Source organism: Rhinatrema bivittatum, chromosome 2 (genome assembly GCF_901001135.1).
Source record: "Rhinatrema bivittatum chromosome 2, aRhiBiv1.1, whole genome shotgun sequence".
NCBI lineage: Eukaryota > Metazoa > Chordata > Amphibia > Gymnophiona > Rhinatrematidae > Rhinatrema > Rhinatrema bivittatum.
Window position 1 is genome coordinate 541,109,526 of NC_042616.1, and position 72,089 is coordinate 541,181,614.

At 42.6% G+C, this 72,089-nt stretch overlaps 1 long non-coding RNA gene across 1 annotated transcript; it reads right to left on the reverse strand.

Annotated features, from left to right (window-relative positions):
* Window positions 1-30,344: 30,344 nt before the first annotated feature.
* On the reverse strand, window positions 30,345-53,736 carry LOC115086208. The gene is made up of 4 exons (XR_003855154.1): window positions 53,651-53,736; window positions 42,309-42,408; window positions 32,865-32,993; window positions 30,345-30,493 (listed from the first exon to the last, which is right to left on the reverse strand). It is a non-coding gene; the product is annotated as an uncharacterized LOC115086208 (long non-coding RNA).
* Window positions 53,737-72,089: the final 18,353 nt, after the last annotated feature.

Here is a 72,089-nt window from a genome sequence, read left to right on the forward strand (position 1 = left end):
TGTTATAAAATTCAGGGTCGGCATGCACAGGGGGGTGCACAATTGTGCAACCTGCGTGTGCTGAGCTGAGCAGCCTGCCTCTGTTCCCTCCAAGGCCACTCCGAAATCGTAGCGGCCTTGGAGGGAACTTTCCTTCTGCCCCCCCCCCCTCACCTTCCCCTCCCTTCCCCTATCTAACCCGCCCCCCAGCCCTAACTAAAACCCCCCCCAGCCCGGTGGCTGTTCCGGAGGTCTAGGTCCCGCCCTGGAATGCCCCCGGGCCAGCGCCCTGCTCACGGCCCCGGGCCTGGAATGCCCATTTTTTCAAGCCCTGGGACTTATGCACGCCCCAGGGCTTGTGCGCGCCGCCGAGCCTATGCAAGATAGACTCGGCGCACGCAGGGGGAGGCAGGGGGAGGTTTTCAGGGGTTGCGGCATATCTTACTCGCGCAATCCTTTGAAAATCTACCTCATAGTGCACCAATAGATGCAATCAGTGATGGATTTAATAGCATCCAGAAAGATTACAAAGATAGAAAACTATCTCAACAGAAGGAAATAGAAAGACTCTGCAGGGTTGTATGCTTTAATTCAAGTTTGGCCTCAGGAGGGTTTTCTATGTGAGTTCCCTCTGTGGCTCTTGATTAGCAGAATCATTCAAAAAGATATCCATGTTCAAAGGTCTTATGATTCTGATAGTTCCCGATTGGCCAAGATGCTCTTGGTATATGTATCTGGTCAGGTTGGTGAACAGAAGTCCCTTGATGTTGCCTCAGGCCAGGAGGCTGATGTATCAGGGGCTAGTGGTGCACAAAGATCCAACTTGATTCTTTCTAATGGGTTGGCCATCAAGTTGTTTCATTTAGTTAAAAAAGAGTATTCTGGAGAGGTCATTCAGACTCTTTTGCATTCTAGAAAAAGATTCTACATCTCTGGAATATATGAGAGTGTGGCATGTATTTGAAGACTGGTGTGCAGCTCATGATGTTTCTGCAAGGAAAGCTTCCTTGCTTCTGTCTTACAGTTTTTACAAGGTCTAGAGAAGGGCCTGATGCTAAATTTATTGAAAGTACAGGAAGAAATGATTGCATGTGTTAGGAGACATATCCTGGGTTGACCTCTATGTTCCCATCTGGATGTATCTCAATTCCTTAAGGGAGTAAAGCATATAAGACCATTGGTTACAGATCTGGTTCCATCATGGGATATACACTTGCTGTTGGTGTAAATGAGGGTTAAATTTTTTAAATTAAAAAAAAATTGTTACCTGAGTCCTGGGGTGTTTCTTGAGTGACCTGGGTCCTGGGGTTTTTGGGTGTCTGGCATTTTGCTTTTCCTTATTCTATTTAGTGGGGTCTTGGCTGGGCCAGAAACTGGAGGCAATGTAAAGCTGTACCAGGTAAAGAAGACATCAGGGCCTGGTATGGGCCTGATGTGTAGGAGGGGCTTGCTGTTAGGTGCACAGCTATGCTCCCATAGGGGTGAGACCCATGGAGATGGAAGGGTCTTGTTTGCAGCTTAAGAGCTTCAGGAGAAAGGGAAAAGCTTGAGTAACAATGGGTGCCCAAGTAGCTTGGAGCTGCATTTGAGCAGCTGCAGGAGTGAGGAAGAGGCTTTCTTCAGCACAGGAAGATGGTGTTAAGCTGCAGGAGGGAGGGACTGCAGTGAGCAGTAAAGTGTAAGGCTGTTGCCATTGCCACTGCCACTCCCACTGAGATTCTGGGACACGGCGGTAAAAGGAGGAGCCAAGTGCCACCATGGGGTTGTAGGAGAGACTGCAGAAGGTATCCAGGGTGGCATGAAAGCCCCCAGGACCATTAGCTGAAGTGGGTCGAGATCCTGGTGACATCAGTAATGATGTCACTGGCAGCCACTATCCACATCTAAGGAGTAATACAAATAAATACAAATAAAAAAATAAAGGCAAAATAAGCAAAATTCAAAACTGGCTCCTAAACCCGAAACCACCATTAACACCTCACCTCGACCTATTAGGCGGCCCTCCTATAGAGATTTAAATATTTAACTACTATGACAGCCTTGTATATAGTCTCTCTCTCTCTCTCTCTCTTTCATACCAATATGAAGTGGTAGCGCCTTTTGTTAGCATAGGTGTTATTAAAACTTTTTTATGAATCTAGGGGAAAGTTTGTAAGGTAGAGCTTTATACTCTGAGTAATACTTATCTGAAATCATTTTTAAAGTTTTTAGAGGAACTGGTTCCAAGAGTTTAGCATATAGATAAAGAAAAACAGAAGTAAAATTGTTTGTCGTATATATGCACAGGTATTGTTTGAAAATGTGTTGTTTATCAACTAAAAATTGTTATTCTAAATAATTACAAAAATTAAATTCAAAAGGGGGAGTATAATTGTTTACAGTATCTCTACTTCCATTCCAAACCTGAGTACAATGATGGCTGGTTTATGGGCCCCTAGCCTTTGTGGGAGACCCAATTGTATACACACATCAAACCAACTAGGGAATCTGGTATTTAAATTCTTACCAATACTACTATAGAACCACAAATAATTTTAGTTATAATTACCTTTGTGTTTGTAGGACCTCTGTGCTACGTGAGTTTGTAACATGTGCAACCCATAAGTAGTTTGCAGGTCCAAAATTGCTTTATTAATCCTGAAAATACTCTTTCTTTGATTTTTATTAGCGTTTTGGAAAACACACTTATTTTGAAGTTTTTTTCTTTTTTTATATAAAATATTTAAAGACCCCACTTCTTGATTTATAGCATCACCGTGCCACAAATATAAACAGAGGAAACAGCTCTCACGTTAGTAAGATCAATCATTCATACCACTCATTAAAGCATAGTACTCATCTATTGTGAAATTCCCAAACGCTCTCTACATCATAGCATCGTCCCGACACGATCGTTAAAGAGGAAGGTGAAATTTATTTTTATCTGATAATTTCCTTTCCTAGAGTCAAACCAGACCAGTCTAGGACCCTCCTTTTCTGCCAAACTATGCTCTATTACATTTTTCAAGAAGTTCTTACAAAAACAGAGAACGTTTACCCAAAGATAAGTTTTGAATTCATTTCTCTTAGTTATATTTAAAATAATTATGTGTTTTCATTTATCAGCTCTACTCTCCTGGAAGCTCCTTGGTTTGGGAGGGTGGGATAGTTGGTGAAATTTGTTTCTAGGTTTTTCAGAATATATTGGCAGGCTGAGAGCAGTGTGGGATTCTAGCTGGAGTGACATCAGAAAGCCTGTTAGTTTCTGTCTCCATCTGCTGGTTCATTGGCATAAGCCATGCATCTGGACTGGACTGGCTGGACTCTAGGTAAAAATAAATTTTGCCATGTAAACAGGTGGTGGGTAGTGAGATTGTCCTTATTTGGGCTCAATTTTGGACATGTGAGACCCGGATAGTAGTTGAGGGGGTGTGGTTAAAAGTTTATGGTTATGGCTGTGGGCTAAAGATTACTACAAATTGCCAATTTCCCAATCACTTCCAAATGTGAGGTGGTCAGGTATAAGTCAGACCTCTAGTAGGATAGAGTTCCAGGGAGTAGTGACAGATCCTGAGAAATTCAATTCCTAGAGTTTCAGAGTTGCATTTCCTTGGGGGCTGGTACCACTAGGTCAAAGATGGCCAACTCCAGTCCTTGATAGCCACAAATAGGCAATGTTTTTAGAATATCTACAAAGAATATGTGTAAGATAGATTGCATGTGCTGCCTCTATTTTATGCAAATCTATTTCATGCATATTCATTCTGGATGTCCTAAAAACCAGACCTGTTTCTGGCTCTCAAGGACTGGATTTGGTCACCCCTGCACTAGGTGGTCTTCAAGTAGTGAGCATAGTGACTGGGAGAATGTATATGAGGTGAATCGATTATTGAGGTAGGGTGGTATCATGCTTTGAGAGTCTTGAATGTCAGGACCAAGGTTTTGAATAAAGTGAGGTTGTGTATAGGAAGCCAGTGTCAGCTTCTCAGAGGAGGGTAATTTGGTCCATGGCATTTAGCATGATTTGTGATATTGATATGTATTAGCTGCAGATGATGATGTAGCTTTTTGGATAGCACAATGTAGAGAGAGTTGCAATAGTCAAAGCACGCGATTACACGGGACCATTGTTGCAAAGGTGTGGATAGCAAGGAAGAGGTTGTCACAGTTGGAAGAAGATCAGTTTTGTTACTGATATTATTTGAACTTCAGTGGTAAGCTGGGAATCTATGATGGAACCTAGAAAACAGATTTGATGCTGAAGGGATTGGGTGTCCCATTTAGGGTCATTCTAGAGCAGTTATGGGTATAGACTTTTTACTATCCAATCCATACCATCTATGATTTTTGAGGGTTTAATTTACATTTATTGTAGTTCATTGTAGTCTGAGGTATGTTTAGGACAGATCCTTAGATTAGTGATTGCTTGATTGGGGTCTGAGCCTAGAGGAGACAGTAGCAGTATATCATCTGCATAGGTGTGGTAAAGAATTTTGGAGTCTCTGATTTATTTTCAAAATGGGGACATGTAGATGTTGGATAGAGTCAAGGAGAAGATGGATCCTTCTAGTGGAGAGGGGATGAGAATGAGAAGAAACATCCCCAAGGGAGATGATCTACATGTGGTTATGGAGGAAGGATTTGAACCATGGTACTACTCAGTTCAAGATCAGTTGAGCAGGTGATGAGAACTTCATGATCGATGTCAAATGCTGCTGAGAGATCCAGGAATATTAGGAGGGCAGTTTATCCACAGTCTATGTAGAGCTGGAGTTTGTCAGCTAGACTAACAAAAGCCATTTCTGTACTGCAGTGGGTTGTAAATCCAGACTGGAATGGGTCTAGTTGGTAGTGCATACATTTATAGTCTTATTTTACCCTAAAATATGAGCCTGTATACAAATACAAAATCAAATAGCAGGTAAGGACCTGATTCATTAAACGTTTTCCATAGATACAGGATGGGAGAAAAGCCTTTAGTGATGCAGGCCGTAAGTTCAGCATTGGCTCTGAAACAATGAAGAGTCTAAGGAAGTGATTGCTTATTGTTTTCACTCTGGTTTTCCTGGGCTGTTTGCAAAGTAACACTAGAAGCAGAAATATTTCACCAGTGTCATCACTTAACTATATAATATGACAGCATTGATGGAGCAGATTAACATAAATCAACATAATACCCACTTTACAGCATTAGTATTGAATACTTTCATCCTGAATAGTGAAAATATATGATGAATTGTGATGATTTTGTTGGAATGTTACCAGATGAAAATATAAATACTGTATGTGCTTATCTGTTAGAGCTCTCAGGGCTTAGCCCAACCTCAAAACACAGCCATCTAAAACATTTACATATATGCCATCTCATTAGTTGAAATGTAGGTTACAGAATTTACTTGCTTTATTTATTTTTATGCCACTGTGGTTCAGCTCCCATTCCAATCCGGTTTGATTTCACTGTGCACGAGTGTGCTTCATGATAATATACTCAGCAGGTCATCAGAGTGTCACAAAGCTACAAAGCTCCTGAGAAAATAAGTGTAGATCATTTGAAGTCAAACCTCTAAGTTAGGCTTTCAGATAAAGAGAGCCCAAAGTGTGAGCTTTTAAAGTAAGGTGGAGAATAGAACCACTTTAGACATTGCTTTCATTATTTTAAGCGCAGTAGTCTCAGCTTTCATTGTCACAGTGCAAAAGCCTTAGATTCATCTGTCAGCGTGGCTCTCACATTCTCATGAACCCGCAGCATCCACTCTTACCACTCACTCTACGAACAGTTTTCATTTTGGCTTTACAAGAAACAAAAAGGCCTCTGTTTAAGTTTTCAAGCCATGTTTTAAATCACACAGTTGTTGGCGTGTGCGACACAGATGCTTTTACTGCAAGCACAGAGGCCCACACCAGTCAGGTATCAATTCCCTTCAACATCCCGGGGAAATCATTTGCTGTTTTGATTGACTGCTTTGCATAGAAGATCTGAGCAAATGTGAAGCAGCAGGAGGAAGTGTTTTGCAGAATCATTGTCACAAAATTGCATCTTAGCAGAGATTGGCTGTGGGTAAAAGAGCAGAATGGAATAATACTGAAATCTTGTTTTCTGGTTTGCATCTTGTATGCACCGGATAGAAGACAGGTGGCATGCTGCCTCGCTTTCTAATCTTCCTGAAAGTGATTACTAACCCTAAGCCTGTAGTTATGCAGAACAGACTTTGAAAAAGTAGCATCAGCTACCCTTTTACCTCCTTCACCACAGATAGCACCCAGTCATTAATTATGGAATAGTTATTAAAAGCATGACTTAACAATAGAACCCCTGTTAGCTTTCACAAACCTTTCTGATCCATGTTATAGCTGTATAACATTAATATAGAAGTGTATTTATTAGAAATGATAAAGTCAAGTCTTTTCTCAACTTGAGATGTGTTCTAAGGCTGAGCTGCAATCTTGAAATACATGAGTGCAGTCTAAAATTCTGTGCATTTTCCAAAAATTATGAAATAAGCATAGTTTTGGGGTTTTTTGTTTTTTTGCTCACAGCCAAGGACTGATAAGAAATAATCTCTAAACATCATTGAGTAATTCACAATATTTCCAGTATGGTCTAGGAATCTGTAAAATTACCAATGATTTTTCTGGATTGTTTATTGCTGATTTATAATCACAAAAGAAAAGCAAAACAAAACAAAAACAATAATTTAACTGTTCCCTGGACTGAGTTTTAGACAATGACTCACATTCTATTGCCCATTTCCAGCAAGAATATAAACTATTTGCACATTATTGCTGTAAGAATTAAAGGTACAGAGGAAAACAAATGCTACTTGCCGTATCTATTCACCTGCTCTGCAAAGATCTTATACAGTAACCCAATAAGTGACAGAAGATAAAGGCCACTCTGTCCAGAGAGGTATTTAGGGTTGTACCTGCTGCACTCTGAAAATCACCCCCCATGCCTTCTTGGAATCACAATGCAGTCATTTCACTGGCATAACCCCAGTGTTTCATTACCATCCTCTTCCCTCTAGGGATCCTTTGTGTTTATCCCACAGCCTAAAAATATCTCTCATTTTTGTTCAGGGTCCCCACAAACATAACTTCATAATTTACAGAATATCTATTCTAAAAGAACAATTCAAAGGGCTGAGTTTTGAACAATAAACTTTCATTTTAAAGTTTTTTTTGTTTTGTTTTGTTTTTTTTTAGGGGGAGGGGGTGAATCCTAATTCTAATCTGTCCATGAGGCACATTTTCATCAAAATTGCTTAGGTTTAAATGAGATTTGAAATTTGCCTCTGCTGCAGTGAGTATATGAGGGGAGGGCAGTGTGAAGAGAGCCATGGCAGGAGCTAGAAATATGAATCAGGTTTAATGCAATCTCCTTTTTGCAGTGAAAGGACATTGATGAAGCAGCTTATCATGAGCTGACATCATGACATCGGCATATTTTCCTCCCTCGTTGCATTCTGGGATCTTAATGCTGGGTTTAACGCAGTGCACCTGAGCTGTCTTTTGCCAGGAGGTTCTCTCCGCATCAGGATGAAAAGGCAGGTGCACAGAAAGTTATTTTTACATACTGTGCTGAGCTGACATAATATCTTTGTCAGCGGAGACTGGGTAGCATCCATTATAGGGCCATGCTGTAAAAGGCAGCTTTAAAACTAAAATGTCTTCATTGGTTAGGAGGTACATTGGAACTGAAATCTCCTGACAGTACCTTTACTAGAGGTATGTGAATTACAAGAGATAATTAGGAGACCGAAGTCAATGTGTTGAGTGGATGAACAGCACTGAAGCTTATAACGGCTCAAATGTTCAGCAGCGTCACTGGAGCAAAATACCTCAGCCCTGCTCGAAGAAAGCACAGCAGAATAACCATTTCATGAGCCGCTCTTGACAGAAACAGCATGAGAAGGATTCAGGGGCACTGAATATACTCCAAACACCACAAAGATCTCTGTCTTCCATAAGTTTCCCCACTAGAATTGCCTTGAGCTAGTTAACTGGTTTGAAGGGACAATGAAAGAAAGTAGGAAACAGGAGACCTGTGGCCCTTCTTTCCTAGCATAGTTAATTATCATAAAGAAATCAATTATAGATGGCGATTTCAAAAAAAATTCTGTATCTTTTGTTTTCCATTGGCCAAAACACAAGGCAGGAGTTGTGGAATTACTGATGTTTTAAGGACACAGGTAATGTGCACAGTAATTAGGTCTAAGCTAACCACCTTTGGTTTTTGGCTCCAGCGGGCAAATACTTCAGATTATTTGGGTTTTGCCAAACTGAAGCTGTTGCAAAAAAGGATATTCAGTAGATATTCATGGTGTTCAAAAAAGATATTTGGAGTCCATAGGAGGTAGAGTAACCATAGGCAATCCATTAATGCCCTTTGCTCTACCTGCAAACCCACCCACAGAGAGTTTTTAATGTACCCACCTACATGCATTTTATTCACATTCCATAGCCCTCAGATCAGTGTTCATTTCCTGCCGCCAGGGATGGAATAATTCTGGAAGGTTCCTTGTGATGGCTGCCTCATTCACATTATTGCTTATGGGAGAGATTTTCTCACTAATTTTCTTTTCCTTTCCTTAAGATTATATGGATCTTTCCTGATATCTTCCTGCCAGGATAGTATCACATCAGCCTCTTTCTTCCTTCCTAAGATACTGTGCATCATGAGGATTTATATACACCAACCTCATGGCAGTAAATATAATCATCTGAGTTATATCCAGTTCACATACAAAGTACTGATTCAAAATCTACTCACACAGACTGTCAGTCTGTCTTTCTACACTACATCATGGAAGACTACTTTGAAGATAATGGGGTCTGTGTGTGGTACACTCTCCCACTCACATATTCCCCCAGTCTTGCTCTCTCTCTACTTCTTTCCCTTTCTACCTACCTCTTACCCCTTTCCTTTTCCCCACTTTTCCTCACTTCCCTCTTCCTCTTCACTAACACCCCATTCCTTTTTCTTTCCCACTTCTCTCACTCACATTCTCCCTTCTCTTCCCTTTCACTCACATCCCTTCTCATTCCCCTTTTCTCTCCTCCCTTCTCACTCACCCTTTTCTCTTTCCTCCCCTCTCATCCCCTTCCCCTTTCCATTCTTTCCTTTTCACACACTCACACCCCTTACCCTTTTCTTTCCTCACAAATCCCTCTTCACTTTTACTTAGTACTCACCTCTTTCTGTTATCTCCTCACTCAAACCCCACCTTCCATTCCTCTTTTCTAATTCTAATACTGCCTTCCTCTTCCCTTCCCTCACTCATTCACAACCTCTTCCCCTATCCTTCCTTTTCACTCATCTAAATAATCTCTCTTTTGCTTCACTTCCCTACCCTCTATACCCTTCCCTCCCTCTCCTGGTCTATTTCCTGCTTCTACTGATGACTTCCCACTATTGCTCTAGATTGTCTTTCTGCTGCTGGGAGGGTAGAAGCCTGTATTAGTGCTGCTATGATGTTACCATGAATATTGGCATCATGGTACATATCACCAGTAATAATAGCCATCTGTGTCTTTGTACATTTGTAAACATAGAAATATTCTATCACTGTGAGCATCTACAACTGGATATGCTCTGTATTGATCCCTATAGTAATTCAATGTCACAGGCATTATTTCTTTTTTATATATATTTATTTAGCCTATTTTAACTGTTCATAATTCTAACATGCCTAAATGTGATAATGTTCTTCTCTTCATTATATTGTCATGCAGATATGCCAAAACATGATAATTATTTTACTCAAGTTGGTAGAGGGTTTTTACATAGTCAAAAAATCTTTGTTATTATTTTACAGTTAACTAAGAAGTGTAAAAAACAGTATAATGTTACATTCAATTTAGTGTCTGAAATTTTATTATTTATAGGAGAATTATAAACATTATTCTTTTAGACAAACAAAAGTAATTTAAAAAACCTGCCATGTATATTCTGTAATATTTTAAATCAACTCTTGAGAGAATATTTCATGAATTTAAATTCTTAGACTTTGGAAACTATTCCATTTAAAATAAGATGGTACAGGGTTTGATTTATTAGGCATTGTCTTGCTGCAGATGGAGCCATGCGTTAGATGACTTGAGTTCTTAAATACTATACAGCAAATACAAAGAAACTGAGAAATTAGAATTGGCCACTGTATGAGAGATTGTTATATCACTTAAAAAAATACCTATCCTTGAAGCTCATTTTTCTAAGGAAGAGTACTTGTAAAAAGTTGAAAACTGAGGAGCTGGCGTAAGTTGCGAAATAAAGAAAAATACAAAAGGTACGTCCTTCAAAGCGGTCAGGGAGGAGAGGGGAACAGGGAGGGAGGGTAGGTAGGGGGGGAGGAAAGTTCCTTCACAGTACGCTCCTAAATTAGAGCAGACTGGGAGGGAACTGGCAGAGGTCTGATCTCATCGCCACACGTAAACTGGGGAAATCTACCACCCCCCCCCTGCTCGCGCCGGCCCGGATTTTATATCATGCGCACATGGACGTGTGTGTGTATTTTTTAAAAATCTACCCGTTAGTTTTTGGGAACATGCCAGGTACTTATAGCCTGGATTGTCCACTATTGGAAACAAAATACTGGGCTTGATGGACACTTGGTCTGACCCAGTATGGCATGTTCTTATGTTCTTATGTAGCTACTAAAGCATATTAATGCACATTAACATGAGTTTATTGTTTTGCTTTTTCCTGATTCAGCAGGCCTGGAGGGGCAACATTTTGGATCTCTGCCCAATTATGCTTCAGATTGGAACATTGTTTTTCCTTAGGCATCTGCATAAATGCAAAATTATATATCAGGATAAGTCTGGCATTATTTGAATCTGCTCATTTGGAAGTTTTGCTAAAGATGGGTATACTGACATTTCTATAGATGTTTTCTATCTTCTTGGATCTGCCTCCTTACTGTGGACTATAATGATGCACAGTGAGTGCTCTGTTTTGAAATTTCAGGGGTAGGGGACAGATTTTCTAATATTTTTGCAGCACTCTGCTGATTTTCAAGATTATCTTGAATATAAATGAAAAATTCAAAAATAAATTTACAGGGTCATAAATAACGCATTGCGAGATGCATATGCAAATTCTAAAAATGTAGTCAAAAAGGAGGAGTTTGGGTGGAGTTTATGAAAATGAGGAGTGTTTAACGTTGCGTGTGAAGGCATAATGCATGCTATCACATTATTTAATGCCAGAAATAATTACACCTTTTTTTCCTGGCGTTACGCTGTGTGTTATGCCATAAATGGGTTTTGTGATAAAAATTGCAAATTCCATTTTGGGCAGAGAGAGAGAGAGAGAAAACCTCTGGGGAGACACACATATTAGTCAGCTTTTATACCACTGTAAGAGGGGCAGCTAGTAGCTTGGGGTGAGGTTTTGTTTGTGGCCTAGGTTTTGGGGGGCAGTTTTACATGCACAGTCAGAGGTACAAACAGCACAGTAGACATCAGTGAAAATTTGATGTGATTTGGAGTGATGAAAGATGAGATTTGTACAATGTGCTCTCAACCTAGCTTAATGCAGTCTCTACCTAGCTGTTATCAAACTAGGTCGAGAGTACAATGTACAAATCTCATCTTTGTGTACCTGTCATCACTCCAAATCAAATTTTCACTGATGTCAATTGTGCTGTTCATACCTCTTACTGTACATGTAAAACTGCCCGCCAAAACCTAGGCCACCACCAAAACCTCACCCTGAATTACTAGTTGCCCCATAACTGTTATTTTATGGGGTATGGTAGTGTCCTCGACCTATCTCCCATCTCTCGTCACCATCCCTGAATTAAGTCAGAAACCCTAGGCACCACCAGTGGAAGCCCATGACCTATTTTCCCCTCTGAAGTATAAAGTCCCTTCATGATCCTCCATCCACTCATTCCAGAATCAGGAAAAAACAAAAGCAGGAAGAGAGTGACCTACTTTTCTATAGCCACTTTATAAATCCTCACCAGAATGGTGGCTTTACTGCCTCATATTATAACCCACACATGCATGGACTAAGGGAGGAATGGGTGGGAAAATAATCCCCACATATTGTCCCCCTAGAAATGTGAATCGGGTGCCCAAATTTCCTGCTTTCGGGTTCATTTGGTCGTGGGAAAATCTCGTTTTCCCGCGCATCCCCATTTTTTTTTTAGTGAAAAATTGTTTTTTGGGTTAGTGCGCACTAACTCATGTTAGTGCGCGCTAACAAAAATAGCAAAAAGTAACAAAAAATAACAAAAATAAACGGTTATTATCCCGTTAGCGCGCACTAACCCAAAAAACAATTTTTACGAAAATTAGAGGGGAAAAGTGATCATTTCTGTTTTTACCCGATATATTGATGAATTTAGAAATATCGTACGATATTTCAATTCATTAGAAAAATGATTCACATTCCTATTGTCCCCCCTTCCCCCACCTTGCCCATACCAGATCCTCTGAAAATCAATACTAACCATTTCTACATCTTGAGGCAAGTTGATGCAGACTGCAGTCACAATCATGTTAAAATGATTACATTTAGTTTAATGTTGTCATTTTAACATGGCTATGATTTGCATCTCATTACTTTGAAGGATGCAACATTTAAACCATCATTTAATGTAGCAGTTAAAACTGGTAGATATGGGGAAATCACATTGCCTGTCAATTTTAACATGCTTTAGTAGATAGACACTTGAATTTGTTCAATATGTCTCATCAGCAGATATTGAATTGCAATACTGCATTATGCACTAGTCAAAGAAGTTATAGGAATGAGAGAGAAAGCAAAATTGGAGCCTTTGTACTGTAAATTAAAACATATTTATAATTTTCAAAGATTAATCTGGACTCTTTGTAGTTTGCAACAACTTTAAGGAACAAGAAAGATGTTAGAGCACATGAGATTTTGTGACCTCTTCTGGAAATAACAGAAGAGGCCTGTAAGCTATCAAAAACAGATGTGTTTCAACCTCTTTTTGTTGGATCTTTTAAAGGTATCACAATCTACAAAGACTGCACAATTGACAAAAACTTTTCTCCCATATTAACATGGCTAGAACTCTGCACTGCAAAGGCTATTCTAAAACTGTGCTCTCAGCCAGCATCTCTAGATTATACATTAACAAAGCTAAATTGAGTAGTTCTATCATGCATAGAGCACAAGTGAAACTAGTGTAATATATATTTACTATAGCACTGAGGTAATTCCTTACAATTATAATTAGGGCTTTCAATCCAATAGTATTTATGTTTTGGATCAGTTTATTGGCATCTACGTTTAATTCTATAAATAAAAATGAGAACCTTCAAAATTATTACTTGGAAAACTGAATAAATAACAGACCACACTAAAAATAAATACTGTGAAACTGGAGGTAAAAAAAATCTAGATATTATAAAACTAGAAGCATTACTCATGTTATCTTCCACTTTCCTCTGGGCATGAGTAATATGCAGCTGAGCAGTATTGCTAAAGAAAAGGAAATACATATAACTATTTTTTGTTTTCATCATCTTTTTGTCTTTGGGGTTGATTTTCAAAAGGATTTACATCCTATTTTATGCACATAAATGGCCTTTTGAAAATCAACCAGGGGCCTAGGTGTATAAAAGTAGGCCCGAAACCCAATTTCACTCATACTTTTGTGTGTGGTGGTAAGAGGCATTCCAGGGATAGTATTGGCTGTAGAAAAAAGATTTACACCTGGAATGCAGGGGCATATCAGTAGACCCTGGGTCACTCTTACTCCCAACTCTCCTTCGCTACTAGTTAACACAGTCCATGGGCTGGGGATGCTGGGGCTCACTCTGGCAGGGAGGAGGATAAATCTCTGGGTCCCTAGGTTCACAGGGTTGGGGACCAGGTCACACAGTCTTTCAGTCTTACCTTTGGTTGCTCTCCTAGATGTATTTACACCTAGGATATCCATGCTTTCGGGCACCTTTAATTCTGAAGAAAAATGCTGGACATTCTGATTGGGTGTTCATGAGAAATTTACTTCGACCAAAAATATTTTAAAGTCCAATTCCCTAAAAAAATTCTTCAGATAATCCTCATCCAAAAATAAACAGCCCAAAGAGCCTTTTTCTGAGTTTTAATAGCTGAGTCAGTGTCCTTTTCGATGGCAAGTGTAAGGAAGACCCCACACTCTTTAATGGTAGAGAGTGGGTTTCTAACAACACTGGGATCTCCTTATCTCTTTCTCAGATGGTAAACTGGAGATTTAAATAACAAAGGGTCAGAAAGATGTTCCAAGTCAAAAATATCCATTCCTTCTCAAGGGCGGTAACTTTGAAACAACAGTGCGGCACATGTATACGCACGTATCCTTTGGCTCGTGCCAAAGGATGCGGGCCTTTTATGCCATACGCACGCATATATGCACGTATGGCATAAAACAGAATGTACGCGTGAACATATGTTTCACAATTTCATATGGACCCGCGCATGTGCCCACAAATGCTGCCTCTACACGTGCCGATGCGATAGGGAGTTTTTCCAGTTTGTTCCCAATTCACCCATTTAAGGGAAAGGACTTCCCAACTCCCCTAGTTTAATAGTTCGCCTTTCTCCCTGTCAGCCTGACCCTTAAACCCCACTAACTAGCCTAGATATTTTTATTTTATTACTTATATGCCATCCATAGCAGTAGTACAGTTCTGCGGTAGGGCACCCCAGTACGTGCTTGTGTACATTAATACTTACATGTACATTCCATGTTAAAGACCTGGAGTGCCCTGCCCAGACCATTCTCATGCCCCTTTTTTTTGGGCTTTTTCACTTGTGTGCATATTGGAAGATATGCAGGTACAGGGGCAGCTTTTAAAATACAGTCGGAGCGCCAGCCAGACAAACTCACGAATCTCCTGGTTTTGGCATGCGCCTGGCTTTTAAAATTCAACACCACCTAAGTGAGCAGGAATTGGTGGCAAAATAATTCCTCCCAAAACACAAGAACAAAAAACTTCTATAAAATACTTCTCTCTTTTTCTTACCTCTCTCTGGTTACTGCTGTCCCTTCTTTAACTGGATGGAGAGCGTCACAGCACTTTTCTGACTTTCCAGGGCAGAGAGGATGTCCTTATTAGGCAGGCACAGGATCGCAAAAATACAAAAATACAATAAACATAAACAGCTCTCTCAAATTTCCTCTTTACTCTTCAGACAATCCCTTGTACACCTGGGTATGTGTGGGGAGGTGGGGGGAGTGGTTACTGGTCTGGGCATAGTCTATTCTCTTGGATCAGCCTGGGGGGAGGATTCTAAAAATACAGTTTCCCCCCTTTTTTTTTTTATCAGGCTGTGGACCACAAAGGCAGGGGATATTCTAAAACTACAACTCCGGATACTAAACAGACTACAAAATGCTACACTACTCCTTATGCACTACCTGCTTTTATAGTGCACAGCCTACCAATCCATAGGCACCTCAGTGGAGATGTCTACAGGGATGGTATGCAAATTAAAGAATCTTAGCCTAAGAAAAGGGCTAGGGACAGTTTAGTTAGTAAAAATCTATGAGTCTTTATATGCGTGTAAAACTACATGTACAAAGTTAAATCTGCTTGGGAACAAGTGCGACTTTGTGCATGCATGTCCATGCATATAACGGAACAACACACACTTTTTCAAAGTGGATTTATGTGCATAAGTCCGCTTTGAAAATTCGGTCTGTTTGAGGTATTTCTGTGTTTAAAGAAGAGCACATTATTTTTTTTTAAAAGCAGAACACTTTTGCCACAAGGGTTTTGGAGGACCCAAAAATGTTCCAGAAGGAGTGAATTGCCAAAATTTTGAAGAATAAGAAGGATATTTTAATAGGAACCTAGCCACATTAAAAAGGATTAATGTTACCTAGATTGCCCTGTCTGGAAATTATCCTCCTCAGCCTGGTTGAAAACTTGCTCAGGCTTCCATTGGACACATTCTGTTAGGTTGGGGAAGAAAAAGAGTACACATAACATGACATTTTCTAAAGTCACTATGGGCCGCATTTTCTAAAGTATTGCAGGCCTGCGATACTTTAGGTAATGAGGGGTGGGGGGCTGAAATGGGGGGTGGTCCTGTGCTAGCCGGCAGCAATCGCTCCACCGCGGGGAGATCGCTGCCGGTTTCACACCCAATAGTGCCATCATAGAAGGTGTAGCTATTGGGCATGAACTAGGACGCGAAAAGGGCCTTACCTTTTCATCGTCCATGGCGTCTTCGTGGAGTCGGCCCAGGTGATGCCCTGACTCCTCCTCTTCCGGGGCCGACTCCGCCCCCATTTTTGTATCGCACGCGATAAGGGACTTTTCGCGTGCGATCTGTCTCGAAAATGAGGCCCTATGTTACCAACTCAATTTCTTACACAAAATAGTATATTCAAAGCGCTGAGGTACTTTTAGTGCACATATTTTATACAAATTTGCAAAGAGAAACTATCTGGTTAGGGGCAGATTTTCAAAGCCTACGAGCGTAAATCCAGGTGGATTTACGCTCGTAGGGGGGGGTTACATGCGCCAAGCCTATTTTGCATAGGCCCGGTGACACACACAAGCCCCGGGAAGTGTGGAAGTCCAGGGACTTGATAAAATGGGCGGGGCAGGTCGGTCCGGGGGCAGGGCATGGGCGTGACCAGAGGCCTCTCCACTGCCACTGGACCCGGGGCTCGCGCGCCGGCACTCGGCCAGCACGAGCAACCTATGCCTTCCTGGAGGCAGGCACATCTTCTGCAATAAAGGTTAGGGGGGGTTTAGGTAGGGCTGGGGGGCGGGTTAGGTAGGGGAAGGGAGGGGAGGGGAAGGTGGGGAGGTGGAAGGAATGTTCCCTCTGAGGCCGCTCCGATTTCGGAGCGGCCTCGGAGGGAACAGGGAAAGCCATTGGGGATCCCCTAGGGCTCGGCGCACGCAAGTGCACAAGTGTGCACCCCCTTGCGTGCGCCAATCCTGGATTTTATAACATGTGCGTGGCTGCGTGCGCATGTTATAAAATCAGGCGTAGATTTGTGCGTGCCGGGTTGTGCGCACAAATCTACGCCAGCGCGTAGCTACTAAAATCTGGCCCTTAGTTTCTCTTTGACAATTAATGTAAATTATATGTGCTAAAAGTGCCTGGTGCATTACAAATATGCGGGCTATTTGAAATCTCCCCATAAATGTCTTGCTTTCGTTTTTAGACCAGTCCTTTGGAGGAGCCAAATCAGTTTGATTTTTAGACTGTTTGCATGGAAGTTCCCATGTATGCAAATATATCTCATGCATATTCATTATGGTTAACCTGAGAACCATTCCTGCTAGGGCGATCCCAAGGACTGAGCTGAGAACCACTGGATTAAATGGTTGCAGGAAAGCAAAAATGGAAGATACTCTGTGATACATCTTACCCATCGCACTAAAACCAAACATAATTTATCAATATAGATGAATCTATTCTATCTACTCATCATCTGATTAGAAACAAAGATTGCCAGCATAAATTTTGTCCTAGGTGTTGGCAAAAACTGGCAATTCCAGCAAAGCAATAGCGAGACCAAGTCCTAGTAAAGAGACATCAGCAAATGCGCCCTTTTCTTTCAGAGTGATTACAGTGTAAATAACCTTATTTTCAGCCATGGGAAGTCCCTATCTTTGCCAAGAATAAACAGCAGAAGGCCCTAGAGTTGGTTAAGAAATGATGTCAGTCCCTGATCGTAATTGGGAAGAGACAGTCAGAGGTTCTGGTATGGATACAGCACTAGCATAATGAAGAGGCCTTAGGATGCAAGAATGGAAACTAAAGGGAGTCATTTACTAAGCATTTTTCCCATTGATACAGAATGGGAGAAAAGCTTTACTAAATTTTTACTTAAGTGAGCAAAAGAGCTACTGTCTCCAGGATATTGCAAAGAGACAAGCATTAAAGTATATGACACATATGCATCATGCAGAGTTGCGGAGTAATTTTATTTGCTGGGAAGTAAAGAGGAACGGAGACCTGATGTATGCAAAACTTGAGAAGCAATGCTGCTGTCTAGAGAAAAGATAATAATTAAAACCGAGGAGGAGACCAGCTAAAATTATAGAGGCTGTTGATGAGAGTGTACTTAGAACAGAGGAGTACATACATAGGGATGGGTAAAAAAAGAATATTTTTATTCAGAGGATTAGGAAGGACTGTGTCTGTATAGGGAAATTGGCACAAAATATATCAGAGGGTGTTGGGAAAAAGTGAGTGCTGACATTGTGAGGCAGTTGGTCGAGGATAATATTGTCTACAGAGTATTTGTGAAAGCCTAAAATTCTTTCCTACAAGTCTGCCATTGTGCCAGAGATGCACCGACATGCTTCTCTTCCACATGGATCATGTGGATATGTTTATGAGAGACACTGTTCATTAAATAAAATTATTTTTCATGCAAACCCTTTGGAGACAGTTTATTGCATGGCTGGCTTGTTGACTGGTTCACTAGCTCCATAAGATGCTGAATTATTGTACACAAGTGGATATTGTAGGTACACTAACATTTATTCTGATAGCATTGGTGAATTGTCTGAAATATGTGGGTAGTGTGAGTGTCATAGTAACACTGTGTAATTGACCTGTTTTTATGGGTCAAAAATCTATCAAGTGAAATAATTGGTATGGTCATATCTCATTTACTATAGAAGTTAGGAGCAAATATGTCAGCAAGTACATTTATTGTAGCTTCGGCAACAGGGTCTTAATTTAAAAATCAGGAAAAAATAATATTTGCAACCTTTCAAGCCCACCCTTTCTCAACTTGAATGGAATCAGTCATTTTTCATGGGAAGGTTAGTATTTGGTAAAGTAAGTCTGAATAGCAGTGTCAAAGGGTAATTGGCAGGCAAGGGATTCCTGCATCTGAACAAGAGAAATTAAGCTTTTCTTTACCACCTTGGGACCATCCAGAGCTCATTGCTTATAAGACTACAAGCACTAATCATGATGTTCAGAATAGGGGTCATGTTATGGAATAAAACAGCCATTCTATAGAAGTGTGACCAAGGGCACAATTCCCCTTCTGTTACTGATTGATTTTAAAGGTCTCATTTTATTTCTCTTTTCTGTATCTTTCCTGAAACCAATTCAAATACCTTTCATCCTATCACCAATCTTTTAATCTTAGTAGTGGATAAGTGCATTCTAGTATATTATAGTCGATTGAAATGCTTCATATTATATTTGACAAAAACTGCATTGTAATGTGACAAATAGATGGTTGTTAAGAGTACAAAATTCACTTACAGTGGAACTCTTCAATTCTTGTATGTTGTTCTTGAGTATTTATTGGAAAAGTTACACTGTCTGCATGCTTGTTAATCTGCTTTCAGTTTAGACATTAGACAATGACAGGACAACTTATTGCTTCATGATCGCACAATATGGATTTATTGAACTCAAATGGTTGAACTTATAGTACAGTAAAAACAAGAGATGCAGAGGGCAATTTTCAAACTGTCTCTATTTGGGCAAAGACCACATGAACTTTGTACCCCTGGGCTTTGCACTAATTCTCAAAATGAAAATATGTGTGTCTTTTTACTTGGAATCTTGCCATGGCTATGACGTACTTGCGAACACTTGCACCTGCTCTCTGTGGTAGAATTTTTCTGGAAAAGCGTATGTAAAGATTTGAAAATGTAATCTGCGCATGTATGTTTTTTCCCTTGGGTGTACACATCCCCAGGATCACTTCCTCTTAGTGTGGCTATAAATGCATGTGTTACAGAATCTTGTGCAGTCCTTCTGCTGCATTGAGGATGGGCAATTTTCAGGTAGTCAGTCCATATGGATAAAATGCTTTTTACCCACATACATTGCTTTGAAAATCTGATAAAACTGAAGGAGATAAAGAAAGAAATAAGGAAAGCAAACGGCCAAGCGAAAGAAAGGATGGCCAAAGAGGTAAAGCGAGGAGACATAACATTTTTCAGATATATCAGTGAAAGAAGGGAAGTCAGAAGTGGTATACTGAAAATTAAAGGTGACAAGGAGCAATGTGTGGAAAGTAAAGAAGAAATGGCAGAAATATTAAACAAATACTTCAGTTCGGTATTCACTAATGAAGACCCTGGAGAAGGCCCGTTGCTGATTAACAAGACTGTAGATGGATATGGAGTAGATAAAACTCCGTTTACAGAAGAGAATGTATGGGAGGAGCTAGGCAAACTGAAAGTGAACAAGGCCATGGAGCTGGATGAGATGAGATACACCCCAGGATACTGAGAGAGCTCAGAGATGTGCTGGTAAGTCTGCTGAAGGATCTGTTCAATAAACCCTTGGAAATGGGAGTGGTGCCATGGGATTAGAGATGAGTGCTAGTGGTCCTGCTTCACAAGAGTGGTAGCAGAGGGGATGCCAGAAACTAAAGGTCAGTTAGCCTCACCTTGGTGGTGGGAAAATTAATGGAGACTCTGATGAAGTAAAATATAGTGAACTACCTAAAGTCTGGTAGGTTACTGGACCCAAGGCAGCATGGATTCACCAGAGGAAAATCCTGTCAGACAAATATAATTCATTTTTTTCATTGGTTGACTAGAGAATTGGATTGAGGAAGAGCGCTAGATGTGATCTACTTGGATTTCAGCAAAACTTTTGATGTGGTCCACATAGGAGGCTTGTGAATAAAATGAGAAGTTTGGGAGTGAGTGCCAAGGTGGTGGCATGGATTTCAAGCTGGTTGACTGATAGAAGACAGACTGTAATTGTAAATGGAACCTACTCTGAAGAGAGAACCATGTTAAATGGAGTGCACAAGGATCGGTGTTGGGACCAGTTCTGTAGAAGGTAAAATTTGCCTATTTGCAGACAATATTCAGATCTGCAATAGAGTAGACATGCCTGAAGGAGTAGAGAGAATGAAAATTGATTTAAGAAAGCTAGAAGAGTGGTCAAAGATTTGGCAGCTGGGATTCATTGCCAAGAAATTCAGTCATGCATCTGGGGTGCAGTAATCCAAAAGAGCCATATGTGATAGGGGATGTAAGACTGATGTGCACAGACCAGGAGAGAGATCTTGGGTAATAGTGTCTGGAGGTCTGAAGATAGCAAAACAATGTGACAGGGCGATAGCTAAAGCCAGAAAAATGCCGGGCTGTATAGAGAGAAGAATAACCAGAAAGAAAAAGGAGGTGATAATGCCATTGTACAGGTCCTTGGTGAGGCCTCCTTTGGAGTAATGTGTTCAGTTCTAGAGTCATATCTGAAGGGGGAGAAAGATAGGTTGGAGGCAGTCCAAACAAGAGTGACCAAAAGGGTTTGGGGTCTGTATCAGAAGACCTATGAGGAGAGGCTGAAGGATTTGAATATTAGGGATGTGCAGAAGGAAAAAATTTGTTTCGTTTCATTTTTCGTTTTGCCGGGACCCAAATTAATTTCATTAGTTTCATAGGAGAAAAAAACAATTCATTTATTAGTTTCATTCGTTTTTCATTTTGCCATTAAAGTCAATGGGAGAAGTTTTTGCAGCCTATTTTGGGCTGCAGAATTGGGGGTTTCTTATCAATTCTGATGAAACGTCTGGGGAGCAATCATCAGAATAAGAAAAGAGCTCCAAGGTACTTAGACTGTAGTAAAGTGGCATCAAAGTGGCATGAATAGCCTAAGGCACTGTAAAGGAGCAAAGGGGTACCAGGAGTGGCAAGAGTGCTTTAACAGAGGTGCAAAGCAGCAGCGAGAGTGTCAAAAACACACCACAGCTTCAAAAGAGAGCACCAATAACAGTTGCATGAACCCTCGAAGGCAGCACAACAGGCAAAGTGGCAAGCAAATGGCATCAACATCCTACAGCACAATGAAGGGGGAACATAGCAAGCAGAAAGGGTGTCAGAAAAAAAACACAAGGTGCCGATAAAGGGACAAAGCAGCAGAAAGACTAGCACCAACACACTGAGGAACCATGATAGTGGCAAGAACACCACAAGAAGTAGACTGAGTCATCTGGTGTATGGCAGCAAAGCAGAGTGACAGAAAGTTGATAGGGGCAAGACAGGCTGGCAGAACGGAGGTAGTCTGGTCCCTGTGGTTTTGATAGGGACAAGACAGGCTGGCAGAGCTGAGGTAGTCTAGCAACAACCTTCTCAGATATAACCCAAGAAGAAAGTGCACTGTGTGCTATGCTTCCTTAAGGTAGAAATAGAGTGGACCCTTGACTTACAAACCTACAAACAGTCAAGGGCCACACCTTGGACCTTATTTTCATTAATGACAACATCTCCATCCACTCTAAGCCCACTTGCTCCCCAGTCCCCTGGTCGGACCACCGGATCATTTCTACGGCACTAGAGATCAATAGAGATGTGCAGTCGTTTATCACAAATTAGGCAATTACAATGAAATTGCCTAATTCGTAGTGGTTCGGGGGTCCCGAAACCCGAAAAGGATTTTCCCTGAACTTCGGGGAAATTTTGTTTTTCGGGTTTGCATGGGGAGAGGGGCACATTTTTTTTTTAAATTAAAAACCACCACAAACATTTAGATTAACTATAATACAACCCCCCCCATCCCGATCCCTCCCCAAGACTTATGAACATCCCTGGTAGTCCAGCGGGATCCCGGGTGCCATTTGTTCCTCCGTGCCCATGTGCGCCATTGCCAGCCGCCAGCCTTGCTCAAAATGGTGCCAAATAGCCTCTGAACTACTATGTCACAGGGGCTACCAGCGCCATTGGTCAGCCCCTGTCACATGGTAGGAGAACCGACCAATGGCGCCGAGCCCCTGTGACATAGTATGGGCAAAGGCTATCGGCGCCATTTTGACTGCATGGAATAGACAGCTCTAGCTGGCACACAGAGGGGGCTCCTGACCCCCCCAAGGCTTGCCAATAATCCCTGAGAGTCCAGCGGGGGTCCGGGAGCGATTTCGTTGTCGGCTGCCAGTAATCAAAATGGCGCCGATAGCCTTTGCCCATACTATGTCACAGGGGCTCGGCGCCATTGGTCGGTTCTCCTACCATGTGACAGGGGCTGACCAATGGCGCCGGTAGCCCCTGTGACATAGTAGTTCAGAGGCTATTCGGCTCCCTTTAATTTCCCTGTTGCGGTCTCCTGGGCTGTTTCATATCATAGAATGTTCAGTTTAAGTTCCTTGTACCAGATCTTGTATTCACTTGTTTTATGTTCCAGTTGTACCTTTTCTTGTATTCTTATATTCACTTGTTTTATGTACTGCCTTTGCGCGAAGTTGCAGTTTCTTGTAAACCGGGGTGATCTGTATCCCATATAGGAACCTCGGTATATAAAAGTTAAAAATAAATAAATAAACTGGTTCCAGAGGGCTGGTTGTAACTCAAGACTATTTTTTCCATAGGAAATAATGTAAATACTCATAATGCATTCCAAACCTCCCAAAAGTACCCCTTATCTAACCATCAGCTATATAATTGAGCTGTGACCGACGAGCCATGAATGTGCAGTAGAGAGCAGCTATCACTGACGTGCCATGCTTGCATGGATGAGACAGCTCTCACCGACGTGACGTGCCTGCGCCCTGAATGCGCAGAAGGGAGCAGCTCTGGCTGCACGGAAGAGAGCTCTGACTGAAGTGCCGCAAACATCCAGAGCTCTGACCAAGGTGATGCAAACATCTTGCCCATTTTAACGGGCCCATGAGCAGCTGTGACTGCATGGAATAGACAGCTCTAGCCGGCTTTCCCCCAGCCCCCGCTGCCCTGGCTGTGGCCACGCAAGCCCCCAGCAGCAGCAGTAGAAGGACGTTGAGAGAGAGTGGCTTCAGCAGCCCGGGGCGGATCGGGCGATCCCCATGCGAGGCAGCTTCCAGCAGCCCCGCCGGTGAAGGTGAATATGTGCACGCCTGTATGTCCAATATGGGCGCTCAAGGCAGCAGGCGCATGAACGCATGCCGTGACCTGAGCACCCGGCTGGACGTCGGAGGTCACGGCGTGCGCGTATTCACCTTCGCCAGTGGGGCTGCTGGAAGCCGCCTCGCATGGGGAGCGCCCGATCCGCTGAAGCCGCTCTCTCTCGCCGCCCTTCTACTGCAGCTGCTGGGGGCTTGCGTGGCCGTGGCCAGGGCAGGTGAGCAGGGGCTGGGGGAAAGTTTGCCCGGGACTGTGAAATTTCGTCTCTCTCTGCTGGGGCTTGGATTGGGTTGGTTTGGTTTGGTTTGGGACTGTGAATTTTCGTGTGAAATTTCGTGTGAAATTTCGTAATTTACCGCCTACCCTGACCCTGGCGTTAGTGTGAAAACCACACTAATGCCAGGGTCAGGGTAGGCGGTAAATTAGCAGGTAAAAGACACGGCAAGATAGCAGGTTAAAAAGGAGATAGTCGAGGCACACGTTACTGTATGGGAGGGAATAGCTAATCGGATCGTTTACATACATATACATGCTGCGGGCGGAAAGGGATACGCGTTGAGTAACAGAAGCGGTAAGGATCGGTAAAAACAGATAGTGAATCGTGGGTTAGACTTACACGGCCAAATTATGAGTACACAGCGGGTTAGAAACGGGGTAACTGCGGCCGCGCTTTACTGTATCGGCCTGATAGTTATTAGTTGCACTGGAGAAAGCACAGAGAAGGGTGACCACAATGATAAAGGGGATGGAATAGCTCCCCTAAAGAGGATAGGGCTGTTTGCTTGGAAAAGTCAGTTGACAGGAGATATGATAGAGGTCTTTAAAATCATTAGAGGTCTAGAACGGGTAAATGTGAATTGGTTATTTACTCTTTCAGATAATAGAAGGACTAGGGGGCACTCCATGAAGTTATCAAATAGCACATTTAAAACTTATTGAAGAAAATTCTTTTTCACTCAATGCACAATTAAGCTCTGAAATTTGTTGCCAGATGATGTGATTAGTGCAGTTAGTGTAGCTGGGTTTAAAACAGGTTTGGATAAGTTCTTGGAGAAGTCCATTCACAGCTATTAATCAAGTTGACATAGGGATTAGCCACTGCTATTAATGGCATCAGTAGCATGGGATCCACTTAATATCTACTTACTTGCCAGTTATTTCTAGCCTGGATTGGCCACTGTTGGAAACAGAATGCTGGGCTTCATGGACCCTTGGTGTGACCCACTATAACAATTTCTTATGTTCTTATGTGCTTCAGACAGCTCCTGGGGCACCAGGGTTCATCTGGGGGTGGGGAGGGAATAAACGTCCTGGGTTCCGGACCTCCGCTGAACGACCTCCTGCAGTCGATCTCCTGCCGGCGCCATTTTCCGTACGATTCGCGGCAGGAGATCGCTCCAGGGCCCCCGCTGGACCCCCAGGAACTTTTGGCCAGCTTGGGGGGGCCTCCTGACCCCCACAAGACTTGCCAAAAGTCCAGCGGGGGTCCGGAACGACCTCCTGCGTCGAATCGTATTGGTCTATGGCCGCCGCCATTTTGCGGCGGCCATTTTGCAAAATGGCGCCGGCTGAAGACACCACGATTTAGTGTGCCGGATTTTCTGCTCTCCCCCTTCCCCCGATTTAGCTACAGACCCGGGGGTAATTTAAGCTACGGACAGCCGCTACGGACCCCCAGGTAATTTAAGGCATTTGGGGTGGGGGATTTAATTTAATTTAAAGGGTCGGGGTGGGTTTTAGGGGGTTTTAGTGTGCCGGGGGTGGGTTTTAGGGTGTTTTAGTGTGCCGCTGGACCCCCAGGTAATTTAAGGCATTTGGGGGGGGGGGGGGTTCGGGAGGGTGGGGGATTTAATTTAAAGGGTCGGGGGTGGGTTTTAGGGGGTTTTAGTGTGCCGGTTTTCCTGCCCTCCCCCTTCCCCCGATTTACGATTTTTTGACGATAAATCGGGGGAATTGGTATTGTATCGTGGCCCTAACGATTTTTGATGATTTAAAATATATTGGACGATATTTTAAATCGTCAAAAAACGATTCACATCCCTAGCAGTAACTACTCACTGTTAACTTGTCATGAGGAGGCAATCGCCAACAAAATCCAGCCCTGCCAGAAAAGGGATCCCTTGACCCTCCTGATCAAGCCAATGGTCAAAAACTTCAAAAATCCTAAATGCTTTATCTCTTCACTTAACTTCTCAAAAATTCCATAATTCTCTATTATTGTCAGACTGTGACACTCACACAACTATTCCCCCTTGCATTATTGCCTACCCTCTCACTACCTCCTTTCCCTCTGACTCTGAATGTGCTCACCTAACATTATAGGGTGCAAGAACTATCCCAAAAAAGGGGACAGCATAAAACAGGGGGAGGACCACAAAAATGCAAAAACCCTTCAGATGCTTATCAATAGGGAAAAATAGTAGCAGGAACTACGCATATATATGTTTACATAGTTGGAGGAAATATTCAGACTATGGTGCTGAACAGCAGTAAATGAAATGTCAACTTGGCTTTGCCATCTTCTTCTAAAACTGTTTATGTTTACCATTTCAGTCTGCCCTTATGATTACTTGACAAGCATCCTTTAATAAATCCCTAGGGTCATTGCTTATTCTGGGGTAAATTTTCAGCCAGGTAATTTCAGCTAAAAGTAACTGGATACATTTACCTGGCAGATATTCAGCTGCCCTTGTCTGGTTTGAAAATGAGGCTGAATATCCTGCTAAATCTGACTGTCCAAAAAAGGATATTACCCACACAAATTAAGAGGGGAAAAATTGAGGGGAGGAATTTTAAATGGATAATCTTTGGAAAATTAAGTCCTCTGTTTCTTAAAATCCAACTAGAATTTCATAAGATTGTGATACAAAAATGATCTGAAAGGAATAGATTCCTGAAAGTTTTATCTCCAACAAAAGACTGATTTGCACCGAGAAAATAATTTAGGATTATATTTTTAAATCCATTTTACTATCTGACTACAGAGACAGGCTAAGTCTTGGTTTTAAAAAATACTTGATGGGTTAATAATTGTGGAAACCTCAGTGGGTATTCTCTTTTGATTTCAATTTTTCTGGCACCTATTTGTCTGTGTCTATGCTTTGTGCTGGTTTGCAATCCAGTCTTCCCATTTTACCCCTCACCCACCCATCCACCCCATGCCCTATTTTTTTCTATAGATTTGCATTATAGCCAAAAACCATAGTTTTTGTAGGTTTGCCTAATTAAAGCAGTCCCTTCCCTCAATTAAACCCCAGCTATTTCCCCAAATTTAATATTTTAAAGTCATATCGCTTGTTCTCTTGTTTAGAATTGCAGAAAACTGTATAAGCATAGCTGGAAAAGTTGATCACGCTATATTTCAATTCAAAGTCAATTCATACTCAGTTGTGCAGAGGTAAATTTTTCATTTCAGTTCTTTCATTCATTTTGTTGTTTACCTCCACTTTTTCATTAATTTGAAACAAAAAAAAATTATTCCATTCATTTGTTTTTTTCAAAGCAGACTGTATTCAGGTGCTGTAGGTATTTCTCTATCCCCAAAGGACTTACAATTTAATAGGGTGATGCATCACATTCTTTAAACAGTGTATATTATGTGATATGCACTGTATATCACTGATATATCCCCACTGCAGTGATTTCATGCAATATTCACAATAATTTACATATTTTTGCCTAGGTTCCCACTACTATGTCAGTGAGCTGCTTTGCAGGTCCTGATGCTACCTTGTTAGATTTAAAAGGCAAAGAATTTTAAAAAGTGGCAAAGATAGTAAAAAAGTATGCAGGGGTCTAAACTGATTCCCCTCCTCAGCTCAGGGCCTTCATCTGAGGCAATCCCAATAAGCAAACCCCCCAAATAAAAGTGCAGTATTGTATGATGACTGAGCCCCCAACCCCATCAGAAAGTTAAAATATGTGGCCTTAAGGTTCCCCACCAAAATCCCTTTCCAAACAAAACTGACTCCCCACCTTAACCCCCCAGCAATGTAAAATAAAAATCTCATTGGTGTCTAGTGGTTTACTCTCTTTATCCCTCTAAGGCCCTCCAAGTCTAAAAGCTCATTGGGTTCAAATGGGGATCCCCTGGCCTCTATCCTACCCCTTAAATCCTCCTTCTATACCCCATTACCTAAAAATGATAAAATTCTACAGTTAGAAGAACCCAGCATACCTCAGGCCCAGTTGGCACCGTTTTAAAAAATGGCATCAATCTGACTTGCCTAAGTCATATGTATAAATGTCATTCATGGAATTGCAAATAGCACAAATGCATCAAACCCCCAAGGTGAGGAGTGCATGTAATTACAAAGGCATCAAAACTCCAAAGATGTAGAGTGTATATAATTAAAAACAGCCCAAATCAATCAAAACCTACAAGACATAAAGTACATTTAATCGCAAACAGCACATAGATATTAAACCCCCAAGGTACAGAGTATGGGGAATCACAAATAGCACAAAAGCCTAGACATACCTACTGTGAAGAATCATAAAGAGCACAAATAGCACAAAAGCCTAGACAGGCAATATGCTTGTGCATCTGTATCAATGTCCTCAATTGGCTCTGTTAGATATCATGTCACAGAAACTTCTGTTGACGTCTCCTTTGCTGAGATGGTTCAAGATTTTCTCTTGCCAGCTGCTTTAGCTATGGTCTGTGTCAGGAGACATGGTTTTGTGAGGGCAACATGGTTTTTAAGGTGGGGAGAACATGGTAGCTGACAAAGTTCTGCTCTTGCCTGTACTACTCTTTGGGTAGGCCTCTCTTTCCTGTACTACATTCCTACTGTGCCTCTGCCTCTGGCATTCCTGTTCATGTGCCTACCTGCCAGATTTTCCTTCCTGTATGTGAAATTCTGGAACTGGAGGGTGAGACTCCCTTTTACCCATGGATCACAAATTGTGGTACCACATATGCATGGTTTTCTGTCAAAGGTTTCAGTCTTACTTACACCCGCTGTGGCAAGGGGTCTATAAACTGCAATACCTCAGTTTTCATTCCCTTTTGCTCACAAAAACCCTCTTACCTTCCTCTAGAATATGTACAATAGTAATGACCCTGACTAGGAATACACTTCTGGAACTCAGATCCCCCAAGGCATCCTTGAAAGAATTCAGGGTTTGTATTAGCTGCCTCTTCACTATCTAAACATGATGCCTCAGGAGACAATCCACACCTATTATTGTTTTCAGATATAGATCATGAAGGGGTGTTTTGCTGCTCTACTAAACTCTGCAGCATCAGATATGTGGAATTTCAATGAGTGCCAACTTGTTGAATCAGATGCTAATGAGGAATCTCAAATTTTTCCTGCCTCTCATGGAAGTGCTGTCCCCCTTCACTCTTTAATGGAAATTCTATTTTCCTGCACCTCTCTATCAAGTCATTAAGGCCTCTATTCCAATCATCCTTGGGTCTCAGGCCCATACGGCAATGAATCCCCCAAAAGTCTCCATCTTCCATTTCCCTCATAGCCTTTTACCATTCTCTGGCACAAAGAAACCTGCATGAAGATTCCTGCCTCTCAGATCTACCTGTCGACCCTCTAGCATCTCTGTTATGGCTGATAGAATATTGCATGAGGTATGACTTATATCCCTCACCTGGGTGTGCTGCACCATGATGCTCAGTCCCCCCTAAAAGTACTGTCTATCCCTGTCTTGGCCAGGTACAACCAGTGTGCCAATAGGTAAGTATGCATAGCATTTGTACTGGTTCAGACATCTTTGGTATAAAGCAAGCTATTCCTCTGTACCTTAGCCAACTGCTTCTGTATGTGAGTATGGTACCAGTTGTATAGGGTGGGGATCACCTGCCTACTAAGTGTGGTCTTGGAGTGCACTTTGAAATTAGGGACTAACACATGCAGCATATGCTTAGAGCTCATGGTTCTCCACTACCTTTAAGGGCTGGAATCATGGCAATCACTTCCACAATGCACCTCTTTACTGCTTTGAATACTGCCTGCCTCTTACCCTGGGACAGAGATATAGAACACCACCCTATTTTTTTTCTATGGTGGGTTGCCACTGCAGATGAATGGCCACCTGAATGCAAGAAGGGGCTGTGGAATCAGCTTGGGGAACAGTCTTCTTTTTTTCAACCTCTCTCCTCTGGTTTTGATTTGAATGGCAAAAAGGGACCCCAGGCCAGTATTGCCACCCTCCCATGCTGCCACTGCTAGGAGGTGCTGCTTCTGCAGATAATGCTGCATAATAGCATTTGTCAGATGCCCCAGTACCTTCTCACACCTGATGGCTTTACTGCAATGAATACACCGAGAAAAGTGCAGGTCTCCCTCATTTTAAAGTAATGCCAGATTAGTGGTATCTTACATGAAACCTTCTCTGATCCTTGGGGACTTCTGCTGGCACTGGAGTTGTGGTTGAGGGTGGTCATTGAGGAAAAAGGCCAGGGGCATTGCTCACATTCTCTGCTTGCACTGCCTGCTCTTACTGGGGATTTCCTCTCAATAATGTAATTATTGTCTATGTTCCTCATCATCCCTCCTGAGGCCAAGATGATACTGGCTATAGCTTACATATTTTCTTCAGTGGCTAGCTCTTCAATTTCTGATTCAGGGAATACCAGACAAGATTCTTCTTCAGAATCAGTTATTAAAAATAGTGTATCTGTTGGCAAAGATGCAGTAAACATAGAGGAGCATTCTGTTGATTTTGGCTGTTGCTCTTCTGCTGCCCCATCCATGCCAGTCTTAGGTAGCGCTCTTGCCTTGCGCCCCTACTCCAAAACAAGAGGGAGATGAATATATAACAGTAGTACATGCTCTCTAAATTTAAAATTCTTATAACTTGATCTGGATTACACTGCTGGCATTCTGTAACTAAATAGTCTCTTTTAAGTTTATGGGCAGGGCTGCCTTTTTTCTCACTACTACTACTAGACTGAGTTGCCTCTGCAGCAAATCCTTTGATCCTGCCATTCTCTCCTCTGCTATTTCCTCACAATAGCCTGATGGAATCACAGTACCATTCTAGTGGGAGCAAAAATATCTGTCACACACACAGACACACACACAGACACATACACATAGAGGGGTAGATTTTCTAAATTTGCGCGATCGCGTACTTTTGTTTGCGCACCAGGCATAAACAAAAGTACGCTGGATTTTATAAGATACGCGCATATCTTATAAAATCCGGGGTCGGTGCGTGCAAAGGGGTGCACATTTGTGCAACCTGCGCGCGCCGAGCCCAGCGCGGGCTGTCTGTTCCCTCCGAGGCCGCTCCGATTTTGGAGCGGCCTCGGAGGGAACTTTCCTTCACCCTCCCCCCACCTTCCCCTCCCTTCCCCTACCTAATCCACCCCCCGGCCCTATCTAAACCCCCCCCTTACCTTTGTTTCATGATTTACGCCTGCTAAAAGCAGACGTAAATCTACGCGCGCCAGCGGGCTGCTGGCACGTGATCACCCAACCCGGGGGCTGGTCCGGAGGCCTCAACCATGCCCCCAGGCCGGCGCCACGCCCCCAGCCTCGCCCCCGCAATGCCGCGTCACACCCCTGAAACGCCGCATCATTTTAGACGCGCCCCGACACGCCCCCGACATGCCCCTTTTAGAAAGCCCCAGGACTTATTTGCGTCCTGGGGCTCTGCGCACGCCGGCAGCCTATGCAAAATAGGCGCGCCGGTGCGTGCAGGGCATTTAAAATTCGCCCCTATATGTATGTGCACTGCTGCTCCTTTTGCACATACAAAAAAACCTGTTAAAACCAAGAAGGCTGGCAGCCTGGCAAGGCTCTTCATCACTTAAATCTGTCTACTAATTTCACTGCAGTGCACTGCACTGTGCTATGTCCAACAGAGACAAAAACAATCATTGGCAATTCTTCAATCTCCACTCCACTCCCCCCCTACACACACACACACACCTGCATTGAACAGAGAAAGCCTTGTCACTGCCTCTGTCTTTCTTTTGTCATTGTGAGTGAGAGAGAAAGGCCAGACCACTCACTGAAGTAGAGAAGATCCAAAAATCCCTTTACGAGTGTCAAAGCCTACTTTATTAAGCTTATTTTAAACTCTGAGAGAGCTTCTGGAAAAGAGATGCTTCTCTGCAAACTGCCTGAAATCTAATCGAGAGTATCCTACATATGTTCATACCTTTCAGTGGGAGTATGTCAGCATCACTTGACACTAGGGGTGTGCATTCGTATTGAACATAAATGTAAAACGCTACTTTTTTTTTTTTTAACTTAAAAAAGTGATAAGACATAAACGATCGGATTTCCAACTTATTCAACATAGCTATGTTGAATAAGTTGGAAATCGCGATTGTTGATCCAAAATAAAAATTTAAACCCCTCACCTTCCTTAATCCCCCCCCCCCAAAGACTTACCACAACTCCCTGGTGATCCAGCGAGGAGTGAAGACGCCATTTCTGAAAGCCTTTCCGAGGAGCACGTGACGTCGGCGCCACGTCAGAGTGACGCGGCGTCACGTGATTCCCCGCGGGTTCGCGCCGGCACGCTCGTTCGGCCCAAAAGGAACTTTTGGCCAGCTTGGGGGGGCCTCCTGACACCCCCAAGCTGGCCAAAAGTTCCTTTTGGGCCGAACGAGGATCCCGGAAGCGACCCCGCGGGGAATCACGTGACTTCGGCGCCACGTCGCAGTGACGCGGTGTCACGTGATTCCCCGCGAGTTCCCTCCGGCACCCTCGTTCGGCCCAAAAGGAACTTTTGGCCAGCTTGGGGGTGTCAGGAGGCCCCCCCAAGCTGGCCAAAAGTTCCTTTTGGGCCGAACGAGCGTTCCGGCACGAACCCGCGGGGAATCACGTGACGCCGCGTCATTCCGACGTGACGCCGACGTCACGTGCTCCTTGCAAAGTTGGTCAGAAATGGCGTCCTGACCCCGCTGGACCACCAGGGAGTTGTGGTAAGTCTTGGGGGGGGGGGATTAAGGAGGGTGAGGGGGTTTAAATTTTTATTTGCACATATGGACATATACTCAACTCATTGAATTCTGTTTGTGTCCATATTGACCGCAAATGGGACCCCCTTTGGACATATGGACATATGAACTTAAACTTTTGCTCTGCACATCCCTACTTGACACAGATGACAGCCATAGGCTAATTAAGAAAATGCTTCACCATGATTTGTCTTCTCTGGTCTCCTTGCCATTTTGTCCTGCCTCAGCTCCCTGGAGGCTGTGATGTCACTCAGGCAAGAAATGGTTGCCATAATTACAAGCTGTTTGTTTGGTGTGCATAGCCATAGACCTGAATAGGAAACAAAAAGAGAAAAAATGTTTGTATACATTTGTAGGCACCCTCTTTTCATTTCAGGTGTCCACAAATGAAACAAAAATTGTTTCATTTGTTGTATTTTACCCATGCATTTCAAATGAATTCACATCCCTATTACTCAAACTTTTTTGGATAACGAATCAAACCAACCAATGACAGTTTTCTTAGATCAGCCCATAAAAAGCCTCATTCCTTGCAGAATTACTCAAAAATTGTCTTTCTTAAGTTATTCCTATGTATAGAAATCAAATAAATAAATATAATATAGCCTAACTTTTTAACTTAAAGCCCCCTTATTTATTTATTTATTTATTTATTTTTTTATCTGAGTGTCTTGATTGGATTATAAACTCCAAGGAGCAAGAACTGTCACTTATTTGTCACTGTACAGCACTGTATACATCTAGTATATAATATACAAATAATAATAATAATAAGCAACACCTTTGAAAATGTACTAATGAAGAGAGGTCAATTGTTAAAAATAATTTGTTAGGACTTAGATCCAAAATTTAGGATCCATGTACCTAAATTTAGAATCCTAAAAAGTGAATGGCTGATGGAATGGAGTTAGGGTAAGGGGAAAAAGTTAGATGCTTAGCACTGATTTTCAGCACTAGACATCTAACATACCAGGCCATTCATCAAAATGCATTAGGACCCTAAATCATGCAATAAGTATTGCAATATACATTGATATGCAAATTTTACATTTAGTTTGCTAGTGGCAGGAGTAAATGGAAATGAGGGTCTGCTAGCACGGAAAACGATAGAGTAATGCACACTAACACCAGAAATAAGTATACCTTTCTTCTGTGTGTTATACCCATGTTATTTATTTATTTATTTTTAATTTTTATATACCGATGTTCCTGTATAGAATACATATCACACTGGTTTACAGAGAACTGAACTGTCACCTCAGGGGCGGATACATTGAAACAAGGTTGAAACTGAAACTTACAGAGAAACCAGTGGAATGTAATTCAAAAAATGATTAGCAAAATGAAGTACAATTCAAAGCATATACAATTCAAATCATATTTACAGTGGGATTGGTGGACCAGCATCTGTAAAGCTCAATTCATCGGCTCTTAGCTCTCAGGGAACACTTGGCTAAATAGCCAAGTCTTTAGCTTCTTTTTGAATACCAAAAGGCAGGATTCTTGGCGGAGATAAGGAGGGAGCAAGTTCCAAAGTGAGGGACCAGCTGTGGAAAGGGCGCATTTCCTAAGTGAGGTTTTGGCAGGCTGGGTTTGTAGCATATCCTTGTACGCTCTTCTGAAGGGTCTCATGGTAGTGTGCTGCTGAAGTTGGAAGGTTAGGTTGAGGGGGGAGATGTTGTGTAAGGCCTTATGGATCATCATGAGGGCTTTAAAGATTATCCTGAATTTAATTGGCAGCCAGTGAAGGTTCTGGAGGATAGGGGTGATGTGTTCCCTTTTATTGGTGTTTGTGAGGATCCTGGCCGTCGCGTTCTGGACCATCTGAAGAGGTTTGATTGTGCTGGCGGGTAGGCCCAGAAGGAGCGAGTTGCAGAAATCCAGTTTCGGGAGGATGATAGATTGTAGTACCAGGTGGAAATCTCGGAAGTGCAGAAGTGGTTTTAATTTTTTTAATACTTGTAATTTAAAGAAGCATTCCTTAGTGGTGTTGTTTACTAATTTGCTTAGGTTGTGTTGGTTGTCTAGTAGCACACCAAGGTCTCTTACATGCGTTGTGTGGTCGATAGATGTGATGGAGCGTTGGGAAGAAATTAGGGGGTTAAGTGGAATGCAGTTGTCTGGAGCTATTAGGAGGATTTCGGTTTTGTTGGTGTTAAGGACGAGGTTGAGGCTAGTGAGTAGGTTGTTGATTGCAGTAAGGCAGCTATTCCAGTAAGACCATGTTTTGTGGAGTGATTCAGCTATGGGGATGAGAATCTGTATGTCATCCACGTATAAGAAGTGCGTTAGCTTGAGGTTGGTTAGTAGATGGCAGAGTGGGAGGAGGTAAATATTGAATAGCATGAGTGACAGTGATGATCCTTGGGGTACCCCCAGATTTGATCTGATAGGGTGTGACTCTTTGTTGTTTATCCTGACCTTGTAGAACCTGTTTTCAAGGAATGATTTGAACCAGTTGAGCGCCTATCCTATGCCGATGTCTGCTAGACGCTGTAGAAGGGACGTGTGGCTCACGGTGTCGAACGCTGCGGAGAGATCCAGAAGTGCGAGTAGGAATGGTTGACCTTTTTCCAGGTTAAGGAGGATGGTGTCCGAGAGCGTGGCTAGTAGTGATTCAGTGTTCAGGGCCTTTCGGAATCCGAATTGATTTGGGGTGAGGATGTCATTTTCTTCTAAGTATTCGGATAGTTGTCTGTTTACTATCTTCTCCATGAGTTTGGCGATCATTGGGAGGTTAGCTATGTTAGCAGAGAAAAATGTTTTTATTGCACTGGAGAGGGAGAGGGGGAGGGAAGGAGGGAGAGAGAGACAGAGAAACTCTGTACAGATGCACTGTAAGAGAGGACACTTTTAACTTGGGGTGGATTTAGGGGTGGGGGGTTGGGGGTTAAATACAGAGGAATTAACTGCAAATTTGATATGACTGATTAATTTCTATCATTTGAATCAATGACATTTAGCAACAAGAGGAGTTGATTTTTACAATGCAATAGTAATCAACTCCTCTTGTTGGTAACTTTCATTGATTTAATGATAGAAATTCATCAGTCATATCAAATTGCAGTTAATTCCTCTGACTGTGTATGTAAAACCACCCCCCAAAACCCACCCCACCCTTCCAAACCTGCCCCAAGTTGAAAGTATCCCCTCTTACAGTGGGGCTTCGCAAGGAGGGCGTGTCGGGGGCGAGTTGGGTGGGCGGCGTGAATTTTGGGGCATGTTGGGGCGTGGCGCCGGCCGGGGGTGTGATCGAGGCCTCCGGACCAGCCCCCTGGTTGGGTGATGGCGTGCCAGCAGCCCGTTGGCGCGCCCAGAGTTACGCCTGCCTCTGGCAGGCTTAACTTTAACAACAAAGGTAGGGGGAAGGTTTAGATAGGGCCGGGGGGGGGGTTAGGTAGGGGAAGGGAGGGGAAGGTGCGGGGGGATAGAAGGAAAGTTCCCTCCGAGGCCGCTCCGATTTCATGGCACTCAGACAAAGCAAGAAATGCTGGGGCAGCAACATGGAAACAAATTCCTCAAAACTTGACTTTTTTCAAGTTCTTCATGGTACCAACATCTCTCTCAATCTGTTCTTCATCTGCTGGTCTGAATCCCTGTTAATAGAAAGGCCTTAACCACGTGCAAGTCTTTCTTCTCACATCATGCAAGCAGTTCCTGTCTGGTAAATAGGAAACCCAAAAGGAGAGAGAGGCTTTCCAGTCTTTTGCATTGAGTGTCACATGCATGATTATTAGGGATGTGAATCGTGTCCTCGATCGTCTTAACGATCGATTTCGGCTGGGAGGGGGAGGGAATCGTATTGTTGCCGTTTGGGGGGGTAAAATATCGTGAAAAATCGTTAAAAAATCGTTAAAAATCGAAAAAATCGAAAAACCGGCACATTAAACCCCCCTAAAACCCACCCCCGACCCTTTAAATTAAATCCCCCACCAAATAACTTAAATAACCTGCGGGTCCAGCGGCGGTCCGGAACGGCAGCGGTCCGGAACGGGCTCCTGCTCTGAATCTTGTCGTCTTCAGCCGGCGCCATTTTCCAAAATGGCGCCGAAAAATGGCGGCGGCCATAGACGAAAAAGATTGGACGGCAGGAGGTCCTTCCGGACCCCCGCTGGACTTTTGGCAAGTCTCGTGGGGGTCAGGAGGCCCCCCACAAGCTGGCCAAAAGTTCCTGGAGGTCCAGCGGGGGTCAGGGAGCGATTTCCCGCCGCGAATCGTTTTCGTACGGAAAATGGCGCCGGCAGGAGATCGACTGCAGGAGGTCGTTCAGCGAGGCGCCGGAACCCTCGCTGAACGACCTCCTGCAGTCGATCTCCTGCCGGCGCCATTTTCCGTACGAAAACGATTCGCGGCGGGAAATCGCTCCCTGACCCCCGCTGGACCTCCAGGAACTTTTGGCCAGCTTGTGGGGGGCCTCCTGACCCCCACGAGACTTGCCAAAAGTCCAGCGGGGGTCCGGAAGGACCTCCTGCCGTCCAATCTTTTTCGTCTATGGCCGCCGCCATTTTCGGCGCCATTTTGGAAAATGGCGCCGGCTGAAGACGACAAGATTCAGAGCAGGAGCCCGTTCCGGACCGCTGCCGTTCCGGACCGCCGCTGGACCCGCAGGTTATTTAAGTTATTTGGGGGGGGGTTCGGGAGGGTGGGGGATTTAATTTAAAGGGTCGGGGGTGGGTTTTAGGGGGTTTTAGTGTGCCGGCTCACGATTCTAACGATTTATAACGATAAATCGTTAGAATCTGTATTGTATTGTGTTCCATAACGGTTTAAGACGATATTAAAATTATCGGACGATAATTTTAATCGTCCTAAAATGATTCACATCCCTAATGATTATCTCCCAGCTAGTGAGCGGTTGTATGTGTACACTAGGTGCAAAGAGCTGTACCCCTCAGAGAAAAAAATCCAATCTCTGGAGGTTAGAGTGGCAGACCTGGAGGAGCAAAGGGAGACAAATAGGTATATAGAGGAGACCCTCAAGGACATAGTGAAGAAGTCCCATCTCCAATCTGTCAGACCCTGTGCTGCCTTGGAGGAGAAAGGTCACCTGGAAGGAGAGCCTCACCTTGGTGAGGAAGAAAGCAAATCTATTGCTAGAATCTGCATTCAAGTGATGTTGTATCCTCTCATACCAAGGATATATTTCCAGAGACACATGCCCAAGAAGGAAGGATAGTAGTAGTAGTTGGTGATTCAATTATTAGGAAGTTAGATAGCAGGATGACTGGTGAACATGAGGATCACTTGATAACTTGCCTGCCTGGTGTGAAGGTGGCAAACCTCATGTATCACACAGAAAGGATTTTAGATAGTGCTGCGGAGGTGCCAACTGTCTTGGTACATGTGGGTACTAATGACATAAGAAAGTGCAGGAGCAAGCTTATGAAAGCCAATTTTAGGATTTTAGGTAGAAAATTGAAATCTAGAACCTCCAGGGTAGCATTCACAGAAATGCTTCCCATTCCCCATGCAGGACCCTAGAGGCAGGAAGAGCTCCAGAATCTCATTGCATGGATGAGTTGATGGTGCAGGGAAGGGGGTTTTAGGTTTGTTAGCAACTGGGCATTATTTTGGGAAAGGGGGGCCTTTTCTGAAAGGCTGGACTTCACCTTAACCAGCTGCTGACACTAACTTTTTTAAATTATTTCTTTATTAAATTTAAATCATATTTAAAAAGAAATAGGAAATAAAACAAGAAAAACGGAAAAATTACAAATCACAAATAAAATAACCACATCTGGACAAAACAATACAGTCCACATTATTGGAGTCACTCAAAGAAAACTATTCAGACAGTATGGATCTTATCCCAAAGTCTTCAGGTACCTAGCTGTACTAAGGGAGATTTGTCTAAAACAAATTTTAAGTCAACAAATACAAACTTATTTTTCTGATAAGTAACAATATACCTACAAGGAAATTTGAGAGAAAACAAAGCTCCCAAGGACAAAACCCGATGTTTTAGCAGAAGAAATTGATTCCTCTTTAGTTGGGTTTCCCTGAAATATCTGGGAATATCTGTACTTTCTGACTGCAAAATAAACCATCTTTATATTTGAAATACTGCCTGAAGAAAATCTCTTTATCAGCAGTCAGTGCAAAAGATACCACAAAGGTGGATCTAGTGCAGATATTATCATTACAGGTCTGCAAAAACAAGGCAAGATCAGGATTACAAGCAGAATGTAAATCCTCTATTTCCCCCCTCCTCTGATACAGGAATTTTCTTTTTATCAGATATATAAAAAAATTTAGATATAAGAAATTTCAAATCTAATGTAAATTGTAACACATCAACCACATAATTCTTAAAGTATTCTCTACCTGAAATCAGACGAGAACATGGACAATTTAACAAGTGTAAATTATTATATTTAAGCTTGTTTTCTAAAGATTCACAATTTGCATGCATAAATATCTTATCTATAATCCCTGCATTAGAAACTGACTATAAATTGACAATAGACATGCAGTGTTATAATCTGCTATGCTGATGGGAGGAGCAAGTAGATGGGAGTTAGCAATCTGTTATGAACTAGATGCTGTATACTCCCGTTGAAGGAGGAGTTAGCAATCTTGTTATGGATCTGCTAGGGAGTTAGCAATCTGTTATGGTCCGCTCCTGTAGAGGGAGGAGTTAACAATGTTGTTATGCTCCGTAGGCAGAGTTAGTAATGAAGTTAGGATATAGACTGCAGAGTTAGCAATCTGTATCAGCGGAGTGTAGAGAGGGAACTCACTTGTAGAGGAATGTAAATAGGTGGATCCTTGGGCCGATGGCAGCGCCCCCAGGAGGATATCCTGAGAGGGACCACCATGCAATAGCATTAGAGAATGACCCCCTGCATTAGATAGTTTAGAGTCAATACCAAAACCTATTTTCCAAATATCTTTAAGGGAAGACTCCTAAAATATGGAAGTATTATTAGTCCCATCAATTTCTCCTCCAGCCATTACTGAAAGTAGAGTAGGAAGTGGAACTAGAATGATATTTTTCCCATCACTTAACTGTCCCGAGCATAACTCCAGCAGTCAGAGCATTCCAGCTGAGAAGAGGAAACTTTGCCAGAAGCCTGAATGAGGATATTCCCATGGTTTAACCTAGCTTGGGTAACTGGATTAGGGGGAGGAAATCTGACTTCAGGACTCAGCGAGAGATCCCCTAGTTCGGTACTCACATTCCTGTGCAGTGTTTGAACTAGATTAAGTTACATGGTGATCCATTGGCCCACTTGTAGACGAGAAGTAGAAACTTGAGAGGTAAAGGGAACCTTCCCCTTTCTCTTTTTCCCATTCTTTTGCTGGTTATAAATAAAAAACTGGCATAAGGGGAGCATCCCTTTGGTATGTGGCTTCGACACACTGGTGGCAGCACACTACAGGATGACTCCTTTAGTAGGCACCCAATGCAATGATGATGTCAGTGCCAGGCAGCCTTGATCTATTTATTTATTAGATTTATATATTGCTATTCTGTTGGACAATCATAACGGTTTACAGTTTATAAACAATTAAAACCATAACACTTAATTATAATAAGTAAAATAGTAAAAATAATAAATGACAGCTTGAAATAAGATAAAATAGAATAATGCAATTACATAATAATAAATATGAAAAAAAGTAAATAAATGAAAGTGTAAAATAGAATAAATAAGCCATATAGAATACAACAAAATAAAATAGAATGGAGATAAAAGGAATGGAGATAAAGGAATGAAGATAAAATATGCCTCATCCCTTTTTGCTTGTATTGTTAAGTAACCAGTGAACTCTCATATTCTTGCATAGATAACCATGTTTTAAGGTCTTTTTTGAAGGCTGCAGAATCTCTTTGTGTTCTTAAATCAGTCAGCAAAGAGTTCCATAATTTTGGGCCTGCTACAAATAATGTTCTATCACAAACCTCACTCAAATGCACTGATTTCATTGATGGAAGGTTTAGTAAACCTATGTTTGTTTGATGATCTCAAATTGTTTTGTGGAATGTACAGATGAAGGGATGCATTTAACCATTCAGTGTTGTCCTTATTAATAGAATTATGTAGCAAACCTAGAATTTTATACTGAATCCGAAATTTCACTGGTAGCCAGTGTAAGGAAATTATTGTTGGAGTGAAGTGGTTAAATTTACTTCCTCCTGCCAGTACCCCAGCATTGGCATTTTGTAATATTTGTAAAGGCCTAATAGAATTTAAAAGTATCCCAAAAAGTAGTGCATTACAATAGTCCAAATTGGAAAAGATCATAGTTTGAAGGACAGTACAGAAATCGTCATACTGAAGTAAAGGCTTTAAATGTTTAAGAATATGAAGCTTATTGTAACCTTCTCTAATTTTAGTATTGATATGTTTCTTCATATTCAGTTCCCCATCAATAATCACTCCCAAGTCACGTGCGTGACCAGTCAACTCAATATTTATGTTGTCAGTCTTTAGGTAAATTGGCGTGTTAAGATTTGATTTTTATTCAGCAGTATGATTTCAGTTTTCTGATTATTCAGAACTAATTTCATTGGTGTTAAAAATTTCTGAATTGTAGAGAGATAGAGTTTAACAAGCTTCAAACATTTTTCGATAGTGTCTTCAATGGGTACTAAAAACTGTACGTCATCTGCATACATGTAATAGTTGATATCGAGCCCAGCTAATAATTTACACAAAGATAACATGTATACATTGAAAAGGTTGGCTGATAAGGCCGATCCTTGTGGAATGCCCGATACCATCTTTATTTTGTCTGAGATAGAGTTACCAATTCTAACCTGATAGGTTTGGTCTTTTAAATAAGATTTAAAACATTTTAGGGTTTTATCACTTAAACCAATTTCAGCTAACCTATTTAGTGGGGTAGTATGTTCAACCATATCAAAGGCCGATGACAGATCAAACAATATTAGCAAATAAGATTGCCCAGAGTCAAAGCCTCTTAAGACTGTGTCTGCATGGATAAGAGCAGAGTCTCAGTACTGAAGTTTTTTCCAAAACCGAATTGCATTGGGAAGAGACAGTACAACTTTCTCTACAATTTTGGCTAATAGGGGTAGATTAGAAATAGGTCTGCAATTGCTAAGGGCCTTGAGATCACTGTTTTTATTCTTTAGAGTTCGCCTAATGGAAGTACATTTCAAGATTGCGAGTAATTCCCCTTCATCAAGTGAAAGATTGACTATTTTTGAGATACTGCATTATTAATGGTTGTCAAGGTTTTTACCAGAATAGAGTCTAAAGGATGGGCATCTAGATTCAATTTCTTTAAAATAATTTCAATTACTAAAGATGATGGACTATCAAGGGAAGCATTTCTCTCCTCAGGGGAACCAATAAGTGGTTGGTCAGGCTAGGAGACTCACATCTACGTCACAGGGCTCCTCCTTTAGAAGACCCTTGACACATTGATGATGTCAGTGTCAGGCAGCCTTAATGTTCTGGGAGGTGCTTCTCTCCTCAGGGGGTACAATAAGCAGTAGGTCAGGTGAGGTGACTCACCTGACCTACTGCTTATTGTAGTAGGCCCCATCACAGTGATGATGTCGGCGTTGAATGGTCTTGATGTCCCAGGAAGCGCTTCTCTCCTCAGGGGGTCTAATAAGCAGCAGGTCAGGTGAGGCGACTCTGGCACTAACCTTTAAAAGGGTGATAGAGCAGCTTTCAAACTAGATGGTGTGGAAAATCCAACAGTCGGTCAGAAGAGCATGGTTCGGAATGATGAATCTTTGAAGGATACTAAGAAAACAGGGAAATAGCACATCCCAGTTGAGCGGTTGTTATAAATGCTAAAGTGGAGCAGGTGTTTTTTAATAAAGTGCAGAAAGATTCCAAATTATCCCTGCTAACTGATAAGCAGGATATTAATACAAACAAAAATATATTTTGAAATATCCATATATACCATTGCTAGAAATCTAAAAAATAAGATGAGAGAGTTAGAATATATAGCATTGGATGAAGAGATTAATATAATTGGCATCTCAGAGACCTGGAGGACAGAGGATAATCAATGGGACAGTGGGATACCAGAGTACAAATTATATTAAAATAATTGGATGGATCAAATTGATGGACGGGTAGCACTATATATTAAAGAGGGCATTGAGTCAAGCAGGATAAAAGTTAAGCAGGAAACAAATAATATGTTGGATGTCCAGACCAGATGTATTCCATGCATTTGAAAAGGTAGAGGGAAGGCTAAATGACTACCGGCATGGTTAAAAAAAGCCTAGACCTTAGTGGAAGTGTGACTATGATAAAATGAGGAAAATGGTTAGGAAAAAAACTTAAAGGAACAGCTGTAAAAGTTAACAGTTTAAATCAGGTATGTGCTACGTTTGCCAGCTCACTCACTCCTTGCTGCTGGCTGGGGAATGCCACCACCAACAGGCCATGCAGCAAGATGCCATCAAAAGGATTTTTCACCGCCAAATGCCACCACATAAACTCCACTCCAGCATGTCTGTAAGTGCGTACATGCAGGACTAATCCCTTCTTAAAGGGCCCTTGGCGGGAAAACTCCACTGGCATCTACTGATGATATCAGGCCCTTTGCTCTATAAAGGATATCCCTCGGCACTCTAACTTTGCCTAAGCAATGGGTCAACTATCTCCAGAAAGTGTGAGCTGCTACTTTGGATCTTCATCTTCAGCCTTGCCTTTCTTCACTTCTTCATCTTCAGCTTTGCTTTGCCTTCTTTGGACTGCCCCTTGGTACTAACCTTAGCCTGTGACCTGACCATCCTTTCCTGCCACCTGTCTTGACCTTAGCTTGTGCCCTGACCATCCTTGTATGCTGCCTGCCTTGACCATAGCCTGTACCCTGACTCTCCATGCCTGCTACCTGCCTCTATCACAACCTGACTACTGAACCTCACTTAGGGTAGGATTTTAAAAAGGTTAACCTGTCTTACGCGCGCCGGGCCTATTTTAAAAAGGCCTGGCGATGCACGTAAAGACCCAGGATGCGTGTAAGTTCCGGGACTTTACTAAAGGGGCAGTCCGGGGGTGGGTGGGGGTGGGGCCAGAGGCCTCTGACAGAGTGGCCATTGCCGCTGTGTTGGAGGATTGTGTGCCGGCAGGCTGTCAGCATGCACATGTTATAAAATTGCGTGTTCATGTACTTGCGCCGGGTAGTGCGTGTACATGGACGTGCGCACGCAAGCTTTAAAAATCTACCCCTTAGCCTTCACCAGAGACAGTCAGCTAAGATGTGCCAGCTGCCAAACCTTAAGGCTCAACTAGTGGGGAAAGGGGCTGATATAGGAGAAGCTCTACTTAAGTCTCTGCATTATCTTCCGCCAGTTGATAGTGAGGATTTACTCAGCCTTTCCAGTAGGTGGTGTCAACCTCACTCCAATACAAGGGTCCACAAACCTAATACACATGGACATTGCTTAAAAAATCTTAGAAGTCCAGACTAAATGTATTCCATGCATTAGAAAAGGTAGAAGGAAGACTTGTTCAGGTAATTTGAAGTAAAAAGCCTGCAAAGGAGTCAGTTGGAAGATATAATAGGTCAAACTGACAAACTAAAGAGTAACAAATCTCCTGGACCAGATGCTATACATCCCAGAGGGCTGAAAGAACTGAAACATGAAATTTCAGACTTCTTGTTAGTAATTTGTAAGCTAGCATTAAAATATCTATGGTACCTGAAGACTGGAGGGTTGCCGATGTAATACTAATTTTTAAAATGGAATCAAGGGATGATCCAGGAAATTACAGATGAGACCAGTGAGTTTGATATCTATGCCAGGCAAAATTATAGAATCTATCAAAAAGAACAAAATTGCTGAACATATAGGTAGGCATAGTTTAAAAGGACAAAGCCAGCATGGATTTAGCCAAGGGAAGTCATGCCTTACCAATCTGCAACATTTTTTGAAAGGATAAATAAACATGTGGATAAAGGTGAGCCAGTTGATATAGTGTGTCTGGATTTCCAGAAAGCATTTGACAAAGTCCCTCATGAGTGACTTCTTAGGAAATTAAAAAGTCATGGGATGGGGCAGAGTCCTATTGTGGATTGGGAACTGATTAAAAGAAACCAGAGTAGGTCTAAATGATAAATTTTCCCAATGGGGAAAGGAGAATTGTGGAGTGCCCCAGGTATTCGTTCTGGGACCACTGCCTTTTAATATATTTATAAACCACCTGGCCATGGGAACAATGAGTGAAGTGATCAAATTTTTCAATGACAAAAAATTATTCAAAGTTCTTAAAAGACACAAGAGAATTGTGAGAAATTGCATGAGGGCCTTATAAAACTGGGAGACTGGGCATGCAAATGGCAAATTAAATGTAATGTGACAAGTGCAAAGTGATGCACCCAAATTATAGCTACACAGTACAAGGTTCAACATTAGGGGCCACCACTGAAGACAAGGATCTAGGCATCATCATGTTGAAATCTTCTGCCTTGTGTGTAGCAGCAGCTAAGAAAGCAAATTGAATGCTAAGAATTATTAGGAAAGGAATAGAGAATAAAACAGAGAATATCATAATGCCTCTTATTGCTCCATGGTGTGACCTTACCTTGCGTTCTGGGTGCAGAGGTTAGGCCTCTTTAGCCTAGAAAAAAGAAGCCTGAGGAGAGTTATGATAGAGGTTTATAAATGGAGTGGAATGAGTAAACATGAATTTATTCCTTCAAAAAGTATATAGACTAGAGGACACACAATGATGTTACTAAATGATACATTTAAAACGAATAAGAGAAAATATTTTTTACTCAATGCAAAATTAAGCTGTGGAATTTATTGTCAGAAGATGTGGTGAAAGCTATCAGTGTAGATGCGTTTAAAAAAAGTTTGAATATGTTCTTGGAGGAAAAGTCTATAAACCATTATTAAGGTAGAGTTGCAGAAATCCACTGCTTATCCCTGGGATAAGCAGCATGGAACTTAGAAATCCTGCTAGGTACTTGTTGTTGCGGTCCTGGCCGCAACCACCATGGCCAGGCCCTTACCTCATGATTCCCGGACCTGCTCCCGCCTCCGGAGTCCTGGCTTGCGACCTGCTTGGTGGCGTCCCCACTGGGGCAGCGCCACCGTGAAGGTTTCGGTGGGCGCCCTGTTCCTAGGCGTGCGCCACTTGGGCGCCTTTGTATCCCATTTCCCGCCAGTACAGACTCCGCCCAATTCCTGACGGCAGACGCCGCGGCCTTGATAAGCCGGCCGCGGCCATACAGCCCTTGCCTTGCAGCGGGATGGCATTCTGGTTTCCTGTTGCGTTGCGCCCCGGAGTGACCCGCTTGGCTACGTCGCTCCGTTCCTGCTACAGTACCTGCTTGGTTCCTGCCTGCTTGCTACAGTTCCTGCCTGGTTCCAGAACCCATACCCAGTTACAGTATCGCTACTGTCTTAGTCTGGTTCCAGTTACCTGTCCTGATCCACAACCCGCCTAAGTCCCAGTGGCTGGGCCCCTACGGGCTCCTCCCGGGGGAGCACCAGCTTCCAGGGTGAAGAGCATCTACGTCCCGCCTGAACATCTGCCTCCCGGCCTGCTGTTCATTAGAGACATTGTCCATCTCTTCCAAGTCTCCAGCAGGTTGGCCCAAGGGTCCACTAAACTGAGACTCCCACAACACTTGTGCCCTGGATACTGGGCTTAATGGATCTTTGCTCTGACCCAGTATGGCAAATTTTATGTACCTATGTGGTGCTGTGACAATGTGCACTTTCCAAAACAATTTTTGGTGCAATGTAATTATAATTAATAAAGAAGTAAGGCAAAGAGACACGGAGAGAAAAAAGTGAGTCTATGAAGGGGCTAATCTATCTTTTCTTTCACACGCAAAAAAAAAAAAAGCTGCATAGAAAGGGTAAAAAAAGCCCTCTAAATAGATTATTTAAATGCTTCAGTTAAAGTTGTGCATATGCAGCAGCATCAGCAGTAAAACCAAGAAAATAACTATAATGTAATTGTTACTGCCATGAGCAGTTTTAAACCCAGCCACTTTCCCATAAGTGAGGACTGTGCTGATGATGGCTGGAAGACATATGAATGAAGAGCCTTTAGTGAGAGAGAGAGAGACTGGGAAATGAGAGCTGCAATAGCAGTGATTGAAAACCTAAATTGGAGTTTACATGCAATTTGTGGTTGCAATGCAGGAATTTTAGGGTTGTCAACCAACAATTCAGTACACTTTGGTACACTGAGTTCCAGAATCTTCATTGTTTGCTAATTGTTAGTGTTCCATCTCCTAGGAGTATATTTATTAGTTTTCATTCCAAACATCATCACCAAAATAAAAAGCAGTCTATTTTGCTGTTGCAAATCATTTTTAACAGTACCATGTCGCTGTCACTAATAACTTTATTTATAATGGGGGCTGGATAAATGTATCCGGCTGAATAGTGTTGTAGATTTAGTGGTGCACCCGCATTGCTGAATATACTTGGACAGATATATGGGTCAACAGAGTTAGCCGGATAAACTATCCGGATAAACTATCCGGCTAACTCTGAATATCGGACTTAGCTGGATAGCTTATCCGGCTAACTCAGCTCCTGCCCAATCTGCCCATTCCTCTCCTGTGAATTATCCAGCCAAATACTTCACTGGACAAATGACTTATCTAGCTAAGTGGCAACCACTGACTGTAGCCGGATAGTCAGCGGCACCTCTTAGCCGGATAAGTCCATTTTGAATATAGGGCTGTTTATTAATTATTTTAAAAATGTATATCCCATTCTATCCACTGTTCTACACCAAAAGTATATAGCTAGTAGTGCTACTCATCATCCTCAAATTTATGTAACATGGTTTTTGACAGGTATTTTTATTTTCTATTAGGAATAACTTGAATTTAATATAGATAGATAGATGATGCTTTCATTTAGCATATAATTGTTGTAGAACAAGTACTAAGTGTTGCGCTGGAGGTGGACCCTTGGCCTGGTGCAGGATTGGTACGGCCCTCTGGTCGGACCCAGAGAGCACCTGCCACCAGGAGGCAGAGCACATGAGGAGACAGAGGCTAGCTGGAGCTTCACCAGGTAACAGTCCAGGGTTTCTGCAGTTGAGCTCTTGGGTACCCAGACTGCCTGGATTTAGGTGGGCCTCCGGTGGTCTCCCGGAGAGGAATTAGAGAGTTTGCCCACCACAAGCAAGGGTGTGCAGCCAATGCAGAGTGAGTGGACTATACCAGCACCGGAAGCTCCGGAGACCTCGGGAAGGCAACAGTTCATAGAGGTCCTCCGGAAGAGGCAGGCAGTGCCTGCAGGTCCAGCCACGAGGAAGCCGCAGTTGTTTTCCAAGTCGTAGGCGCAAAGGTCACCGGGGACCGGAAGAGTGTCTGAATGAAGTGCAAGGGTCAATGCCAGAATATCAGTCCAAGAGATGTCAGCCCAAAGCGGGGGTCAATATCAGAGTCAGTCCATAATTAGTTGTGGCAAGCGAGGGTCGGTTCCAGGCGGCAGACAGAAAAATGGTCAGGCAGGCAAAGGTCAGTACCAAGAAGTCAGTCTGGATAGGTAATACCTGAGAAGAACATGGAAGAAGGAGACACTGGAACAGGAGACGCTGGAACAGGAGACACTTGGAACACGGAGGCAAACTTACTACACAAACTATGTCAACCCGATTGTCAAGGTGAGGAACAGGAAGCAGGGCCTCGCCATAAGTATCCAGCCTAAGTAACGTCATCGGGAGGTGCCCCCATGGGTTTTCCCGCTGTTGGCCCATTAAAGGGTGCAGGTCGGCTGTGCACGCGTGCCTAGGGGCAGGGCTGAGGATGCCGAGAACGCGGAGCCCAGACGGGAGACTGGAGCCCAGACGGGAGACTGGAGCCCAGATGGGAGACTGCGAGCGGGGGAACCGGGGATGCCGCAAACTGGCTGCAGCAGCAGAGGAGGCGTGCCCGGAGCTGGTGGAAGGGATAGCGAGGTGGGCGGGGCCGGCCGCAGTGCAGACGCGGCCGGGACGCGCAACACTAAGTTAACCAGAGAGCCAATATCAGTATTGTTCCTGCAGTGAGAGTGTTTTGGATCCAGAGAAACTAGCAGTATTTTATTTTAAAGTTTTGTTTTAATGGAATAGAATGCCTGGGCTAAGCATCCAGAGAAGACGCTATCACTATGGTAGACAGATAATTGAAGTGTTCACAGAAAACAGTTTCAGTTTGTTTGTTTTTTATTTCAATTTGATTGCCGTTTTCTATTCATTTCTTTTGTTTCTGATTACCAAAGTTAATTTGTTATGTCATTTTATTTTTCATTAAAGTCTGTGGGAGAAGTAATATCTTGTATTGGGTTTTCTGTCCAAGTTAAATGAAACTTGCAGGTAGGTATCACCAGCAGAGAAAACAGCACTCCAATATATCAAGAGTGAGGACAGAGGCACCAACAGTGGCATGACCTGCCCAAGACATCATGAAAAGGGCAAAGCAGAACAGTGTTATGAGCAGCCCAAGGCACCATGAGAGGGGAAAGTGGTACCAAGCATGGCAGGATCATCCTAAGGCAGCATAAGAGAGGCAAAGCAGCATCAAGAGTGCCATTAACATCCCAAATCACCAAGAAAAGGGCAAAGGGTACCAAAAATAGTAGCATGAAGACTTCAAGACACCAAAAAAGGGGCAAAAGCGGGATATGAACACATCAAGGCATTCAGAGTGGTACAAAGCAAAATAAACAGTGGTGTAAAGACCATAAGGCATAAAGTAAGGGATATGGCAGCAAGGGGAGTGGCATCTGTACTTCAAAAGATGTGAAAACTTCTCTACAAAAGGTTCACAACTGATTGGATGAACCTGAACAACAATTCCAAAGGTTCATGGAATAGGTTCAAGAAGCATCTTTTATATAAAAAGCAACTCTTATTGTTGTTCCCACTTTTTTCAATCCTCTCACTACTAGCCAAACCCTCTTCCTGCCACCCTTACTACTGAGCACCATCCTCATTCTCTTACCACTGATACAACAGTGTTATGACCCTTCCACCTCCCAATAATGGCATTGAATCCTGCCTGTTCCCTTCTATTCCTGCTGACATTTCCAAGTCCCATCCCTTCTGATATCTCCTAGGCTCATTTTCTCCCTCCCACTTATTCCCTAATGTTACAAATCCCATTCCCCCTCTTGTCCAAACTAGATGTCCCACATGTCCCTATGCTTACATCCCCCTTTTTCGTTCTTGGTCAGAATGTTCTGATATTCTTAGATTAGCTTCTTTCCTCTCTTAGCCATGTCATTAACTACTACAATGCTTTTCAGTATTTCCAACCCATGTTAGAAGTTGACATCATCATTCCAAGTAGATAGGCAGTTTTTTGAGAAAATTTGTGTTTATTGAAAATCTTGAGAAGCACATCTTTGATTCTGCAGAAATAAAATCATAAACGTGTTTTTCTTTTAATCAGTTGAGGTCTTCATTACTAAGAATGTATCATTTTATTTGATTTTCTGCATCGCTGTCTTCTGTATTCATCATTAAAGTAGCCACTTTTTGCTTAATGTCTAGTGGAACTTCATCATCAAAGAATGTGAATGCCGCAATTTCTGGTGATAGGTACCATAAATGGTTTGCAAATGTTTTCATGGAGCACTACTAATTTCTGGATCTACATCCTTATACTCAATTTCAGTAAAAAATAGTAATCTAGATAAGTAGCTTTCAGAGCCAATAGTGCTAGGAACTGGGCTCATAAATAGAGTCTGATAAGAAAAATGCATGTTCTTCTGATTGAATCGTTCTCTTTTTTGGTCAGATTAAATTGATCTTGGAATAAATATATTTTAAAGGCATTTGCCATCCACCGAGTGTGGCTCACAGCTCCACAAACATGAAATGAGACTCCTTTTGGGGGAGTACCACCGAGGAAGGTCATGGCCAATTCTAATAATTTGCGGTAATCTTCTCTATGCTGTTTATGACTTAACTGTTCTTCTAGAAATTCCAGCATACTGACAAGAACATCTTCGGTGACATCTTCTATCCCACTATGGTATTTTTTGTTGTCTATGGCCGACCATGTTTTCCTAAATCTTTTAAGCAAATTCACATCTGGTCTGGAAGTTACATCCATTACTGCATCAAAACTACTTCTCAAGACTAATTCAAAGATGTGATGTCAACACGGAAAGTTGAGTAAATCACGATCAAACACTTTTTCAAGATTTGTACAGGCACTGTTGCAGTCCTGGCCGCAAGCACCGCGGCCAGGCCCTTACCAGCTTGTATCTGGACCTGCTCCTCCGGAGCCCTGGCTTGCAGCCTGTTTGGCGGCATCCCCGCTGGGGCTGCGCCGCCATGAAGGTGCCTGAGGATGCCCTGCTCCTGGGCGCCTTTTTAGCCAGTTTCTCGCCAGTGGTGACTCTGCCCAGTTCCTGACATCAGACGCCGCAGCCTTGATAAGCCGGCCGCGGCCATCCAGTCCTCGCCTTGCAACGGGTTAGCTTCCCGGTTTCCTGTTGCAAAGGTAGCGCCGGCGCCATTTTGGTTCCTGTCCCCCGACGTAACGAGCACAGGAGATCGCTCCTGGACCCCCGCTGGACCCCCAGGGACTTTTGTCCAGATTGGGGGGGCCTCCTGACCCCCACAAGACTTGCCAAAAGTCCAGCGGGGGTCCGGGAGCGACCTCCTGCACTCGGGTCATATTGCCGTATGGGGTCCAGTGGCGGGGGTCCCGGTGTGACCTCCCGGTGTGACCTCCCGGTGTGACCATATTGCAAAATGGCGCCGGCCATATGGCCGGCGCCATTTTGCAATACGGCAATATGACCCGAGTGCAGGAGGTCACACCGGGACCCCCCCACTGGACCCCAGGTAATTTAAAACATTTTGGAGGGGTTCGGGAGGTTGGGGGATTTATTTTAAAGGGTCGGGTGGGTTTTAGGGTTGTTTTAGTGTGCCGGTTTTCCCGCCCTCCCCCGATTTACGATTTAAACGATTTTTAAAAAAACAAAACCGCGACGATCAGATTCCCTCCCCCCCAGCCAAAATCGATCGTTAAGACGATCGATCACACAATTCACATCTCTACCAAACAATCAGCAGGTTCAACATGCAACTGAGTTATGTGCCTTGCATGAGCTGCATGAGGTAGATCCTGCATCCGTTTGCCAGGTATTGTATCTTGAAATGGTAAGTCCAGCTAGATGCTGATATGGTTTTCTTTCTTGGTATCTGGATGCCTAGTTCTTCTTTATGCTATGAGCAATGTCATTCCTTGTTAAATATATATATATATATATATATATATATATATATAGGTGACATGATACATCCTTTCTTTTCCGAATTATGATAGTTTTACTCTTACAAGCTACCATGGACAGCAAAAAATGTGAGCACCCTCCATCCCCAATCCTTTATACCTACAGTTCTCTGACTTTCCTTTCATGTATCTATACATACTGTCTACAACTAGCATTGCCTGTCAGACAGCTTCTCTTTGGTTTAGATTTCACTTTTTGTATCAATAAATAAATAAACACATTCTTTTTTTTTGTCAAATTCTGCCTCTGTTTCCACCCTGACTTGTCAGAACAATGAAAGCTTGAGAAGAAGGAAAGAATGTGAAAGGAGTGAAACAGTACAGGGGAAATTTCTAAAATACAGTATCAAATGCTATTCAGATGTGGCAGAAATAAGAGCATATTTGGTAAGGAAGAAATGAGATGGCTTCTCCTCTCTCCCCCCAAGAAAAGATTCTTATTGTATATAGAATCCAGAACCTCCAAGGTTGCATTCTAAGAAATACTCCCATTCAATGTGAGGAACCCCAAAGACAGGCTAAGCTCCAGAGTCTCAACGTGTGGATTTATTTATTTATTTATTTATTTTATTTCTTTATCGAGTTTTATATATTGTCATTTGGTTTCGCCATCACAACGGTTCACAAGTTTTTGATGTTTAACAGAGTTTCCAAATGGTTCATGTGAATGTTAACATAGATATTATCTGTTTTATAAACGTAGTTCGTGGGTCAAGCTATATTGGTGAGACGATGGTGCAAAGAAGCAGGCTTTAGATTTGATTGGAACTGGGATGCATTCTAGGGAAGCACGAGCCTATTCTGACCAGATGGTTTCCACTTAAACCAGAATCTGGCTGCTGGTGACAAGATTTAAAAAAGAGATAGAGGAGTTTTAAAACTACACCATGGGAGAAAGTCAATGGTCTCTCATAAGCACATGGTTTGGAGAAAGGTAGCATCCAAGGATATTGGCAAACTAGGGAAATTAAAATATCCCGAGAGAAAGGCTGTGATTAAGGCTGAAGTAGCCCAGATAGATTTAAATAAACAGTACACAGATGTACATGACCTAAACTGCTTATTTCATCAGCTAATAGGCAGGTTGGGAGTACAAATAAAATTAGAAATACAAATTTAAAACAAACTTTAAAATGTCTATGTGAGAATGTTAGAAGTCTGAAAAGTAGGATTAGACAGTTAGAATGTATGGTATTATATGAAGATATAAACCAGGGGTAGGCAACGTCAGACCTCAAGGGCTACAAGCCAGTCAGGTTTTCAGGTATCCACACTGAATATTCATAAGATGCATTTGCAGCAAAACCTCCATTGCATACAATTGCATCTTATGCATATTCATTGTGGATATCCTGAAAATCTGACTGGTTTGTGGCATTCAAGGAACAGAATTGCCTTTCTCTGACATAAACATAATAGGCAAGTCAGAGACCTGGTGGAAAGAGGATAACCAATTGGACACTATAATACCAGGTTATAAATGATATCAACATGGCAAGACAAATAAAATTGATTGAGGAGCAGCACTATATTTACAGGATAGTATAGAGTCAAGCAAAATAAAGTCCTTCAGCAAACAAAATGCGCTGGGAATCATTATGGATAGAAATTTTGCGTGTGTGATGAGAAAGAGTATAGCAATAGGTATATACTACAATTCACCTGGCCAAGATGAAGAAACAGACAATGAGTGCTAGCAGAAATTGGAAAGACAAATGAAGATGGCACACAATAATAATGGAAGGTTTCAATTACCCCAGTATTGATTGGATCCATATCTCATCAGGACAAAGGTGAAGCTTCATGGAGCAGCTGGCCATAGACCTGGCAAGAGAGAGAGTTACTTTAGATTTAGCTCTCAGAGGAACACACTATCAGATACAAATGGTTACTATGGAAGAGCTGCTTAGTAATATGCATCATAATGCAATAAAATTTGACATAATCACTGGAGGGAGGACATTAAGTCAAATTATAACAGTAGCATATAACTTTGAAAAGGGAAACTATGATAAACTGAGGAAATTTGTTAGAAAAAAACTATAAAGAGCACTTGCCAAAGTTAAAAGTTTGCATAAAGCAAAGACACTGTTTAAAAATATCATCATGGAAGCCCAGATATAATATATTCCACGCATTAAAACAGATCAAAGGAAGATCAAACATCTGCCAGCATGAACAAAAGAAAATAAAAAATGCCATGCTGGTTCAGACTAAAATCCATTGAGTTTAGAATGAGTGACTATTTAAAGAACTTCAGATTATTTCTGAAAAGTTTTCTGCTAAAATAGGCTTTTGGGTAGAAGCACTTGCAGTGTCTCCTCTCATGCCTTGTCAGCAATTCTTGTGCCCCTCTTATGGTTTCAATTATAGTGAACATCCACATTTTCTGTTGATTATGCATTGTTTCTAATTTTTTGTATTTATATCTTATTTTATGTGAATGTTTTATTTTGTACATCACTTAGGCCTTAAGTATTAAGTGATAAATACATTTTAATCAATGAAATGAAATGAGCCCAGTATCCTGTCTCTGACAGTGTCCAATCCAACACACAAGGTAGATCCCATAGATCCCATAACTCCTTGCATTATGGAATTAGCCTTAATCCTAGGGCTACCAATCACTACTCATAATATCTCACCTACTATTTATAGATGACCTGAAATGCAACAGCTCCTGCAATACTAATCTAGCAGCAGAACTCTGAATAGGGAAGAATTTATCATATGACATTAGGATGACATTTGGCTTGGACAAATGTGCTAAGGCGGATTTCCATAGAGGAAAATTAAGCAAAACTGAAAACATCTCCTTGATTGCAGATTGCAATATAAAGGAACTGGAGCAGAAAGATGTATATAATTATCTAGGAGTAGAGGAAATTGGAAACATTTGGCATAAAATACTGAGAGAAAAGATCAGGAGATTGAACTTAATATTGGAACGTGCCTTACAACAGAGAATAAGAAAAAATCATCTTCAATTCCTGCAGTATCATATAGTTTTGTAATAATAGACTGTCTCTATAAATATCTTGAAGAATTGTATATAAAGCACAAGAAATCTTCTACATGTTCATCGGGTAATTTATAAGAACCAGTGCATCCCTAGAGCTGAAGGCCTATTATAGTTGTTCTATATGATTACACATATAGAACAACTATAATAGGCCTTCAGGAATACCTAGTAGCATCAACAAACCCAAATGTCCAAATAGTGCTGAAGTATGAAGTGAACAAGCATCATCGGTCTCCGTTCTAAAGCTTAGACAATTGTTCCAACAAATAGAAGGAATGACTGAAAATCCACTAGGTCACAAAAGGAAAAAAACTACAGAATTAACAGAACAAGACCAAAAGAACTTTTTAAAGAATTAGACCAGCAAAGAAGAAATGATAACTGATAGAAGTACAAATACAGTGGCAAGTATAAAGAGTTATTTCAGAAGCCCCATGTAGATAAAGATTTGACACAGCAATGGCTAAAGAAAGGTAAACTCAAGCTGAAGGATGAGAGATTAATAATTGCGACACAGGTTAGTGGGCTACGGAAAAGATGGCTCATGGCCAGCATAGAAATAAATGGCAAAATGGAAAAATTGAGATTCTGTAAAACAGAACTGGAAATTGTGACATAGCTCATCGCTGGATGTGATGTGTTGTATCAAAAGGCCTGTATACAAAAAGGCACAATAAGGTGGCATGACTCTTCCACTGGAAATTATGTAAACACTATAATATCACTATACCAAGAAAACACTGGAATCACAACCCTAACAGAACTGAAAAGAATAAACAAGCTGTGATCACCAGGGACATTCCTATTCCAATCAACAGGAAGATCGATGCTAGCAAACCAGACATTGTGGTAAAAGGATAAAAAGGCAAAAGAATGTCATTGCTGCTAGAAGTGTGTTACCACTCCCAGGGATAGCAATAGCTTTCCATAGTCTACCTGGTGTTGCGACGCGTGCCCTCAAGCCCTCTTAGTAGCGTGGAGGCACAGTCCCATTTCAAGGGAGGATGTGAGCCCATGGATCATGGCATGGCTCAGGGAGGACCCCCAAGACACACCACCACGAGAGGTGAACCAGTATGAGCACAGGTGGAGCAGGAGCAAGGTTGGACTGAAGACAAGCAGAGGATTATCCGGAATAGGAAAAAGGCAGGCTCAGCCCTCCACTGGACCTACACGCACCAATGAGATGGTCTCAAGAGTAGCCCTTCGGCCACTCAAAAACCCTTCCGGACCCGCCACTTGGGAACAATGAGTATGTCAGGCCAGATGAAGACTGAGGTCAGGAAGATGAAGAATTGGACGAAGACTCAGGATACTCAGGAGACTCAGATGAAGACTTGGATAATCAGGAGACTCGGACTCAGACTAGGATACTCAGGAGACTCAGACGACTCAGACAAGGACTCAGGAAACTCAGAAGACTCGGACAAGGATTCAGGTTGCTCAGAAGTTTCAGGCAAGGATTCAGAAATCAGGTGAAAGTACTGGGTGAGGACTGCATCGCAGCGTGCCGTACTCAGCCACCCATGGCTGGTCACGGACCACACTGGAGCGAAGCAGGTTCTGGCAGAGACTTAGGTATGGATGGATGCAGGCACAAGGGAACTCCAAAGACCGGGACAAGATTCAAGACTCAGGATTCTCATAAGCAAGGCATTAAAAACAGGAGTCTTCCGGAGGCTTGTGCCACAGACGAGAAGAAGGCCTTGTACCATGGAGCGCCCTACACAGCCTCCCTGGGGCGGGTCACAGACCATGACATCGCATGCCAAGAGAGGTGGACTGACGAGGGACCTGGGAACTGGACGAAGAGCTGAAGATGAGATGGATGAAGTCAGGACAGGAACATCGGACATCAGGAACATGGAACATGGCATCTCAGGACATGGGACATAAAGACATCTGGACATGGAACATCTGGAACATCAGGAACAGAAGACAAGTGATGAGGGAGCTCTGATGAGGGAGGAGACCAGGAACATCAAGGAGACGAAGTTCAGGAACATGAAGAACAAGGAACGGAGATCGATCAAGGCACAGGAAGACCACGAGGATCTGGATCCACAGAAGACCACAGACACTGTGAAGACTGGATCCAAAGGCACTGAGGAACAGCAGCAAGGCCCTTTTATAGGGCTGATCCAGGAAGCAGGTTGATGACATCATTCGTTGGAGCCGTGGACTTTTCCCGCCGCTGCCCCTTTAAATGCAGGAGAGAGGCGCATGCCCATGCTTATGGTGAGCAGGAAGTGGAGATTGCATCAGCGGCGTCTCTTTCGCATGGAAGGCCCAGAGCACAGCGGAGGTGGCGATGGCAGCCCTGCTGCGAAGAAAGGAAGCAGGCAGCAGGAGCGGCTCCGTGCCACAAAGAGAGGATTCCCAGCAGTGGCACCAAGGACTGCTGGGGAGACAGGAGCATCGCGGCTCAGCTTGTCAAGGAACAGCGTTGGCAGCAGCCTGGCAGGCCGCGTTTGAGCTGGAAGGAAGGTAGGGGACTGCCTGCACCTGTCGTAGGCAGGATCACAACAGTACCCCTCCTCAAAGACCCCTTCCCCAAGCCTCCTATCAACAGCTTGGAAGGGTGGAGGATCACTCCATACCATCAGGGGAAGATCAAGGGTCCAAGGACAGAAGCTGGAATTTCTTGGCAAGGAACTGCAGTGATGGAGATACTGTAGCTGAAGACATGATATAGAAGGTTGAAGATCCAGGCAAGACATAAACAAAACACTGAAGCCATGAAACAGGCAGGATACAGGATTGCAGGACAGCAAGGCTTGCATCTCATGTTCTAGTAATCAAGGTGTCGGAAACTGAAGACCAGGAGTCCAGGATGAACGGGAGGCACAGATGAAGATAGCATCTTGGAGTAAGGACTGGTTCTTGGTTCAAGTTAGTCAAAACAAACTGGCAAGTAACAAGCATCATCTTCACGATGGTAGCATAGGAGAAGACAGATCAGGCTACAAGCTGGATATTTAGATGTGAAGATGGTACTCCAGGAGAGTAAGTAGACAAATTTACATGTGTCAGTTGCTCTTGGATAGACAGTGGTACCAGGAGGACTCAGATGGAACTAGAAAGTCCAATGAACTTTGCTCAGAAGGTTGAAAGTTGGTCCTGGAGGCAATTTAATTTCTCAAGGAAGGTTGGTTCATAGCTGAAGAAGGCAAGTACAAAGAAGCTCAGGATTGCTGCTTCCAAGCCTGCAAGGCCAGATGAGAGAAGTCTCTATAGCTTGATAAAAGAGAGAATTGCATCTTGGGAAAGTCCATATGTTGCTACAGGCTCTCACATGGTGGTGAAGTTGTTCTCAAGAGGAGCTTGGCAGTCGGTAGATGTCGCTGTGGTACTTTATGTGAGGTACTGCTTCTTTGAAGGGGGATCTTCCAGATGACCGTAAGGACGAAGTTCCCCTTAGGATTGAGTCAAGAAACCATTTAAGGTGGATGAAGCTTCAAGAGACAGGTCTCAAAGACTGCAGAGGATTCCAATGAGTATGCGGTGAATCCCTACAGATGGATGATTGAAATGCAGCTGATGGCGAACCTCTTTGCAGAAACAGCTCACATGTGGAAGACACAGGAGTTGGCAAATACTTAGTGGTCTCGTAGAGCCATTTGGAAAGCTCTCTGGGGTGATGGACTGAAGATAGCTCCTAGTAGTTCCAAGGATGCAAACCTTGAGGGAAGATGACCATAGGTATTTTCACGGCCCAAGAACAGCAAAGTAGAATCGCCATGTGGTTCCCAAGGAAGACAGGGTCACTCCAGGAGGATTAATGGCACGGTAGTGCAGGCATACTGGACAAGCTGGAAGGTGGTAGTTGCAGTCCTTAGCCTAGCAGCAAGACAGTGCAGCAGAGCAGAAAGCAGGGAATCAGGATCTCCCAAATCCTGATTCTAGTGGCTTGAAATGCTGCGTAAAGAATGCTGGAGGATTAATGGCAGTGAGTTCTCTGGATGCAGGATTGCTTGCAATGATGATGCAGGGTAGAGTTCCACTTGAATGGAGCAAGGGCTGGACTGAAGCTGTGGACTCGAGGCAACTCGTTGTGTTAAAGTCATGAAGGTGAAGCACCGCAAGGTCATGGTGTGAGGGACTGACGTGGAATCTATGGCTGGAAACACCACTTGCAGAAATGGAGAGAAGTTTCAGGCTGAAGGTGGCTCCAGGGCAAGCACCAGGACAGTGCAAGCAGGAGCTGAGTTGGGATTGACAAGACGAAGACAGGTCTAGGGTGCAGGCACCTCCTGCAGGTCGTATGAACCCAAAGACCTGGAGTGTTGATGTGGAGTACACTTTAATGGGATGTACTCCCTGATGCTCAAAGATTCTTGGCATTAAAGATAAACTTGATGCTGGATGTGGAACCTGGGTGCAGGACCTCCTGCAAGTCGTATGGAACCTAAGCAGAAGAGCCAACATCGCAGTGGAAAGAATGGAGATGGTCTCTGGAAGAGTGGCAGGCATCTCCTGCAGGTTGAGAAGGTCCCAGGATGGATTGGACTCGGAGATGATCTGGATGCAGCCGCCTCCTGCAGGTTGTGGGATCCAAAAAAAATTGGCTAAAGCAAGGTATTAAGGAGCGGATTTTAAAAGGGTTATGCACATATATTACGCACGTAACCCCGAAAACCTGCTCCTGCAGGCACCGAGCCAATTTTGCATAGGCCCGGTGATGAGCGCAAGCCCCGGGATGCTTGTAAGTCCCGGGGCTTGAAAAATGGGTGGGCCATGGGCGGGGTGGGGCGGTCCGGGGGCAGGGCATGGGCGTGGCCAGAGGCCTCTCCACTGCCGCTGGGTCCGGGGATCGCGCACTGGCACTCGGCCGATGCGTGCAACCTACGCCTGCCCAGAGGCAGGTATAAATAAAAAAATAAAGGTAGGGAGGATTTAAGAAGCGCTGTGGGAGGGGTTAGATAGGGGAAGGGAGGGGAAGGGGGAAGGTGGGGGAAGTTGGGGGGGTGGAAGGAAAGTTCCCTCCGAGGCCGCTCTGATTTCGGAGCGGCCTCGTAGGGAATGGGGAAAGTCATCGGGGATCCCTTAGGACTCGGCGCATGCAAGGTGCACAAGTTTGCACCCCTTTGCATGCGCCGACCCCGGATTTTATAACATATGAACGCGGCTGCGCGCACATGTTATAAAATCGGACGTAGATTTGTGCGTGCCGGGTTGTGCGCACAAATCTATGCCGGCGTGTAGGTACGAATATCTGGCCCTAAATGTCCAGGAAACTGGGAGCAAAAATTCTGGGCTAGAAACAGGTTATCAGAGTGTCTGGGACCTAAGGTCAAAAAATTCTATGGGCAAGGAACAAGTTGAAAAGTGTCCAGGAACTGAAGCAAAAATGTCTGGGCAGAATCAAGGCTAACAAAATGTCCAAAAACTGTAGCCCATCACAGGCACAGCTCACCGAGCTCATGGCCTTCGGATCCTGTTGCGAAATGCGCCCTCAGGCCCTGTTAGGAGCATGGAGGTGCGGTCTCATTTCAAGGGAGGATGTGAGCCCTTGGATTATGGCACGGCTCAAGGAGGAGCCTCAAGACACACCACAAGAGGTGAGCCAGTATGAGCATGGGTGGAGCAGGAGCAAGGCTGGACTGAAGACAAGGCGAAGATTATCCAGAATAGGAACAAGGCAGGCTCAGCCCTCCACTGGACATACACACACCAATGAGACCTGGCAACACAATGCTGGTCTCGATAGTAGCCCTCCAGCCACTCGATAGCCCTTCCTGGTCTGCTTTGGAACGACGAGTGCGTGAGACCAGACAGAGGCTGAGGGCAGAAACATGAAGACTTGGACGAAGACTTGGATACTCAGAAGACTCAGACTCAGACTAGGATATTCAGGAGACTCAGATGACTCAGACAAGGACTCGGGAAACTCAGAAGACTTGGACAAGGATTCAGGTTACTCGAAAGTTTCAGGCAAGGATTCAGGAGTCAGGTGAAAGTACTTGGTGAGGACTGCATAGCTGCACGCCCTATACAGCCTCCCATGGCTGGTCGCTGACCATGCTGAATGCGAAGCAGACTCCCAATGAGGTAATGTGATGGGAGGGACCTTTAAAATGAAAACAATTGTGGCTTGGCTATTGTTTTCACTTTATAGGTCCCTCCTGACAGTTTGTTGAAGCATGGTTCCATGTTGGGGGACCATGTCAGATTTACCCTAAACTTACAGTGCCATCCTGAATTGTGAATAAATGCTTTTGAAAGTTTCTGTGGACTTTAACATTTTTGACCACCCTTCTACCTTTGTGGATATCCCTGAGCTGGGTCTGATCTTTCACCGTCTGTTTGTGCTATTTGTCAAAGTCCCCCATGAGAGACTGCGGCAATGGCCTTTTGTGAATTGGTAATTGTTTAAAAGACAGGAGAAAGAGGAAAGGATTAAATGGACAGCTTTCCAAATGAAGAAAGGTGATTAGTGGAGTACCATAGGGATCAGTACTGGGACCTGTGTTGTTTAACATATTCATAAATTATGTGTGAAAGGGATTGTGAGGAATTGAAGAAGAAGCTTGCAAGACATCAGAAAGGCAGATGAAACTGAATGTACTAAAGTGCAAAGTGATTCACATAGGGAAAAATAATCCCATCTATAGGTACACAATGCAGGGTTCCATATTAGGAATCGCCTTCCAGGAAAATGGCCTTGGAGTCTTTGTGGAGAATATATTTAAATCTACAGCTCAGTGTGTGGTAGCAGTCAAGAAAGCAAATAGAATGTTATGAATGGTCCAAAAAGGAATGGACAATAAAATGGAAAAGATCATATTGCCTTTCCGTTGATCCATGCTGCAACCATACCTTGAGTGTTGTATACAGTTCTGGTCATTTCATCTGATAAAAAACACAGTGGAACTTGAAAAGATACAATGAAAGACAACAAAAAATGATAAAAGTGATGTAACATCTCCCCTATGATGAGAGGTTACATTGGTTAGGGCTCTTCAGCTTGGAAAAGAGACAGATGAGAAGAGGAGAAATGATAGAAATTAATAAAATCATGAGGGGGTAAAACTGGTAAATAATGGATGGATATTTTCCCTTTCAAATAATAGTAAAAGAAAGGGACAATCAATGAAACTATCAGCCAGCATATTTAAAACAAATCATAGAAAGTATTTTTTTTTCACTCAGCACACTATGTAATCTGTGCCAAATGATGTAGTCAAGGCTACTAGCATAACAGGGCTTAAAAGAGGTTTGAACAAGTTCCTGGAGGAAAAGTACCATTAAACATTATTAGCCAGGTATACTAGGGAAAGCTATCACTATCCATAAGAATGACTAGCAAGAAATAGATGCACTTTTTGGGATCTGCCGGGTACTTGAGAAATGTTGGAGATGGGATGCTGGGCTTGATGGACCTTGATCTGATCCCGCATATAGCATTTTTTAAAATTGTATTTATTTTATTTGCATTTTTTATATACCGACATCCGTTTGCACATCATATCGGTTTACATATAACTTGAAAATGTTACATATAACTTGAAAATGTTTTTTTGTAAGGGAACAAATACTTGAAACCCATACAGCAAATAACCAAAAGAGTGGTGAGGGCAGTAAAACAGTTAAAAAAAAATATATATTTCAAATGTCTTAATCTCCTTCAGAAATTAGTCTTGTTCTGTAAATTACTAAACAAATGAACTAAGATTTCTGTCTTTTAGCAATTTCTGCTTTATCCCTTTTTCTTACTTATTCCAAATGAGATACATAAGCAAAAATTTACTCAGGCCATTTCATTGTTTCATTCCTTTTTTATGTTTGTTTTTGTTTCATTTCCATTCTTTTCATTATTTTACATGCTTATATTTGGTTTTATCTACTTAAAGTTGCACTTATGCACGTAAAATTACATGCAGAAGAGGCTTTATTAAAATTGCCTGCCTGACACGTGGGTAAACTTATGCCTATATGTCATGTTTGTGTGTCAATTTTCATGGACTTAAAAGAGGCATTTCTGGCAACAGAGCTGGGGTAAGATTTGTATTTATACTGTTTTTCCACAGTTTGTGCACCAAATAGCAGGGATAACTTAACTTGTGCAGGATAGTGTTAATGGATTCATTTTAAAAATAGACTTGCACGAAAGATCAATAAACCAATATGGGCGGATATAAATGCAGCAGTTGTCCTTTTAACTACATTACAAGCATGTGACAAACTAGTTAGAGGCATCTTCTCTTTTATAACCATTATTAGATTTTTTTTCTGGCAATTAATAGAAAATATAGCAATATAACCATCTGGTATACTGTGCAAGAAAGAGGTCTTTTGGGAGCCATGATATATTTTTGTAATCCTGCTGGAAAGAGAATAGGCAAATAAGTAAAGGGCTTTCTTCCCAGCACCTAAAAAGTAGATTCTAGCAGTTTCAAAGCAGTTTCAGTTATAGATTTATGCATAAGACCTGCTTAGCACACTAACTAAATGTATGGTTTCCTTTTCTGAAAATACAAAAGGCAGCTAACAAATACACCAAAATAGTAAGCTACTTTCATTATTGACTAACAGGGGTGCGAAAACCGTCCTTCAAAGCCCCCGTGGCCAGTCAGGCTTTCAGGATATCCCTAATGAATATGCATGAGAAATATTTGCATACATAGGAGGTAGTGCAGGCAAATACATTTCATGCATATTCATTAGAATTGTCTTGAAAATCCGACTGGCTGGGAGGTTTCCAAGGACAGGATTGAGCAGCCCTAGTCTATAGGCCTCAGTTATGCTGGATGTGTGTGTTACTGTGGGTACTGTGTGCATGTCAGTGTGCTCTCAGAATTCCAAGTGCATGTCATTAAGCTGAAAACTGTATTTCAGTGTACCATCAGTGTGTCAGTGTGCTGTGTCTCAATATCATTTGTGCATCCATGTGAGTATGTATGATTACATTTCTCAGCTTCATGACTTTATATACACCAATGTGTTCTGTTATGCATGTTATGAAACTGTTGATGTTTATATTTGAGAATGTGTATTCTTCAGTGGCATATCCTTCATACTGTATGTATGTGAAAGTGTGCAATATCTGACAGTTCAATATTTAAACCAATGAATCTGTGTCCATGTACTATGTCTTTACAATGCTATTTTTCTGTGTATTATCATGTTTGATATGTCAGCATTTAAATCTAATGTGGGTATGCATTCTCTGTGTCAGTATGTTGGGTGTTTTATGTGCCAGTAGGTCTCAAAATGATGAATGTATTTTTCTGTGTGTTTCCACGCATGTGAATGAGCAATATACTAGGTGTTTCACCAATAAAAAAAAAGTTAACTTCCTCAGTAAAGATAATGATCCATGGTGTAGAAATGTGGTAAAATTATAGCTTCTCTGTGACTTCTTGATTTAAAAAAAAAAAAAAAAAAACCTCAGACCATGCATTGCCTTCTTTGATGGGTACAGCAAAGGAGCAATGCTTTTTCCACTTCAATGGAAATTAATGGAGCATGTATTCTTCGTTCTCAGTCTATTTGAAGCTATAACAGGGGATATCACATCTGGCAAAACTACTTTCAGTCATGCTACCCCACTTATAATATCATCTCAAATACAGTTAGTAACATTTTAAAAATAAAGGAACTCTGAAACTGAGACTAGCTTGATTGAAATATACTGGTAGGTTGAAATGTGCTGTACTTAAGCACCAACTATAATATTTTAACAATTCCATATAATTTTCATATAGTTAATTTAAATCAAATATCAAGTTAACCACCACAGTATATATATATCTCAACAATATCCATCACAGTTGATTACGTGGCTGTTACCAATGTATACTAGCCCCAAATGAGGCATGGCCATTACACCCTCTGCCAGCAATCACTCACTCAGCTATATATATATCTAAATCTTTCTCACTCTCTCTCGCTCTCTGTATATATATATATATATATATATGTGTGTGTGTGTGTGTGTGTGTGTGTGGGTGTGGGTGGGTGGGTGACTTCAATAGCCACCAAACACAATAGATCTCCTTAGAAAATTGTGAAATGAACTGAACCTTGAGGAATGGCCATCTATACAAGACATTCCTAATACATATGACCCTAAACAACTGGGTAAATTTCACTCAGCCCGCTGGGACAAGGACTGTAACCCACCTTAGGGCTGGATTCATCATTCTTCGCAGAATGATGAATTCCACGAAAAAGGGGGTAGGGTGAAGGGGGGGGCCTGCGAAAGGCCACAGCCATTCACACCGTGGCAGTGTGATTTCACCGGCCGCAGTGCGGCCGGCTGCAGCCTTGCGCACAAATAGCGCCACCGTAACAGGTGGTGCTCTTCGCCACGCTACTGCCTCGTATTATTGCCGGCAGCGGTGCCGCAGCTGACTCCTCCCCCTTCCTGCCATGACTCCTCCTCTCCCTGCCCCGATTCCTCCCCTTCAGCTTATTTGCATCGTTATTGCACGCGAAAAGGCCCTTTTCGCGTGCGATAGGGGTTTATCGCATGTGATAAGGCCATAATGCACGTGATAAACGTTTAGAAAATAACCCCCTTATGTTTCATCTTAAAGGGCAAGAATGAAAAGTTTCTAATCTCTTTTCAATTTTCCTAGAAACCAATACAGGCCTGCAGTCATACTGATTATATTAATGATATACCTTATATATATATATAGATAGATAGATAGATAGATAGATAGATAGATAGATATAGATATACCTTATATATATATATATATATATACCTTATATATATATATATATATATATATATATATATATATATATATATATATATATATACACCTTAAAACTATGGCAGCATTTGAACTTTCAGAAAGCTTAACTGGCCCAGTTATTTAAAAGAAATAAAGGCCCAAATGAAGGATCTTAAACCAAAGCCTGAAAACCTTCAAAAATTCATAAACATTTTTATATCTGCCAAAAAAAAAAAAAATCCCAAGGGACTATCAGAAGACCTACACAACCAGAATCAGCAACTCCTGTACGAGTTTGCAGAACTGCTGACCAAGATAAGAATTCTACAGTGCTAGAATCTCAGAACTCCCCAGTAAGAAAATACTGAAAGGATGTTCCTATAAATCTGGACTTTAGTCACCCTAGTCATAAAGCTAGGCAGCTCTTCTGATACCTAAGGCACTTGAAAACCAACAGAAACTAGACCATCAAAAACTAGGGATGTGAATCGTTTTAGGACGATTAAAATTATCGTCCGATAATTTTAATATCGTCTTAAACCGTTATGGAACACAATACAATACAGATTCTAACGATTTATCGTTATAAATCGTTAGAATCGTGAGCCGGCACACTAAAACCCCCTAAAACCCACCCCCGACCCTTTAAATTAAATCCCCCACCCTCCCGAACCCCCCCCCCAAATAACTTAAATAACCTGCGGGTCCAGCGGCGGTCCGGAACGGCAGCGGTCCGGAACGGGCTCCTGCTCTGAATCTTGTCGTCTTCAGCCGGCGCCATTTTCCAAAATGGCGCCGAAAAATGGCGGCGGCCATAGACGAAAAAGATTGGACGGCAGGAGGTCCTTCCGGACCCCCGCTGGACTTTTGGCAAGTCTCGTGGGGGTCAGGAGGCCCCCCACAAGCTGGCCAAAAGTTCCTGGAGGTCCAGCGGGGGTCAGGGAGCGATTTCCCGCCGCGAATCGTTTTCGTACGGAAAATGGCGCCGGCAGGAGATCGACTGCAGGAGGTCGTTCAGCGAGGGTTCCGGCGCCTCGCTGAACGACCTCCTGCAGTCGATCTCCTGCCGGCGCCATTTTCCGTACGGAAAATGGCGCCGGCCATACGCGTATGGCCGGCGCCATTTTCCGTACGAAAACGATTCGCGGCGGGAAATTGCTCCCTGACCCCCGCTGGACCTCCAGGAACTTTTGGCCAGCTTGTGGGGGGCCTCCTGACCCCCACGAGACTTGCCAAAAGTCCAGCAGGGGTCCGGAAGGACCTCCTGCCGTCCAATCTTTTTCGTCTATGGCCGCCGCCATTTTTCGGCGCCATTTTGGAAAATGGCGCCGGCTGAAGACGACAAGATTCAGAGCAGGAGCCCGTTCCGGACCGCTGCCGTTCCGGACCGCCGCTGGACCCGCAGGTTATTTAAGTTATTTGGGGGGGGGTTCGGGAGGGTGGGGGATTTAATTTAAAGGGTCGGGGGTGGGTTTTAGGGGGTTTTAATGTGCCGGTTTTTCGATTTTTCGATTTTTCGATTTTTTACGATTTTTAACGATTTTTCACGATATTTTACCCCCCCAAACGGCAACAATACGATTCCCTCCCCCTCCCAGCCGAAATCGATCGTTAAGACGATCGAGGACACGATTCACATCCCTATCAAAAACCACTTGCTCTCTGGCTGAAAGGCAGCAAGCCTTTCAGCCAGAGAGGCTGAAAAAACTCACACAGCCTGACCCAACTATCACAAGTCATAGTTCTAGCAAAACCATTATGCACTGGTTGAAATGGATGCATCCCTCAGGGCCACAAAATCCTACAAGACACCAGGATATGATGTCATGCAACCAAAGCTTCTAAAGAACCTCGGATTATATGGGCAACAATGACTTGTAAACATTTTTACCATCATACATAAGATAGGTAAAATCCCCAGAACATGGAAGAAAGCTAATGTCATCACAATCTTTTAATCGGGAAAGCTGCAGAAATTGCCCTACAGCTGAGATTCCTCTCGCCTTCTACCTCAAAGTTGATAGAATGAGCCCTGCTTGCCAGACTTTCCTCCACTATTGGTCTTCAATTTCCTTTAGAACAAGCAGGAATATGAACTGACCATAGCTACTGAAAGCAAGTTGTTGCCCTTACTTCCTTCATAGAAGATGGTTTTCAGTGTAAACAGAAAAATAATACAGCAATGATTGACTTCATTGCTGCCTATGATAGCATTTCGAATCATGGGCTGCTTATGAAGAAAAGTAAAATCATCAGAAATCATACTACTGTATAATTAATCAATGCAATGCTCATTAAAAAATCTTCAATATAAGTTTTGCTCTTAAACACAGCCAGGACTGTAGCTAGGCAGAGAGTGCAATCAAGCTAGGCAGAGAGTACATTGTACAAATCAACTCCTCTTTTACCTTTCATCACTCCAAATGACAGAAAATCTTCACTGATATCAACTTTGCAGTTCGACCTCTGTGTATGTAAAAATGTCCCCCCAAACCTACCCCACCACCCAAACCTCACCCCGAGTTAATAGTGCCCCCCTCTTACAGGGTATAACACTTGGGACCTTCCTGTCCTCCTGGCCATTCACACAGAGGGAAGCACGGTTACTATAGATGAAGCCTCACCATGTCCCTCTTTGGCACTTCTGCTTGTGGTCAAGCTCATCAGTAGTGCTTCTTGCTGCCTCACCACATAGAGGTCTACATCACTGCCTGCAGTTTGAAAGGGCTTATGAAGTGACAAGCAGACTACACCAGCAAGGGTTTCTGCATAACAATTTGCCAAGGCCATGGACCCGGTGGAACTTGCCACACTCCATGCTATTCCCAGTATGGTACAACAGAATGTTTTGGATCAGGTGATGGGGTGCTGGAAATGTTTGCAATGCAAATGGATGCACTTTCCACACAACTGGCACCCATCAAAGTGGCTTCAATTCCAGCTTCAGCTCCCATGGCTCCAACACTGCCATGTATCCCTCCACCACCTAGATACAGTGGTGACCCCAGGAATATAGATGCTTTATTAATCAGTGCAAAATGTACTTCACTCTACAGGCAGCTCTGTTTCAGACAGACATAACTAAGATCACATCTATTCTGCCTCTGCTTGGGAGATCAGCTCTGGCCTGGGCTTCTCCATTATGGGAGTGTGGAGGATCTAATCTTGGAGGACCTCGACCGCTTCCTTCATGACTTCTGGCTCCTATTTATTGAGCCTGGACGAGTGTTGTTGACTGCATCTGAGCTGTTACATTTATTTATTTGTTTTATTTATTTAGCCAGGGTTCTTGGACTGTGATCAAATACATGGACCAATTCTGGTTTCTAGCCTCGTGACATGAGTTTTTCCCTAGAGAAGACTCAGAGGATCTGTTCCACTGATGATAGGAAGAGAAACTGTTAAAATTGTTGTGTGCATTGGTCTGCCCATGTGGCCCTCCTCTCTGGCATCTCTGATTACTGGAAGGCACTAGGGGAGTGGGAGAGGAAGCAGAGCCTCGATTATGGAGAGGCTCAATGGCTTCTCCCCAGCATTGAAGGGAAAGCATAAGCAGGTTTGAACATCCAAGTTAGATTACCATTTCAAGTATCTAATAAAAGGCTGTGGCTATTAATATCCAATATATGTATGATCTGTGATTGGTTTGTGCTACAAAGTATGGGGTGGATTTTCAAAGGGTTATGCACGTAAGTTACGTATGTAACCCCGAGAATCCACTCCTGCGCACGCCGAGCCTATTTTGCATAGGTCCGGCGACGCGCGCAAGCCCCGGGATGCACGTATGGCTTGAAAAAGGGAATGGAGAGTGGGCGGGGTTGTCCAAGCATGTTATAAAATCGGGCGTAGATTTGTGCACGCCGGGTTGTGCGCACAAATCTACACCTGTGCGCAGCTTTTAATATCTGCCTTTATATGTGTAAGTGGAGGGCAGCCTAGCTGGGTGTCATGTATGCCCTTGTTGACAGCAAAAAAACATTCTCAAAAGTTGCTTTTTCGATGTCCAGAGGCTTTACTTTCCCTCCTCACAGCACTGCCAAATTTATGCCAGGACAGGTCTGCCTTTTATATTTCTCTGAGGGGAGGTGTATTCTTTTCTGTGACATTCTGAAAATCTCATATGATCTTTTTGAGGCACTTTAAAAACTTTTAGCATAACAAATGGTGAGCCAATGTCATTGCACAATGAATTCATTAACATGAAAAATGAACATTTATCTCACCAATTTTTTGCATATTTAATGTTTCTAAGTAACACATTAACTCTGAACTTTTAAGATGTGATGAATTTGACCAAATCAGTATGACATTTGAAACATCAACTCCATTACACTTGGATTTATGTAATGGGTCAAACAAATTGCAAAAAAAAAAAAAAATCTACAAGTATTTTGCATCCACCAATTTTAAGGTTTTGCAAAAAAACCAAACAAAACAATTTCCACAATTTCCACACTCTACAAATAAAAGTAGCAGAAAAAATTTGCAAAAATGATGGAAATCATTTCCTTACACAATCTTGAATACAAAAAGCACAAGAATCACAACTACTCAAAGAGATCACAAAACCAAAACAAAACAAGGAAAAATCACCTCCTAGGTAGGTGATAAAATAACTTTATAAGTCATTTTAAGAACATAAGAACATAAGAAATTGTAATACTAGGTCAGATCAAGGGTCCATCAAGCCCAACATCCTTTTTCCAACAGTGGCCAAACCAGGCTACAAGTACCTGCAAGTACCCAAACACTAATGAGATCCCATGCTACTGATGCCAATAATAGCAGTGGCTATTCCCTAAGTCAGCTTAATAGCAGTTAATGGACTTCTCTTCCAAGAACTTATCCAAACCTTTTTTAAACCCAGAGATACTAACTGCCCTAACCACATCCTCTGGCAACAAATTCCAGAGCTTAATTGTGCATTGAGTGAAAAAGAATTTTCTTTGATTAGTTTTAAATGTGCTACTTGCATACTTCATGGAGTGCCCCCTAGTCCTTCTATTATCCAAAAGAGTAAATAACCAATTCACATCTACCCATTCTAGACCTCTCATGATTTTAAAGACCTCTATCATATCCCACCTTAGTTTTCTCTTCTCCAAGTTGAACAGCACTAAACTCTTTAGGCTTTCCTCATAAAAGATCTGTTCCATCCCCTTCATCATTTTGGTCACCCTTCTCTGTTCCTTCTCCAGTGCAAATTGTATCTTTTTTGAGATGCTGCAACCAGAATTGTATATAGTACTCAAGGTCTGGTATCAGCATGGAGTGATACAGAGGCATTATGACATTTTCCATTTTATTCACCTTTTCCTTCCTAATAATTGATACCATTATATTTGCTTTTTTGACTGCCACAGTACACTGAGCCAACAATTTTAATGTATTATCCACTATGATGCCTAGATCTTTTTCCTGGGTGGTAGCTCCTAATATGGAACCTAACATCGTGTAACTACAGCAAGGGTTATTTTTCCCTATATGCATCACCTTGCCCTTGTCCTCATTAAATTTCATCTGCCATCTGGATGCCCAATCTTCTAGTCTCATAAGGTCCTCCTGCAATTTATCACAATCTGCTTGTGATTTACCTATGCTGAATAATTTTGTATCATCTGCAAATTTGATTACCTCACTCATTATATTCCTTTCAAGATCATTTATTAATATATATGGAAAAGCACCAGTCCAAGTACAGATCCCCGAGGCACTCCACTGTTTACCCTTTTCCAGTGAGAAAATTGACCATTTAATCCTACTCACTTTTTCCTGTCTTTTAAACAGTTTGTAATCCATAAAAGGACATCACCTTATATCCCATAAATATTTAGATTTCTTAGAAGCGTAACATGAGGGACATTGTCAAACACCTTCTGAAAATCTAAATTATATCGCATTGATAGGGAGGATCAACTTGGTGGGGATGTGGCACTTTATGTCCGGGAGGATATAGAGTCCAACAAGATAAAGATCATACAAGAGACTAAATGCTCAGTAGAATCTATATGGATAGAAATCCCATGTGCGTTGGGTAAGAGTATAGTGATAGAAGTATACTACCTTCCACCTGGACAAAATGGTCAGACAGATGATGAAATGCTAAGATAAATCAGCGAAGCTAACCAATTTGGCAATGAAATAATAATGGGAGATTTCAATTACCCTAATATTGACTGGGTAAATGTAACATCAGGAATTGTTAGAGATATAAAGTTCCTGGATGTTATTAATGACTGCTTCATGGAGCAATTGGTTCAGGAACCAACAAGAGAGGGAGCTATTTTAGATTTAATTCTTAGTGGAACACAGGATTTGCTGAGAGAGGTAACAGTGGTGGGGCTACTTGTCAATAGTGATCATAACATGATCAAATTTAAACTAATGACTGGAAGGGGGACAATAAGTAAATCTGCAGTCTAATACTAAACTTTCAAAAGGGAAACTTTGATAAAATGTGGAAAATAAAAATGGAAAGGTGCAG